The sequence below is a fragment of the Humulus lupulus genome, chromosome 2 (assembly GCF_963169125.1).
Source record: "Humulus lupulus chromosome 2, drHumLupu1.1, whole genome shotgun sequence".
In the NCBI taxonomy this organism is placed as follows: domain Eukaryota; kingdom Viridiplantae; phylum Streptophyta; class Magnoliopsida; order Rosales; family Cannabaceae; genus Humulus; species Humulus lupulus.
Window position 1 is genome coordinate 278,088,443 of NC_084794.1, and position 72,089 is coordinate 278,160,531.

General features: G+C 37.4%; 1 long non-coding RNA gene across 8 annotated transcripts; it reads left to right on the top strand.

Annotated features, from left to right (window-relative positions):
- Window positions 1–16,188: 16,188 nt before the first annotated feature.
- LOC133819501 (uncharacterized) lies at window positions 16,189–32,328 on the top strand. Of its 8 annotated transcripts, none has more exons than XR_009886362.1 (18): window positions 16,192–16,448; window positions 16,694–16,847; window positions 16,929–17,014; window positions 18,145–18,201; window positions 18,822–18,928; window positions 19,031–19,136; window positions 19,270–19,327; window positions 19,432–19,578; window positions 19,708–19,796; window positions 19,905–19,986; window positions 20,155–20,220; window positions 20,303–20,418; window positions 21,587–21,631; window positions 22,255–22,327; window positions 23,493–23,540; window positions 31,486–31,580; window positions 31,666–31,932; window positions 32,119–32,328. It is a non-coding gene; the product is annotated as an uncharacterized LOC133819501 (long non-coding RNA). The 8 variants fall into 8 exon arrangements; XR_009886363.1 differs by having other exon boundaries at window positions 20,303–20,378; XR_009886358.1 differs by having other exon boundaries at window positions 20,326–20,418; window positions 21,515–21,631.
- Window positions 32,329–72,089: the final 39,761 nt, after the last annotated feature.

Genomic DNA, 72,089 nt, shown 5'->3' on the forward strand with positions numbered 1-72,089 from the left:
TGGGGAAACCAAGCTTGACTCATCACTTAACCACTTAAACTTTCTTCTGAATGATTTTGACCGAGTTATGGGCGGTTTTTAAACGAAAATTCAAATCTTTTTCATTTTTTTAATCATTTATTTATTCAAATTAAAAGGAGATAGTTTCACTCCCTGAACTCTATAAATAGGCCCTAGTGTTCAGCCATTTTCTTCATTCTTCAAGCGCTTGATCAGAGCCTCCAAGGTGCTAGTGTTAGTATAGAGAGATACACTTGGGTTTGGGATAAAAGCTTTATCATTCTAAGCTTTCTAAACACTTGGGAAGTGAGATAGAGTGTGATTTTGGTATTGAGGTTTAAATCAATCCATAAGATCTACCAAGGTATTCCTATTCCTAAGTTCACTTCTTTATAATACTTTAGTTTCTTTTATTCAGATCCTAACTCTTGTTTATGATTCTTGATTAGGTATTTAATTTCTTGAAACTTAAGGTATTTCTTGGTAAGTTTCTTCTTGATGGTTTAGTTTTCATATTCATCTTTATTCTTAGAGATTCTCACCTTTTTCTACTGTTGGTTTATAGGAGTGTTATAATCTCGTTCATATTCCCAAATATTCCACTTTTGATAAGGAAAATAGGATAGATTTTATGTGCTTTATGTTATGATATGTTTATGCTATGATGTGTATATGTATGATATGTTTTTATGTCGCTTGGAGCTTATAGTTGCTTAGATAGCAAACCCCAAGATTATTTATCATTTCATGGGTTAGAGTTATGATTTACCCTACCTAGACTAGTAGAGGACCTAGATGGGTTATCATATACTACCACGTGATCTATCTACCTCGATTAGTAGACAGAGGACCTAGATGGTTTATCACATGCCATGTAAATGAGGTAACGACCATTAGTATTGTAGTCCTATACGATATATGTTTTTATATAGTCATATGTTTTATAGTGTATGCTCCTATTATAGTCTTATGATTTATGATGTATGTTTTTAGTAGATTTTTCCTTCCTGGGCATTAGGCTCATTCCTTTATTTTTAGTGTGATGTAGGAAAATTATATGGAAGGCAGAAGGATTCTTGATAGCATGGCTTGTGTGTTGAGGATGAATGGAATGAGTGGACTGTGTGTCGATCGAGGATGACGTTTATTTTAGTCTTTTGAATTATGTTACTTTTGTAGTTCCGCATTTTAGTTTTTTTTTAGAATTGAATTAAAGTTACGTTTTATGTTTTTTTTTAAAACAATGGGTACCCATGCCATATTTTATATTATCGTGTATTTAATACTATATTTTGAGTTTTCAATAATGTTATATTATTTCTTGTGTATCATTCCCAAAACTTCTTACGTCATCTAAACATATTTGCTTTATTATTTAATTATTTAATCTAATTTTAATCGTATAAAACCAAATTACATTACTGCCCCAAACTTGTAACTTTTCCTTAATCATTACTTAACACCCTTATTGTAATTTCAATCAAATAATATTAGTTTTAACTTCTCATAATTACACTTTCTATCATAAAGTCCATAATTCTACTTTGACCCCCATAAAAGAACTTCTATCACATTTTGGCCCCTAATACTTGAAGAAACTAATTTGTGTCGATTGCTTGATGGAACACAAACAATAGACATGCATCATAATTCATGCATATCATAGTTCATATAATTAAACACATAATATCATACAGTTTACCATAATACCCTGACCCAAGCCAGATTACCAAAATACCCTTAAAATGCAAAGACGGATATTACAACTATCTCATCCTTAAAAGGGATTTCATCCTCGAAATTCCTATTCCATAACATCTCAGGATTCTATCACCCTTCAATGTATCTAGAAGCTCAACCTTTCATTGTCATCTAAAAATTCTAAAGAATCTTTCTATCATAACTCATTCCCACTACACAGGATCATAACGATTCACTTGGCTAAGTACTATAGCCATGTTCAATTATAACCAACATATACCCATATACACTGTTAGGTTTACACCACCAACAATCTGGTTCTATTCACTATATCACTTATTTTTTACTAAATTTTCAACTTATTTGCCACTTGCTATTCCTGCCACTTTTATGTCTTTTCTAGTAGTAACCCATTCACACTAGCACTACGTCATATTTCCAATTTCATAATCCATGAAGTTTTCTTTACAGCTTTGTAGTATTCATAACATTTACGTATATTCTTCTTACTTTCCTCTTTGTCTAGAATCCTTATTAACTTGAAATGTATATCCTATTAATTTCTCTTCCCTTAACAATTTATTAGATCATGCAACCACATAACTTATTTGATACATACTTCCATAAATTTCATCGTGAGCGCCTTTTAACGTTAGATGTTCACTAATTCCTTTAAGAAACACTTAAGGCTCATAATTCCCATCTCATTTTGCCTTTCAACATTTCCTTATAATAGCTTTCTTCAGAGGCACTTATAGAAGTACTTGTTGCATGTTCTCAATCTCTCAATCTATTGATTCAACTGTACTCTTCCAAGTACTTAGTCCATATATATTGTTTTTCTACTAACCCTCAAAAGTAGTCCTTCACTTCTAAGCCTTCTGAAATCCTTGATTTTGATGTGTCCTATTGAATAAGTGGGTCTCTTCCTCCTTTACCCCACCGCTTAAGATGTGTGTCCGATGTTTAGCACTTATTAGCTACAACAGTAGCATAAAACTCATACATATGATAAATTCTTCTATAATCCAAAACTGAATCCATATCGTGTTTCTTAGAACGCAGATCTATCCGTCACTTATACCTTTTCATCCGACAACAATGGTCTAAGCCACCCTTTATCTTTATATCCATTGACTTGTAAAATTTTCTACAATTCGAGAATATAGTCTTAAACCGTTTACATATCTTATCCAAGTATGCAATCCGTAAAGCTATCAAATCTTCTCATGGTTCCAATTTTGAGGGCAATCCATAATGATCATCTTTTACAAAGTAACTAACATTGTTCTGTAAATCAATCCATTCTTATCACTAACAAATCTTGTTATCCTAATCCTTCAGAAAATTCTTACACCTCTTCCATATAGATCTCACTTTCATACTTCCCTGAGTCTTAACATCCTTACATGTTACTCAAAATTAAATTTTCCAAACACTGGGTTTTCCTTCTTTATAAAGATTCTAAAATATCTTAACGCCTTGGAAATGCAAAAATGTCATCTATCATGTCTATAAACTATAAACATCATTATCCAAATAGTTCGTCTTGAAAGTCCTTACCATCCAAGTACAAATTGTTTCCAAAATATGTTACTTCATATAACATGGTTTACTTACACATGTGTCCTTTCTTGTAATCACAATTCCTTTCACTCTATCATAGCCTGGGCATATTTCTAATGCCCCAGATTCTTCCAAAACAGGTGCAATCACTGCAGTCTTAATCCATATTTCATCTTCCTAGAACTCTTGTCCATTACTTTTGTGTCCATGTTGCATACTCCTCTGTTCTTCTTTGGTCCTTCAAGTTATGTGCTCCTCATATTTGTAGTCAGAAGTATGAACTTCACGATCTCATGAATTCCATATGTTTGTAGCCTCCGTCATGCCATGTGAAAAAATAACGCCTCCAATTCTTGGGAAATCTTCACGTGGTCGTATCAATTGTGTCATGTAGTAAGTTGTTGTGTTGTGCTTTACGTGGTGATCTCTCCTCATGTGTCAAACAATTTTTGTCCTCGTCTAGTTTGCTTCATTCACTTGTGCTTGTCTGCCATCTTCTTTGTAGTGAGTGTTTAGCCCTTTCTTTTCATTCTTACCCTTTCCTTCAAGATACCATATGCCCAATTTCCTTATAAAACCTCGTAATGTTCGTCCATACATATATTGTCCTTATTTATGAGTTTATAGTGGTAAACTTTTGTCGTTCTTTATAGGTTTCAACTTCTCCCTTGTTCTTATATGCTTTTTTAAAATAGTAGTGTCCAATCCTCTTTTATACTTATAGTCATTATGCGCTGGTTTGTAGTCTCGCTTTTCACCACGTGAACCTTCTCACTACAAAGATTTACCATCGTTTTGGGATTCTTTCCACTGCCTCCCATTACATCTGATCTTTGCTTGATCGTCAATGAAATTTTGGATCGTCTTTGTTCTCATAAATCTATAACGTATTCTTTTAAAAGTGAACTCTCTTTCCACTCCATCCTTCTTCCAATATCCTAGTTTTTAGCTTCTTCTACGTAGCTAAACTTAATCCATAAATTTGTTTCTTATTGTCACCAAATCCTTTATGATTCTTGGCTCGGTGTCTGTCTTGAGTCATCTGACTATGGCAGTCCTACTTGATGTGTTCATCCATCTTACTCTCGGACACCTTCCAACTAAAGCCCCGAGCTCACTAATAATAAGTCTTAAACTCTATTGTGAAAATAATTCTACCAAGCACCTGCTGGTTTCGCATCCACTTAACGTGCCGCATCAAAGCGTGAACCAACCTCCTTTATGGATAAGACCTTTGTGTCCATCATAGGCATGATTAGGATTCTCCCTCTTATCGGATAGTCCTATGTCACCAGTTCATGGTTTCCATCTAATCAACCACTCCCGCATCTCCCAACAACTCGACTCCTTCTCAATCATTGGAGAACATTGAATCTAAAACCTTAACAAGTGACATTCAATAGTTTGTATGGCCAGGATAATATCAAGTCCTGCTCTACCTCCACTTGAGGAGTAACTTTCCATAGATGATTCCACCTCTCATCTTGTGTGCTAATAGTTCCTTAACGTATGAATAGCATCCCATTTTTTTTCTTCTCATCATAAAAGCTGACTGATCACCTGCTCTGTTTCCTTGGCAAACTCTTCTATGCTGAATCAAACACATCATGACTTTGTAAATTTTTGTCAACCAACAATCAAACATACAAAAGAATCTTGCAACTAACTGCACAAAATCTATCAGTACAACATCAATAAGCATACATGCAAAACCATATATAACACACCTACTAAAGTGCACCGTAAGTGTAGGGTGATAAAGGATTATGCCCATCCTCAAACCATTTCGGTCATTGGGGGAACTAGTGGCCTCACCATAAAATTACACACGCCTAGCCTCCTCTTAACGTCACCTGATGCATTTTTATCCATTAAATCCTTGCCTGTTGGCTCTTACTAACTCCCAAGCCAAAGACAATGAATTACTATAACAAGTGTTTTCTTATCGTCTATCATCAGTCTACCATACTTAATCACCTTAGGCCCTTCACTCAATAACGACCAAATTGGCAGCCTAATACCTTTTTGTTATCATTCCTCATGTACATAATCAAACTTAATCATATAAACAAATAAAATCATTTTCCTGAGAAAAATCTCGTAAAGTCTAAAAACTCTCATACACTTGCTACCTAGAACCACATCATGACAACACATCGTTTTGACATAGTAATTTTTGTACTTACATCATTTTGAATTTTAGCTTAACTATATCATCTCAACCACTAAACATAAATTATTATCTCACTAATTGCTACAACATATCTCTAAAAAAATATCAAACCATCACGATCATGCCAAAATAATAACACATAGTGCGACGCGTTAAACGTAGCGTGACGCGATAAACATACCGTTATGTGTTAAACGTAATGCCACACCACCATATTCCATAATCACAATTCATAATCTTCTTTACATGTGGCTTCCAATCACACCAATCCCAAAACATCATAAAAACATACAACTTATTGAGTCTACCCTTACTAAATCTGTGTTGTCTGGCAGAAGAAAAGCATAAAAAAATAAAGAAAACAACAAACTTAAGAACTAAAACTTACAGTGAGATGAGTCGAGTCTTCTTGGTCTTCATGTGCATATCGTGAGGGTCTACAGGAACGTTAAACAATTTCTCTGATACCAAATGTAGCAACCCATCATAAACTAAATAATTTACTACAAAACATTTATCGAAACTCATTTGATAACAAACAAGAATTATATATCTTTTACAAAATATGCAATTCGATATCTCGTTATTTAAATAAATTATTTCCTTACATGCATGTCATAGGTAAAATACAAGTTAATAAAACTTAACATATAACTATGACTTGAAGACTTTTAAAACAATGCATACATAACAGCCCCTTTGACCCCCAGGTCAACCGATCACGACATGCACACATCGACCAAGACTACTCCAACTCATCGCCTCATCACTACGCTTATGCCTTTACCTGCAACATAGAGTACCTATTAGCTAACGCCCAACAAGAAGAGCTATATAGGACTCAACTCTTGTAGCGACCCAAAAATGCTAATAGGGTTAGAGCCTTCATTAGTGTGCCTAGAGGGCATAATTGGATAAGTATGTGATTTCGTAACTTAAATGCCTGACTATGTGGCATGCATGACATATATGATGATGTGAATATATTATATGCATGTTTAAGAGCATTAGACATGCATCTTTGTGATTTTGGCCCATTAGGGCATAAATGCGATTATATGTGATAAATGGTTGAGAACACATTATTATGTGGATATATTTGCAGTATATGGCTCAAGGCGATCCTAGTGAGCGAATTAGCGGAATAGTCACTGCGGGGTTTAATACCCGGCTTGGGGTGAGCTTAGGCGTATTTCAGGAACTTAGAATATATTTTGGGGTTTATTGAGTAACGATTAGGTATTTGGTAATTAATTGGGCATGTCGGGATTAATTGGGAATTCGTAGGGCGATTCGAAGAATTAGCGAGAAACAGAGCGAATGACCATTTTACCCTTAAGGGAAACAAGGAGCTGATTTAGTCCAAGGGGCAATTTAGTCTTCTAGGGGTTAAGTGATATATTATGTAAGTCTCTAGAATATAGGCAGAACTTACCTGAACACTCTCTCTCTCTCATTTTACACGTTTCATTCTCCCTCTCTTATGCCTATGTGGATTTTCAAGTTTTGGAGGAGGCAACCTAAGGAATTCAGTAAGAAGGTCTGGAAGATTGAGGCTAGAACTTGGCAAGGATCAACTTGTTTGGGTAATCACGTGAGTCAATCATGCATATACATATTTATTACATTTAATACATATATTTCCCATTTATAATGGGATATGATTTGATCATAAAGTAAATGTTCTCCTAATATTTGGGACATTAAATATGACAGCCTGGTAAAAAATAAACGTATTGAAGGACCCGAGTCTCTGGGGATCCGCAGGTGTTCAACATATTAGAATTACCACGAGCTGAATATCTTCTCCAAACTCACACTTCAACAACACGTTTGAATATTATGAGCTCGCGCTTCACAACCTTCGTGTCTGTAGCTCGAGTTAAACCCAGGACACCTAATACCATACGTGTCCACATGAAACTGGAGTTGTCTATGTGGATAATAAGCAGATATCATTCCCTTAGTTATTTCTCTGTATATTTACTTGCCAGCTGTACTAAAACCTAGAGAATGAACTCGAGCTAAAATTAGGGTACAACATAAAGGTTTTAGATGTTTTTTTTAAGTGTTAACTGGAAATTTGGGACTGGTTTTAGTTAGTATGCATGTTAGGATAGGATTCTTAGGGTTGAAAGTTAGAAAAAATGCTGGAAAACCTAGGGAATTCTACGTTCACAGGGGCGTGCCGTGACCCAGGTCATGGGTGCCACGGCCCGTGTGCCCCAGATGGCCCTAGGAGGGTTGCTGACTGTAGGGCGCGCTGCGACCCTAAGAGGCATGTCGCGGCCCACCTCCCCCAGATGCATGAGGTCGTGCCTCAGACTTGAGGCACGCTGCAACCCTCAAGGCCAGGTCTCAGCCTGCTTAGGCAGTTTTGGTTTAGGATTGTTTTAAGCTTGGGGAGGCTCGGGGTTTTAAACCTAAGCACTTGGGATGAATTCTACTTCCTAGTTTAGTAGAATTCGAGGTCCCAAAGACTAGCATCTATTTCCAAAACATTTATTGGATTAGAGATTGATAATTATCCATTGTTAATTATGACTAGGGTTATCATTAAGGCTCAGGACTGAGGATCGTGCTCGAGAATGCTCTTTATTTATTGCTCAAGATTCGAGGTAAGAAAACTGCACCCATGTGGTTGTGAACGAGACTAAGATTCCTTGTATCTGAATGTGCGTGTTTTCTGTAACCTATATGATTTTTTATGTGAGGTATGAATGAACGACCTAAGAGTGTCGAGGGATGATGATAAGCGTACTGAACGCAGCTCAGCATAAGCAAGCCATAATCAGCTATATAAACAGAGGGCTCGGCCTAAGGGCGCCAACACCTGAACAATTGTATTACTAATTGAGATGTATACTTGAAAATACATTTTTATCATTGTTTAGCCTAATTCTTGTTATTGCCATTATATATGTTTGTTGTTTATAGTTTTCTTGCTGGGCCTTGGCTCACGGGTGCTACATGGTGCAGGTAAAGGAAAAGGGAAGTTGGACCAACCATGAGCTGGAGAGCTCTGGGGCGGAGTGTACATCGTCAGCTTCTTGACCGCCACGACTGAGGAAAAGCTACAGGAATAGAGCTCTAAATTGTATTTTACTGTTAGACTAGCTTTTGTTGTATTGCCTTTTGAGAGTTGTATTTACGACGTAAACCCTGTTTTTTGGGATCCATTTATTAAACATTTGTTTAAATGAAAATTAATCGTTTATGATAAAAAAACTTTTAACTCTAAGCTAGTAGTTGACTTTAGGATAGCATTTATGTTCACACAACTTGATTAGCAAGTCTTGCACTATTTTACAAATACACAGTGTAACAGTCTAGGTTATCCAGGGCGTTACAACTCCCATGAGAGGCGGCCTCTTTGTCGGCCTTTTTGCCAGTTGTCGCTAAAGCTAAAAACTCCGCTTCCATGTTTGAGTGTGATATACATGTTTGCCTCTTGGAGCCCCAAGAGATTGCACCTCCTGCAAGAGTAAACACCCAACCGGTGGTGGAGAGATTATCTCCAATTCCAGATATTTAATTAGCTTCGGAAAATCCTTCAAGTATCTTTGGAAAATTTGTATAGTGAAGACTATACTCTTTGGTACCTTTAAGATAACCAAGAATTCTCTCAATATAGCTTTCCAATGCTTGATACTTGGATTGCTAGTAAACCAATTAAGTTTACTAACCGCATATGCAATATCCGCTCTTGTGCAATGAGTGGCGTTCATTAGGCTACCTATTACACTTGCATATTCCTATTGAGCCACTGCTTTTCCTTCATTATTTTCAAACTTCATGTTTGAATAAAATGGTGTATGTGCCTATTTGATTTTGAGATAACTCAATTTGTCGAGCACTTTCTCAACATAGTGGGTTTGACTCAACCCAAAACCCCACCATTCCTTTTAACTTTGATACTTAGAACGGTATCCACCTCTCCAAGGTCTTTCATTTTAAAGTTAGAGGATAGAAACCTCTTCGTTTCCATTATTCCTTTCGTGTCAATACTCAAAATCAACATATCATCTAAATATAGACACACAAATATGACAAATTCACCACAAGTCTTAGAGTATAAGCACTTGTCCGCATTGTTGTGTCTAATCCATTAGAAACAATGACTTTATTAAACTTCTCATGCCATTGTTTGAGCTTGTTTCACACCACATGATGATTTGACAAGTCCACACACTTTAAGTTCATTTACTTGAAGAACAAAAACTTCTGGTTGTACCATATAGACCTCCTCCTTGAGATCCCCCTTTAGGAATATGATTTTGACATCTATTTGGTGAACGTAAAGGTAGTATATAGATGATAAGGCAAACAACACCCTTATTGGAGTAGTTCTTGCTACCGGTGCACATGTGTCAAAGTAATTTATTCCCTCTCTTTGTTTGAAACCTTTGGCTACTAGCCTAGCCTTGAAGGTTTGTATGGTGCTATCGGTATGGTATTTTTTTCTAAATACCCTTTTTCACCCAATATGTTTGGACCCCTTTCGAAGGTCAACCAATTCCCAAGTTTACTTTGAGATAATTGAATCCATTTCATCATTAATTGCCTCCTTCCAAAAAGCGAAGTCCCTTGAGGACATTATTTCCTTGAAGGTTTTGGGATCATCTTCTATTTGAAGTGCTATTGGATGTTTCCAAGTAACTTCCTCATTATAACCTTCGACAAGGTATTTTGTCTCTATTAGTGAACACTTCTCACTTGATCCCAAATCTTTGATCCTTTGGCTCCTTCTAGGAAATTAAGGTTGCTCACCAACTATTCGAGGAATCTCCTCTTGAGGCTCTCTAGTTTGAGTTGGTTCTAACTTATTGTCATCGCATGACATGTTCTGAAAGAACTCAACCTCTCCAGATTAAATAATTACATTAGACTCCAAGTCTAATAATCTATAAGATTTGTTATTTTGGGCATAACAACCAAATGCACATCTTATAGCTCTTGGACCCAACTTGGTCATTTTTGGATCGGAGCTATGGCAATAAGCAAGAAACCCCCACACTTTATGATAACCAAAGTTTGGCTTATTTCCTTTCCATGATTCTTATGGAGATATATTATTTTTATTCATGGGAATATTATTCAAAATATGACAAGCAGATGTCAAGGCTTCACCCCACAAACTTAAATTCAATTTAGAGTGCAGTAGCACAACATTAATCATCTCAAACTATACGATTTTGTTGTTGAGTATAAGGGGTTGTACATTCATCAATTATTCCACGTTCTTCACAAAACAAGTTAAATTCATTTGATAAAGTATTTTAATTTTCCTTTCAAGTTGATTTTCAACTTCCGCTTTATACACTTTAAACACATCAAATGCTTCATCTATACTTTTAAGCAAATATACATATGTGAACCTAGAGCAATCATCAATGAAAGTATTAAAATATCTACTTCCTCCTCTAGTCAACATTCCATTAAGTTCACATAAATCACTATGCATCAAATCTAACAACTTAGAGTTTATTTCAACACTAGGAAAAGGTTTCTTTGCCATTTTAGATTTAACACATAATTCACATTTTTCATGCTCAAAATTATCACAATCTATTAATCCGCCCTTGACAACCCTTTTAATTGTGCTAAATCCTATATGTGCAAGTCTAACATGCCACAAACTAATAGAATTTGAGTCAAGCATATAACAACAAGAAGAAGAAACTTTATTGTTCACATTATTAATAGACGTACAAAGCTTGAACATGCCCTTCCATTGAAGATTCAAAGGTCTTGAATATAGTTCTATCATAGGTAACATGCACTACAAGAAAAAACAGTATTCATAATACTTAAAAACTGCTAACCGGGAGTATTGATAACGCTAACATAGCCCCTGTTATTAATAGTCCGGTCTTTTCTATAACAGTATTCAAATGTTATGTTCGATGTTATCTTAAACTATTCAACAATACATTTTTAGTTGCTATAATATTCAAATAATAACATTAAGTTAGAGTATTTGGTTATAAATTTGGAGTTTAATCTTATACTTTATGCATAACAATTTCCAACTGTTATGAAAATTGTTATATTTTAGCATTTTATAACGTTTTTTTTGTTCATTCTATTATATAAATTATAACTTTTTGTCCCAATTATAATATATTATACAAAACAACCATAATTTTTGTAAATTCTCCCAGTAATAACATTTTGTTATTTTGTAGTATGCATTTTTAATTGTTGTAAAAATATTTTATTATTGTATTTTGATTAAAAAAATCACAATTGATCACAATTGTAATATTAAATAGATCAAAAAAGTTAAAATATTCAATATATATGATAAACCATGAGAATTTTTACATTTGAAGACGAACTATTTCAAACCATGACACTGTCTACTTCAAAAGTTCTTAGTTCTAACTTGAGTTTGAAAGCATACATAATAAAATTCTATAGTCTTTTGCTTCAAAAGAAAAAACAGAAACATAACAAGATACACAAAAAGTAAACCATGAAGCTTGCTCCACCCTCCAATTCATCATCCATTCCATTGTGCACTTGTCTTTGTTGTGAGGTTGATTTGCTTAGCTACACAAGAGATTAAATAATTAATTCTTAAACTTAGATTTAATAGTAAACTAAAAGAGTACAAATAGAAAGAAAGTTAATAACCTCATTATGAATTTATAAGTTGGCCATGCAATTCCACTAACTACAACACATAGGCATGGAAGATTGAAGATTTATGCTTGGTAAAATACTCATTAGAAAAGTTAGCTCAAACACTTTATGATTATGAAATGAAAATGCAAATGATACACCAACCAAACATATAAATAGATATATATACAATACAACAACTAATTTATAAAGAAAACCCAATAGCATAGACACATGAACTAGAATTAGATCAAATATAAAGTTCCAAATAACAAGAGCAATGAATTTACCATTTTTATTGTAGATTTCACTACTGGACAATTAAAGGTTTCTCAAAATCTAGATTCATAATGAATGGACTCGTAATATCAGGAGCACGTCCGAAGCCTAGGCATCAGGCCTGCGAAGCAGAGGTGACTTCGAAGATGGTAGCCTCGAGATCCTCACAAGCTCGAAAGGCTGACTTCGAAATACGTCTGTTCTCGGGATAGCCCCGGATTAGGGGTCCCAAGCTCGACATAAGTATGAGTTCGAAGCCACATGATCTCGGGAAGATGCTATAGCTCGAAGATCGATAAGAGACCTGTGTGAATAGGGCCTTGGCGATATAGGATAATAACTTTGAATATCCTAATGAAACATCTATAAGAGATGCAGTCTACATTGATTACTATAAATCCCCTACAATTAAGGGATATTATTTGTTCAATTATACGCCCCCTGATCTTCAGGGGACGTTTCCTTGTATATAGGATTCCTGGCTTTTAATGCCATTTAATTTATTTGCATATACAGAATAACTTCCCGAAATATGTGGGATAGTATTCTGAAATCTTCTCTATAAATAGAGAGGTCATGCACCATTATAAAGGACCGAATTTTGGTGATCTTGAGAGAAAACTCTGGAAAATTCATCCTTGAAGAATTTTCAAAGATCATCTTAATTTTAATAACAAAGACTCGTGGACTAGGCAGATTTAACTACTGAACCACGTAAAAAATCTCGTTTGTGTTATCATATTTCATTCGGCCATAACTGATTATTGTTTTCGTGCTCTTGTTTTACTGTTGACGAAAAACGGCGTCAACAGTTTAGTGCTTTCATTGAGAGCCTTAAGCATTCAGTCCCTAAACAAGTTATGGCCACCAATAATCAGAATGTTCCTGAAGAAAATTATCCAAGACGTCCTGGGAAACAGCCGATGGAAAACCCAGACGTTGAAGAAAGAAGTGGATCCTCCGATTCTCGCGGACCAACCGCTCCACCAAGAGATGAGGATATGTATTATAATCTTGAGCGATATGTTCCCATTGTGGAACTTGAGAACCGGCAACTGAAACAACAGTTGGCAGAAGCCAACAAGAAGAGTGAGGAGTTAGCAAGGATAGCCACAGAGGTGTAGGTGGCTCAGCCCCCGCCTCTGCGTAAAAACCAAGCTCCTCCTCCTAGGAACGTACATGTTCCTCCTCGTAGGCCCCGTGGGCGTCTGCGAAAGAATGCTGCTACAAGAAGGTCGACACAACCACCGGTACCAGCAGAACCATCCGCTCCCCCTAGGCCCCAGAGAAGTACTCGGGCTAGGGCCCCGGTTAATCCGCCTATGGAAGTACCTGCGGGAACTGAGAACAACCAAGCCCCTGCAGAGGCTCGGACTAAAGTCCCTGGGAGCGCACCGAATGCAACCAACCCATCTCGGGCAAACTCCGAACCATCTAGACCGTGAAATGGGTGGCAGCCACCGTCACCCATACAATTCCCTCCATCACCTATAAGGTATCCTTCACCCCCTCGCAGGAATGCTCAACCAGTTCGAGGTCAGGACAAAAGGCGTGCGGGGAGGAGACAAGGAAACAGGGAAGCTTTCCAGGAGCGGAGAGATGCCCTATCAGAGAGAAGTCAAACATCTCAGTCTCGCACAGCGGAAACGAGGCGGCATGGAAAAGATCCACCTCGAAATAACCATGCCACAATTTTACTAGTGATGACTCTGGAGATACCAGATCGGTCAGCATACATGATCAAGGTCGTAAGAATACTGGAAACTGCCGGAATCGCTCCGACCTGCGAGAACACCTGAATCAAAGTCGGGGTAATGATAACCCGATAAACCCGGACCTGAGGGATCGCTTGAATAGGCGTAAAGACCCCCTACAGAGGCGCGAGCCTGGAATTGTGATCGACAACAACCGGTTCCAGACGGTACCCCTCGCGGACCCGGTCCGGGAAAGAATTGATTAGTTGGAAAAGGCCTTTAGGCTTTTGAAAAGCGAGCAAGGTTGGGATCGATATGAAGATTTTGACGAGGAGCTTGAACCGTTTGCTCCCCATATTTCTAACACTCCATTTCCCCAAGGATTTTGGATCCCTCACGTCCCAACGTTTGAGGGGAAGTCCGACCCATTCATCCATTTAAGTTCGTTCAACACATAAATGAGAGCAAGCAACGTGGGTTACGAGCTCAGATGCATGTTATTTCCAGCATCTTTGACAGGACCAGCCAAAAGCTGGTTCGAAAAATATAAAAGACACTCAATAACTTCATGGGAGTAGTTGTCTAAAGACTTCAAGAAGCAGTTCAGGGCCATGACGGGGGTTAGACCTGAGGCGTCAACCCTGACTAACGTTCGGCATAAGCCAGGAGAAACATTGAAAAGTTACCTTACGAGGTTCAATTTGGAAGTTGCCCGAGCTCGAAACGTGGATGACAGCGGTCACCTAATGGCTGTCCAAGCTGGAGTTATGCCAAGGAATGCTCTCTGGGACGACATGCAGAGAAAACCTGTGAGGTCCATAACCGAGTTTAACAAGCGGGCACAGAGGTTTGTCAATGTAGAGGAAGCGAGGTCGACACTTAATATGACTTCCCAGCCCGCAACTACAACGATAAACATAAACTCTGCCCCAACCTCGGCAGACCCACCATCCTCAAAGCCTGCTGCGAAAAACATTTCCAAGAGAAAAAAGAACGAAGGGAGTAACCCCGAGGCCGAGGGAGGAAAGAAAAAGAAGGGGGAGAGATATTTCTCCGTGTATAGAGTGTACACTGAGCTCAATGAGTCTCGGGAGAACATATACCTGGCTAATGAAAACCAGGTTCCCTTTAGGCGTCCGGACCCAATGAGAAATCAGAAGTCTAAGAGGGACTCCAGAAAGTATTGCCGATTTCACAGAGACATTGGGCATACTACCGATGAATGTCGACAGCTGAAAGAAGAGATCGAAGGACTGATCTCGAGAGGTTACTTCAGACAATATGTCAAGAACCATAGTACTAATCAGGCGACCGTGAGCCAGAAAGCGGCCGCGTTGCAGCCCACACAAAACAATAATTCCCGAGCTCTGGAGGAACATAGGCCCCCGCCGATAGATGGAGAGGATGTAATAACCATCTCGGGAGGGCCTCATCCCGCAGGCATGGGCAAAAATGCCCAAAAAAGATACGTTAACGAGCTGAAGACTGGGGACGGGTCTCCCTATGAACCCGAACCTAGAGCTCCAAAGTGTCAGAGGGTTGAATCTCAACCAATAACCTTCACTAAGGAAGACGCGTCCCATGTTCAGTTTCCTCACCATGATCCGCTGGTCATCACTCTCCAGCTGGAAAATAAAAGGGTTCACCGAGTTCTCATAGACAATGGGAGCTCAGTGAACATTCTCTATAAAGTAACCCTTGAGAAGATGGGACTCTCCCTTTGCGACCTGAAAGCGTGTGCGACTACTTTATACGGCTTTTCAGGAGAAGGGACCGCCTACATGGGATCCATCGAGCTCCCCGTAACCTTGGGAGACTACTGGGTCTCAGCGACCAAGATGATGGAGTTTGTGGTTGTGGATCTACCTTCAGCCTACAATGTTCTGCTCGGGAGACCCGCCCTGGTTGGGCTGGGGGCAGTCTCATCAGTAAGGCATCTAGCCCTTAAGTTCTCGACCCCTAGCGGCATCGGAACATTAAAGGGAGATCAATTAGCCGGGAGGGAATGCTACAGCATTTCCTTGCACTACACCAAACACCCATTACCATAACACATTATTATAATAGTATTTAAAAAGAGTTATTGTACATGTGAAAAATTTCGGGCGGCAAAGTAAAATAAAATACCGCCATCCAAAATGAATAAGTTTTTTCTAGTTTCCCGTGTACCCATTTCCCCTTAACCATTTCTTCTTCTTCAATCTTTCTCTTCACGACTAGCTCTCTCGTTCTCTCTCGGTCATTCCCGTAGGCTAGTAGCTCTCTCGGTCTCTCACTCCCCTTCACGAAAGACAAATCTGAGAAGGGCTTCACCGCATTCGATTCAAGGGTTTCTCTGATTCAAGACGAAATTCCTACAGTTGAAATTTCTTGTTTTAATCCGCGAAGAACAACGAAGGAGCTTTACGGTACAGTCTCTGATTCTAATTGTTCATCACTCAAAGTTTTTATTGTAATTTCATTTTTGGTTGTTTCACCATTGATTTAATTATTCATCAATCATATTTCTCTTTGTTAATCAATTTATATAAGTTAAACTCATATATATATATTCATTTTTTGGTGTGTTTTCGGAGAAGAAAAAATGTTTACATATAAGTTAAACTCATATATATATCTGTATATAAATATATATATACGTATGTGTGTGCAGCTATCGTCCTTCGTACAATGTTTCCCCGGGATCAAACATATCCGTTATCCGCAGAGAAGACGCCTCTGATGGTGCAGTGGTCCTCCAATGCATGAAATGGGGACTTATTCCCAGTTTCACTAAGAAAACTGAGAAACCTGATCACTATAAGATGGTAAAATCTTAACTTTGGCTTTGTTCAAGATGGTTTTTTTTTATAGATATTATAATTTTTTTTTGGTTCCTAAAATTTCAGTTTAATGCTCGATCTGAGTCCATCAGTGAAAAGGCTTCTTTCCATTGTCTTATTCCTAAAAATTGGTGCCTTGTTTCAGTAGAAGGGTATGAGTACTTCTTTTGTTAACTGTCAGCTTCTCCTAATTTATGCAGATGTTTTCACTTGATAATTCATTTAAGTGGTTTCAGTTGACAATAAACATGACCCCTCTTACAAATTTTGACATTTTTCAGATATTCTATGAATTTGGACCCTGTTCTGCACAAATGAAGTGTCAATATTTTATAAAAAATGATGCTTTATATGGGAGTGACCGTTCACTGAGTTTTTTCTAGTATATATATATAGAAAGAGAGAGAAAGAGTGAATATAGGACGTATCTGGACTTGCTTGCTGTTTTAAAGTATATATTACTAAGCTTTAAATAATGCATTAAAGGTGTTTGACAGAATGCTTCAATGAGATATATGAGTAATTGCTTGTAAATGAGTAAATGGGATTCTTGGCCTTGAATCCTTTCTTAATTTGACTTTGTATGCTTCTTAATTTGGCATTGAATTGTGAGATATACGACACTTGTTTTTGTTAAAAATGATGTTTAAATACATGGTTGAGGACACTTGTTTCTTCCATGAAGGGTCTTCTAGTACTATTATAGCCAAAAAAACCCATGAAAATAACTAGTAGCTGCTCTGTCCATAAGTATAATGTCTCCGAATAACCCAACATTATATTTACAACACTGCTCTGTTTACTATTCCCTATGTCTTGTTTGGTCAGTAGATAAAAGGACCCCATATATTTCTTGTTTTGCAATTAAGAGAAGAAAAGTAATATGTGTGCTGCGGTATGAGAAAATAGTACACAGATAATTACATATATACACACACATACACGCTTTAAGCAGGCATGTAAGTGAGTTTATTCCCCACAATAATTCTGGTGGATGAGTTGGCACATTGATTATAATATTTTCATTAACCTATAAACTATTTTTCTTTCAAGATAACAAATGAAAGTGGTGGCAAGAACTTTTACTCTGTTCTGGGATAGATTTAGTACCAAAACCAATATAAATGTCTGCTTCTATGTTGGTTTTCTACTAGCATGAACTGAAGTCTTTATAAAGCATATGCAGGGATTTGACAATTGTTATTTAACATTTGAAATTGCAGACAACCTGCTGGGTTTGAATATGCAGGGATTTGACTATTTATTTAATGACTTGGTGCAGGATCTAAATAGATTTATTGATGAGAAGAGTGAAAGCAGAGGAGAATAAATTTAGCGGGTATCCCTCTATTTTTTCTCTTCTTTTTCTTTTCTCTTTATTTTTTCATTTTATCAAACAACTCATTTTCTTTCTCTTTATTTTTATGCATCGATTTCTTCAGTAATTTATCAACAAACAATGAGTACATTGACAGAATAGATTTTGAACTTGTAGTAACATATTCTTGAGAAATTTCTCTTGCCAAATTCCTATTTAAATAAAAATAAACCATTATGATTGATAATCTGAAATGATTGCTATTGAAACTGAAAGTTGAAACAACCTTAAATCATGTTGCCAACAGTAAAAACATAGGAGAAACTGTAATTGAAACCAGCTTTAATCATGTTGCCAACAGTAAAATCATAAAAGAAATCATATTAAACATATTTAAAACTTATTACACAACAGTGAACACTTTTTGTGAAGCTGTAGGTCCTGGATTTATTTTTGAAAGAGTAAGTCTTCCATTTAAATAATTTCTATAGAGAAGTTTCTTTGCACTTCTCTTGTGAACTTCTGAAGCAGGGATGAAACATATTAGGTTCTAAATTGATTGGAACTTGTATTTCTTTTCTTTGATTTCTTTTTTTATTTTTTATAATCCAATAAAAGTCAAGGAATTCTTTGTATTGTAGCTTTACAAGATACTGAAAGAGCACAAGAATCCCAAGGTTCTTAGCGAGGGGCTACTGTGGATGGTTTCAGCAGTGGACGATTTTGGCATCTCCATTTGAAACTTAAGGTTTGGAGTTATATTTGGGCCCTTTTTTTTGGCTTTGTCTAACTGTTAGTTAATAATTACCAAATTCAGCTATTAAAGGAATTGATATATTTTGTTTTACAGGATTTAATTGATTTTTGTAAAGATACTGGACTGCAGTCAAGTGCAGCTGCTACTAGAATTTTTTCTGTCAAGCTTTTGGGTGTTTGGCATAAATTTGTCGACCCAGGTTGATACTCATTTTATTTGAATTGTCCACACACCTCAATTTCCTTTTAAATATATAGTTTAACTGCTCCCAAACATTGATTTTTTTTTTTATAATTAATTTGTAACTCCCTCCCACCCCTTTTCTTTTGTAGATATTAAAGGGTTTCTTTCTGATGTTAAACCTGCACTCCTTAGTGCACTGGATACGGAGTATGAGAAGAATCCATTTGCGGTGCTCCAACTTAATCATTCAATATGCATGTATTGTTCGTTGTTGTTTATTTTTTACTGATGTATTCCCATATCTTATCTAGGGTGCAGCAGCAGCTCCAAAGAGAACTATTAAATCAGCAGAACCTACATCTGCATCTTCTGGTGGACTAGATGGCCTGCCACGGGAAGATATTAGTGGGAAGATTACACCTACCCTGCTTAAAGGCTTAGAAAGTACTGATTGGAAGGTAATATTTTGATCATAATTAATGTTTTTAGGGATGGAGCCTGACACCTGCCTGCTGCTGAAAGGTCCAAAGGGGAGATATTTAGCAGCCATTGTAGTGTTTTGATGTTTTGTATTTTCTGCTTTCTAGGCTCGCTTGGAGTCAATTGAAGCTGTGAATAAAGTTTTGGAAGAGGCTAACAGGGCGTCCAACCCAATGGAACTAGTACATTCTATCATGTGTTTAAATTCTCTCTCCCTCTATTGTTATTATTTATTATTTTACATGCTATTCAGCCTCCTTTATATCCTCCCATTTGTTAATTATTGTTTAATGTTTATTTTCAGCTGAATTGTTTGGTGCTCTAAGGGGTCGTCTAGGTGACAGCAATAAAAATTTAGTCATCGTTTAAGGATACCCCTTTGAAAGGTAAGGCATCGTTGATTAATATATATCATTTTATAAATGAGTGTTCTTCTATCAATTCTTCAGCATCAATCAATTAGAGATCTTCATTAAAAAAGAAAATATTGGAAACTAGGCCCCCTTATATGTAAGACAGTTATGACTTCAATTTTTTTAATGAAAATTATTCAGGGAGAAATGCAATATTACAAGGTGTTTGTCCACAAATTTTTGGACTCTTCACTGTAAAGCTTGCAGGTACATAGCTTTCTCATATAAATTCATGATTTGTTTATCTTAAGTTAAAGATTTTGAATGACTGTTAAACATTCACTACCAGCACCTTCTCTTTTTTCAACTTAGGTTCATTAACACTTATTGGAGGTGTGCAACATGTTGATGCTTCTGGAACCAAGGTACGAGGAGAGTCTCATTTACTTTTGGTTGGAGACCCAGGTACCTTTTCGATTTTCATTGCATACTTATAGGGTTCATTACTTAAATAAAATTCTATCAATTCAAGACTACTGCATTTATGCTATGCTTCAGTTGAAGAAGCTTTCTTTTCTTCAAAATTCTGATAGGAAATTAACAATCACTTAAATCTAGAAAAATAAGAACACCATTGTATTTTGTCTAACTGATTCATGATATTTTATGAGTGTCTAAAGCCTGTAACCTATATGAATTTTCCTGTACAATACAATTAGGGTTATTACAAACAAGTTATCCATAGTATTGTATTGAGTTGTCCTTTAATGAAAATAATAGGTAGGGTAACTATTGTAAATAGTCTAAGGGTGGGAAAATATAAATTTTAGACAGAAATTTTGAGAGCAAGAAAGTATAGAAGAAAGCTCTAGGACTGGACTTAAATAGTTCAAAACTTCAGGGTTTTATTTTCTCAATAGAAGACATTTCTTTGCTGGTTGGATCCATGGACAAAAGCAATATTTTCCAAACCATGTTAAATATTGGTATTGATGCTTTTGATATGTTCTTGTGCTCTTGATGTGTTTGTTGGGTGTTATTCTAAAGGTTATTAGTATAAGAGGTATTTTCTCCCTTATAACAATTGAGATATGGATTGCACGCCATTTTATAACTTGTCTTTTCGGGAAACACATGCATTAGCTACATTAATTATAACTACAGAAAATTAGAATTACTGAAATTTTCCTTGAAAAATAGAAAACTGCCCAACCATTATTAATTTTTCCAATAAAAATAGTTTTTCAAAGCTGAAAATTCTTCTCTAGTCCTTGTTAATTTATTCTTGTTTGGCTTGAGTAATGCAGCTCAGTTTAATTGTTTGTTGCTTTACCCTTCCCTTAGGGTTTCTGGTCCTTTTATTTTGCTAATTATATAGGTGGGAGTTATCTTATTATTTCAATATACCCAAATATATATATTTATATTACTATCATTGGTGAACAACTGCTAATGAGTTCAGATTCTTTTTTTGAATCTGTATGTAATCATTAAAGCATTATACGAAAAAAGTTACATGTATATGTATATATGTAGTAAAATTTTTTAAGGCTTTTCTCAGGTACTGAGAAATCTCAGTTCTTGAAATTTGCTGCAAAGTTAAGTAACAGATTTGTTGTCACTACTGGCTTAGGAAGCACTAGTGCTGGACTCACTGTCACTGCAGTCAAGGATGGAGGTATGTTTCTCATTTCTCTATCCTAAACTTGTATCCATGGAGTAACGAATCTGACAGAAGTTGTGATTAGTTTGCGTTAACATTTTGCATGGTTTGCCACCACCTTGCACATCCTAGTCCTGTTCCCCATCTCATTGTCTCTGCTCTTACTTTTCTCTCTGTATCTCCCTTTTTGCTCACACTTCGAGTCAGTAACTCTCTCAATGACTGAGAACATCTTTGTTATGATAACAAAATCTTTCATCATAAAACTCCAATTCTTGCTTCCATGGGGCTAAATAATCTGATCAGATGGTTGTGAAATGAAAGCAGTGATTTTCTGTCTTCATCTTTTGCTAAATTTGGGTTCTTGTTAGCTTGTACCCTGTGTTCACAATTAATATTTTAGAAAGCATGTTAAAATAAAGGTGGTTTGGTCTATCTTTGATAGAATGTTTTTGTATTTTCGTTACAAGTTGTTTTAGTTCCTTGGCTTCAAATTGTACCTGTACTACATCTTTGTTCTTTATATGTTTCTGGAATTCTCCTTGTAACAATCAGCTATTATATCATATTTAAATATTGTACGACATTAATGGTAATATTTCGATTAAATAATTTTACTATATTTGTGCTATATGCAGGAGAATGGATGTTGGAAGCTGGGGCCCTAGTTTTAGCAGATGGAGGACTTTGCTGCATAGATGAATTTGATAGGTATTTGAGATGCCCCTCAGGTTTCTAATGAAACTACTCTTTCTAGCTTGCAATTATCTAAACCTAGCATACATGATGTGCATCATGATATTATTCCTACTTGTATATACTAGATTTCTTTTCTCAATCCCTTCATCTTTTTTCTTGTTAGAATTGCTTGTAGTATCATTGATATGATATTCTATTTCTTATTAAAGAGATAAAAGCATTAAGGAAAAATTGAAGAGGAATGGACATACAACTCAAAAAATGCAATTAACATTCTCTAGAAACATTCCAATATAATATGCATGAATATATTTTCTGATTTTATGTCAATACATAGAGAAGCCATTTGTTCACATGGTTTCTAAAGCATAGACATTAAGAAATCCTAACTTATTTTTTTTAATCTTTTCATGGAATCTATTACGATGTTTCTGCTTGTTAATAACATATTGTATGAATTAAATCAATAATTATATCATCATTGAATTTTTAATTCCGCTTGCTTAATGTGTTTTTTTCCTTTTTTGTAATTAAACCTGTTTTAGTATTTTTACTAGTTACAGAACAGGAAATTGCTTGGATTGTATCATCCTCAGTCAATCTAAATGATATTTTCAAAACCATTATACAAAAGAGAATATATCATTTGATGATTTTGTTTTAATCTTTTCATAAGTTTCATCTGTTTTTTTGTTCGTGTGAAAATATCAAGTTTAGTATCACTTTCTTTAACAGCATGAGAGAACATGATAGAGCAACCATACATGAAGCAATGGAACAACAATGTTGTTTAGTTCGGGTCTTTCTTTTTTCTTTTTCTTTTTTTTAAGGGGAACCCAACTTTGGGTCTGCTTTACACTAAACACGTATAGAAAGCATCCACTGAATAGTTTAAACAGTAAGAAAAATAGTAAGAAAAATCTCTTCAGATTTTGAAAACAGTAAGAAAAATAGAACGCCCAATATTTCAATGCAATATCACTCTTGTAAAGTTTAAACCCATCCACTGAATAGTTCATCCTTATTCTGATTGGTCATATTCTAACTTTTATTTTTGGTTGTTTGAGCTTGCTTGCCATGTTGTTTAGTTTGTTAGTTTATCATACATGCTTGTTTAATATCTATTGACAAATTTTAATTTTGTATTAATCTTTTAAGTATTGATTATATTCTTTAGGTTGGGGATCGAATTGGCAAGGAGCATTGCAAATGTAATTTGCAAGAGGTACAGAATTTGTTCTTTTAACTCTTATTATTAATATCTTTAAAATGTTAGAGGAGTTTGAATATCTTAAATATTCATCCATAGAGAAGTAGGTTCTGAGATTAAAATTGTGTGCTGTGGTGATAACGGAAGGTTGAAAACTTGTGTGTATTAGAGAAGTAGGTTCTGGAATATTTGTTTGTGTGCTGCGGTGATATAAGGAAGAAAACTTATTGTGTGTTTGAATTTTTTGACTTGGTATTGATAGATAGTTAGGTAAGCTTTTATATGTATAGATTAGATTTTTCATTATATGTATAGATTAAATTTTTCATTTAGTCATATTGTTTTCATTATTTCCATATGTATAGATTAGATTTAATTGCCACAACCCAAGCTAAAATCTTGTCTTTGATCCAAACCCAATTAGTTAGTGGCACACACATATATTTAATCACAATTAAGATGATACATACATGATACAATAGTATATATATATATGTAGAGAGTAAGGAAGGCATACATGTAAGGATAAAGAGAAAGCTTAATGAAACTAAAGTACTAGAAATTAGTAATAGATTTAGACCAAGAAATCTTTAGTGGGACTAAGAATCATGGTACTAGAAAATCAAGTAACTGCTATAACATACAATTAAAAATCTCAGCACTAGAACAATCAAAACCATTTGAGCAATAAGGAATGAATTTTAATAGGTAAAAAAAGAAAAAGAGAATATATAAACTTTAGAATGAATGAATCACTGAGATGATCTTATCATTGATTCACTATAGCATCTGGTTATCATTATAGCATATATATAATTAGTCATCATGATTTGTCCTACACGTGATGCATAAATTAAAGCAAGGCTTTTGGAATGATTATTCATTGGAATTTAGAGTGTCCCACTAAAACAATTCCAATTAGTACTAATATTAGGGCTAATTCTTAACCAAATCCATTTAAAAAATCTGCTTTCAAAACAATAGAAAAAAGAAACAATATCTCATGATGGTAAATTAGTTTCCTACAAGAATATTACCTTCTCTTGTTAAAAAAAATTGACAGTTCCTCCATCCCTGTTGCCAATAAACTATTGATTTAGTTCTTTCTATAAAATGACATGAAAATAAAAACATCAGTGGACAGTTGAAGCTAAAAAAATAACCTCCTATTATTATTCTTCATGAAAGTGAACCTTTTAAACAGTAGGGGGTGCTAAAATGTATTCGATAAACAACCAGCCAAGAAGAAACAAAGAGAGAGACTATGAACCATACTTGAAACTCGTTTAATCATAACTTGCAAGCTAGCTTCTCAAGTCCCATCCTCAATTTTCTGAAATTAGAAAGATTATACAGAAACAATTAGAAGAAAATAACTATACTTAACTTTCTTTGATAATATTTTCTCTAATTAATCCACTAGACAACTACATACAAATATATTAAAGCATTAGATCATATATTTTTACATATGGAATGTTGGATTCCATTATTAACAATCATGTAAATTCTTATGCATGTACAATCAGCCATGAATTTAACATCAACACAGTTTCAATGATCAATTAAAGCACAACTAATAATCAAAACATGGCAGCTTGAACAAGAATGCAATTAGCAAGTCACAGCCCTGTTCGACAAAAAGGATCAGTAGCTTTGCAATTAGCAAACTAACATAGAAACCAAAACAAGATAAATAAAATAACCAGCCATAAGAATGTTCAGTGTAGGGATTCTGAAAGAAAATAAAATAAAATGCAGTTAAACGAGTTATTTATTGGTTTCACTGGCCAAATTCAAAATGCAGCTAGATGAAACTAATTAGCATATTACGCTTCAATCTTGCTATTGAAGAGTTATCCCTTCCAATTTGGGTGGCTAGACGTTGAACTTATGATCCTATGACCATTAAAATCCAAGAATTTTATAAAAATAAAAATTTGATCGTTCTGTTTTACAGTTCACTAAGTCAGAATATTCTCAGAAACAGACTTAATGAATCAATAAACAGAACAAACTAAGAGCACCATAAGGCATTTAAACGAACTCAAAAGATGGTAAACTTGCTTAAAATTTCTTAGGGGTAATCATGGAATCTGCATCTTAATAACTTCAGTATATTTTCCCTTCTTATATATATTTCCTTTTATTCTAGGTTGTATTTATCAAGAGAGGTTGCCTTATCAATAATCAAAACATAGCAAATGTAACTCTCTTATTTGGACAGGTTTCAAAGTTAGACTGAAACCAAATAAATTTAGGATGTTTATAACTAAGTTAGAGTAACAAATAAAATCACTAACTAGATGAATCAATAGCACTAAGAAGAAACAGAAGAAAGGTTAGTCATAATATACCACAGATAGTACCTTGTCTCAATAGCACCATAAACTAGCAACCTGTCTTTCCAGACTTGTACAAGAATCCCAAAACACAACACTCAGCACAAACACTCAACATTTTGCTACTTTTCCCAGGTCCCCATCCAAAGAACTACTAAAATAGAGAGGATAACTCCAAAATATTATAATTTTAGTCTCATGTAATGGCATGGAAGCCAACTACTAATATATTCAAGAATAATGCCTCCTCCCCATGTTGCTTTCCCTGATTAACAGCCAAAGTTTTAATGTTTTATGACCCATGAAACAGTACTTGTTAATCATGGCATAAACATATTTCAGTACTCCTAAATACCCGATGAAAAGAAACAATCAGACTAGTACAAAATGCTATTTCGAACGAGAAGGTATTTTAAACGATTTGAGTAATGAAACCAGGGATTCAAGTAGTTTTACATTGTGCAAGTATGCAAGAGGGAACATGAGCACTTACCAATACTGATTGTAGAATATCACATCATCAGTTGGTACTTTTTTCCCATCATTATTTCGGTTCCAGTGATAGAATGCGTGGGTTCTGTGTTTTATGATTGCTAGTTTAGTTTATTTTCCTATCTATAAATAGGCCAACAGTGCTTTTGACAATAGTATTGTATATAGTAACAATGCAATTAAAGGAGAATTGCCTAGGCAGCACACCTAAACCAAAGCTCTGCCAAAGGAACATTAAACATCCCTGACCCACAATTATAATTCAAAAGCAAGACAGACACGGGACTCCAAGAGATCTTATAAATTACAGCAAAACCTCCATTACCTCAACCTCAACAAAAAATTTCTAAAAACTCGTCGAGATAAAATGTTTTGGCAAGCTTACAGAACTACCCGAATTTATATAATTCGAATCAATTAAGAGATTTTTCTCATGAGTTAGGGACCAACTGAAGTGCCAAATACTAAAAAAAATTATAGGATAAACTAAAATTGGCTGAAAGAACATATATACAGGAAAAAATATTAAAATTATGGGAAGTATACAACCTGTGTCATGCCTTTCCGGCTCATCTTAAATCGCTTAACATCCTAATTCCCAGTAGAAAGACTCCTCTCAATTCCCATTGTTATGCTATCTCTCACTATCCACTGCATTAGCATAAAAACAAAAGAAATGATACACGATTTTCAAATAACACAAAGAAGAACAGAATTACATTCCATCAAAATTTCATATTTGCAATCTGTTTTCTGTAGTAAAATTCTTGCACTTAGAGAGAACTTGGTCTTGCATACCTAGGTTTTTCTATATTTCCTTATTCATAGTCCCCCTGAATTCTCTCTATTTATTTAATCCTAATGTTTGATATCAATTTGAGCCTATCATACTTGTTGCTAAAATTAAAATCAGTCTGCAGAAAAATTGAACACATCTGTTGAATATGAATCTAATAATTTGGATACAAGCTAGACTAGAATGAAATGAAGCCTAGTCTAAAAATGCTTAGGACAGTACCAAACAATAGTTTTTTTCCTGTGTAATCATACACACATCAAAGATCTATTTCTTTTTCCAGTAGTAAAGCAAACCTAGTCAAGTCAATCAAATTTGAAGTTGTCCACTTCGCATGCACCCTAGATAAGAATTAGATAACAAATATTCACTTGAAACCATCAAATTAATGGAAAAAAATTCAGTGTTTTTATCTGTACCCAAAAAGAAATAAATTATAAGTTAATCATTTTGGTTCCAATATCCTCCAACCTCCTAACAGAAACTTTGGAGAGCTATGTAAACATTAGCGATAAAAATATTTCTCATAACATTTCTGTTAAAAAAAATTAGTAATTAGCATCTTTATTTATTATTTAGAGTGGGTTTCTATACTTAGAAAAACAAGTCATCTTTATTTTCTAAGTGTGTTTCTAATTATCCTATATGACTTAATTCTCAGGCTCGAAACTCATCTTTGTTCCAAAGTTAACCATATTGAGGGAGGGCTGGGATCAGTAAAATCGTTCCCACTACTATGGCCCCCTAACTGTCAATAAGGAAACTAGGTTCATTGATTTGTATCCACCCTCACCGAACTTAGTCATTATTCATTTTATTTAGTATTTATTATGATTGCGAAAATAAAATCAAACTCACACATGATATTCAGATAGCATGTTTATTCATTTGAAAAACAATTTCACTTATTACAATAAAAAATAAATAAAACAAACACTAAAAACTTCTAATCTAAAAATCGGGATCTTCTACATCCGATCTGTCATCTAACATATCATCATCTATTTGCTCATAATCATCATTGTCATGAGCATCGAAACGTCCTATAGGTAGGTTGGTGAGAATCCTATGTTTTTGCTCATTTGTGAACTGAAACTCAAATTTTGCGGTAAACCTAACTAAGAGGAAATAGTATCTCATTGCTAATGGTAATTCATCCTCCTCACGCATTTCTTCCCATATTTCTTCTAAAGCTGCTATTACAGGATGGAAATCTTTAAACAACCTAATTACTAATACATATTGTTCCGTTGATCTTAGCATTATTTGTTTAGCCTCTTGAAGGCCACCTATCTCTTGGTGAAACAAAAGCAACCTTCAAGTGATCCTTTCTAGGGCTCCTACAGTGTTTCTTGGCTCCCTTATTCTTTTTAAAGCCTTAATGGCTCGGATATCTTGGTAGGTTAAAGCTCCGTTCATTCTTAACTGAAACATAAACACTAAAGTTGTTAGCTATACACATAGATAAAGTAACTTGTAACTTCAACACTTACTTGGCGGTCAGATTCGGAGCTTTGAGAGTGTGTATCGAGGAGAACTTCATGTGAAGGAACCGTTTGCTCTGATACCAACTGTAATGACCCACTAATCTAGACTTTTGGACCATTATCGAACTATACATACAAATTTCTTACTAAAACATACATTTGCGAAAATACCATAATTTATTATAAACTTGTAGAAACAAAGGTTACTTTCATAAAAATAAGTAGGATATGGGTACCCATTGTCTTTAAAACAAAAATAACTTAAAATGAAAAGAGTTACATAGAAAATGCGAAAAATACATGTAAAACCATAAAAAAGTAAAATGAGACTACATCCTCGAATCGAATAACGCTCGGCCCCTTGACTCCATTCATCATCGATACACATCCTCTAAGCATCACGAATCTTACCGCCTCTAAAGCTATTTTCCTGCACATAAAACAAAAAGGAATGAGCCTAATGCCCAGCAAGGAAAATCTAACACATAGTCATAAACATAAACTTCATAATAAACGTAAAGACATATCATAACACATAATACATACACTTATTATAATGACCATTATTACTTGGGGTCCCATAGACTAAACAAGCTTATGCCCATGAGATTAGTGGGGTCCCACTAGCTAAGTGGGCATATGCCCATAACCTTTTTGGGGTCTTGTTAGTCAGATAGGGCATAAGCCCAAGCCTACAAACATACACATTCATAACATAATTCATAGCATGTTTCATAACATAACACATAAAATATCATAAACATAAACATATAGATTCTAGCCTATTTTCCTTACCAAAGTTACCGGGATATGTGGACTGAGTTGGGACTTTTTGGAACACTCCTAATAACCATTAAAAAGAGTGAGTCTAAAGAAGAAAAGAGATGAAATGAAAGGGATGGAAAGACTAAACAATTGAAAGTTACACTTACCAAAACTTATGTGCTCAAGAGCTTAGATTTCCTAACCAAAATAAAATGGGGTTAGGAGACTGAGTAGAAGATTAAGAGAAGGGAAAATAACTTAAAACAAATGAACTAGAGTTTTGGTTACCTCAAAGACTTGTAAGATCAAATTACACCACAACCGAAATACTATAGAACCTCACTTCCCAAAGTGTTTGATAAGCTTATGATGTTTAAGCTTATGATTTTCCCAAACCAGGTGTTTACACTCTCACACTCACTTAACACTAGCAGCTTCTGAACTTAGAGCAAAAGGTGAATAATGGCTGGGTACTAGGTCCTATTTATAGAGTTTGGGAATGAAAGTATCTTGATTTTACTTGAATAAAAATAATGGCTTTTTAGGTGAAAATCATTTGAATAATCATTCAGCAGAGGCTGAAGACTCGTTCAAAAGATGCTGGACTTATGAAGAAGTTTGAATGGCTGAAAGGAAATGAATTCAAAAATGTTTGAATTTATGCTGGAGGAGGCGATATATCGCCCCCTATAGGTAATATATCGCCTGGGCCAGTATGCCCGAGGCGACCGTGCATCGTCTCGTGTTTTCCGTATCTATGTGCTGCGATATATCGCCCCCTATAGCTGCGATATATCGGCACACGCTGAATATTTAAACACGAAATTACACATTTTTAGCTAAGTTTGAATGGAGTAAACAGCCTTGACTAAGCCTTCAACGTATTCAAAGCTGCTGACTGACCCTATAACATTCAAACTTTACCCTTATTTAATTTAATCCTCAAAAATACTTAATCCTTAATTACCCATTCATAACATGTGCTTAAAATCCTATTGGTTGATATCTAAACCTTATAGTATAATAAATATAATCCTTAATATCAGTCATTTTAATCAACCTTAGGTTAAAATTAATATTCTTAAACTATAGGTTAAACTTAGAAAATCTATAAGTACTACTATGAGTGTCCAAATAATTCCCGGTCAGAACCAAAAATCCACAGTAACAAAGATAATACTAAACATACTATAATACTACTAAACAATTAGTTAAGTAAAGTTCTTGGACTCTACAACATTAGCCTATTAGTGACTTTCTAGAATGTTAATTTAAGAATACCTATTTTTTCTTTAAAGTTGTAATAACTAGAGATGATGAAGTATCACCTATATTATATCCTAGAAAGTCATTAATAGGCACTGCATTCTAAAACATCTAATAAGATATGCGACTATTACATATAAAGACCACAAATGCCAATCAAAAAAGAAAAAGAACATTGACAAAGTAAAGGCCCTAAAGTACTTATTGTTGAAGATAGCCACCCATTTCAAGTTCTTGACACTGTTTTTGACACTAGTAAGAAATGAATGAATTGCTGAATTCTTCCTCTCTTGATTCTCTTTAAATGTTCACCTTCTCTGTTATTATTCTATTTCTCTCTAAAGTTCTATTTTATTTTATGTCTTAATTCTCTCTCTAATTCTAAAATAACCTTGTTCTTCTAGAAATGTTTACTACTTATTCTGAACACAACTCACCATACACGGTTATACAATCAAGCTGAGAACTAATAATGATCTATAAACCACAAATCTGGAATCAATTATAAATTTATATCCATTAACAATCAGAAAAGGTATGAGACCATAAAGAAATCCCAAACACTCTACAGGGAACTAGAACAAATTTGTAAATTGGAATTAAGTAATTAACTCCACTCTAGAATCTTCAGATCATTTAACTTTGAACAAGCAACTCTGCCCCTGAATGAAATTCAATAGAGCTTTAAACTTCAATAACCGAAATATACTGAAATTCAACCAAGGCATGTTTTCTTTTAAAAGCATGTGTGAATGACCTTGTCATGACCCTGATATTACAACCGCAAATAATGTGATTGTCTTATCTAACAGTTGTTAAACCAAGACAAAAAACAAGATTTTAGTAAGAGAACAACATCAAATACAAATTCATTGGAGATGGATAAAAGTTGGATCCATCTTAACAGGTTAGTAACCAAAATCATATAGTTTATTTTGGATATAAGTTTAAGTGTTAGTGCTTGATTATTGACGTATGCTCTAAAATTGCAGAGTAACGGTGGAATATGAGCAAAAAGCTAGAGAGTTTGCACTTGCTTGACTGGGCAGATGCAATTGTTGCTAAAGGTCGTTGGGATTCTAGTGATCCAAATATAACTGTACATGGAAAGCCTCTTGGACCAGACTTTATGCGAGTATGGGTTGATGTTGCTATTGTACCAGAGTCTTATTTATTTCGTCCTAATCATGCGATGCTTACAATACAAGAAGCAGTTGGTTCCACAGTTGCATGGCCTTCCAAAAAAGTTATTCCAAGAGGTACATTTTCATACTCAAAAAATAACTGCTGTCTTATAATTTAGTGTTTGGTTTCTTTGTTTGCTTTGGTGTAGTTGTGAATCTATTATTTTGTATGTGGTGTCCTTTCTTGGATATAATTTCCATAGCATTTTTCTAGAAGTAATTTGTGATGCTAGATAATAACAATAAAATATTTCTTTGCAGATATGACAAGCGAAGTATAAAAGGATACTTCAGACTCCTTGAAAGTAGTAACTTTGTTTATTTCTTTGTGTTGAAAGTAGTAACTTTTAGACTCCTTGAATACTTAAAGAATGTTTTGTTGTTGATGAAAGTATTGAATGTTTTAAACTAAATTGTGGATTGTTAATTCAATGTAGAATGTTCTTACTTTTTGTTATTTGAAAATCAAGTTCATTTGATGATGCTAGTATATATTAGAAAGATAATTTTATTTATATAAAAAAATTAAAATATAATAGAATAAATTAGTGTAATATAAATAAAATATATAATGAGAATTTAAATATATCTAAATATAACAATAATACGAAAATTGAGTTATAATATATATTACAATAACACTTTTTATGCAAAGAAATATGTTATGCAAACTTCATTATATAACACAAATAATGTGTTATACTAAAGTGTAATATAACACAAAAAAAGTGTTATAGTAAAGTGTAGTATAACACAAAAAAAATGTTATAGTAAAGTGTAGTATAACACAAAAAAAGTGTTATACTAAAGTGTAGTATAACACAAAAAAGTGTTATAGTATCGGCTATAAATAACATAATTCAACACTTATCTATATATTAAAATAACACAGAAATTGGGTTATCGTTGACAATACAATAACACATTTGTATAACACTGATAAAGTGTTATGTAAAGTATCCTGACCTACGATAACGTAGTCTGTCTTAACACATCAGAAAGTGTTATCGTAGGTTTTGATAACACATTTTTGGTGTTATTAAAAGCATTTTTTCTTGTAGTGTTGAGAGGAAAGAAACAGATGAGTGCACAAGCACTCGTCATTATTCAAAGTAAAGACGAGACGGTCTTAGAGATTGATGAAGAGATCGATCCAAGGGTTGAGGAGAAAGCTGACCTTGAACCCTTAGAAGAGCTCGAGGAAACCGATCCCTCAAAAAAGGTGAAGGTTGGAAAACACCTCCAGGATGAGACAAAATAGCAACTAATTTTCTTTTTAAAGAAAAACAAGGATGTCTTCGCATGGTCACATTCGAACATGGTGGGAATAAGTTCGAATATATCAAGCCATGCGCTAAATATAGAGAAAAGCTTCCCTCCGAAGCAACAAAAGCGAAGACAGCTGGACGACGACAGAAAGAAGGCATTGAAGGAGGAGGTTGACAGGTTAAAAGCATACTAATTCATTAGCGATGCCTTTTACCCTGACTGGGTAGCCAATCCAGTGTTGGTCCCAAAACCTAATGGGATGTGGCAGGCCTGCATTGACTATTCAGACCTCAACAAAGCTTGCCCGGAAGACTGTTTTCCATTACCAAGGATTGACCAGCTCGTGGATGCCACGGCGGGGCATGGCCTGATGTCGTTCATGGATGCCTATTCTGGATATAACTAGATTCCCATGCATGCCCCCTACCAGGAACATACGAGCTTCATAACGGATAAGGGGCTATACTACTATAATGTCAAGCCATTCAAGCTCAAAAATGCTGGGGCCACATGCCAACGGCTCGTGAACATGATATTTTCATAACAGATAGGCAACAACATGGAAGTTTATGTTGACGACATGCTTGTCAAGTATCAACTTAACAATAACCATGTTGATGTCCTCGAAGAGTGCTTTGGCGAGCTCCGAAAGTATAACATGAAACTGAATCCGCAGAAGTGCACTTTCAGGGTATCCTCAGGAAAATTCCTGGGCTTTATCATGAACGCTCGTGGAATAGACGCCAACCCCGACAAGATCCAAGCCCTGATTGACATGCCCTCACCTCGAAGACACAAGGATGTCCAAAGTTTGACCGGCAGGATGGCGGCCCTAAGTAGATTCATTTCAAAATCTACGGACCGTTGTCTTCTGTTTTTCAACCTTTTGAGGGGAGGTAAGAAATTTAAATGGATAGAGGAGTGTGAGCTGGCTTTCCAGGAGCTTAGAAAGCACCTCGCAGAGCCCCCCATCTTTTCAAAACCAGTTACGGGAGAAGTACTGTACCTATACCTTTCCACCACCAAACACGCGATAAGTGCAGTGCTCGTGCAAGAAGAAGAGAAGGTACAGAGACCCGTTTACTACACCAGTAAAAGGTTACTGGGGGCAGAGTCAAGATACCCCTTGATGGAGAAGCTGGCTCTCAGTTTAATTCATTCATCTCGTAAACTTCGCCCCTACTTTCAAGCGCATCCCATCCATGTGTTGACTGATCAACCACTTAGGCAAGTCCTGTCTAAACCGGAGGCTTTAGGTCGACTTCTTAAATGGGCGGTTAAGCTCGGGCAGTTCGAGATCACCTACCACCCGAGGATGACCATTAGGGCACAGGCATTGGCAGACTTTATAGTAGAATGTACTGGCATGACCAACGATGAAGTTATAACCTCGGCCCACGAGCTGTGGAAACTTTACGTCGATGGCTCATCCAATGAAAATGGATTGGGGGCAGGAGTCATTTTGATTACCCCTGCAGGGAGCAGATTTCATTCTGCCTTAAGATTTAACTTCAAAGCGTCGAATAATGAAGCCGAATACGAGGCTTTACTGGCGGGGCTTCGTATAGCCAAGGAGCTCAAAGCTGAAGCAATACATTGCTACAGTGACTCCCAGCTCGTGGTTAATCAAAACTTGGGAGAATACCATGCTCGTGGCACGGGAATGGTAGCTTATTTGGAGAAGGCAAAATCTACATTGGAGCGTTTCGAATTTTATGCAATCGAACAGGTTCCCCGAGAGCGGAACTCAAATGCTCATGCCTTAGCTCGGCTCGCCACCTACGATGAAAATGATGAACTGAACGTTGTGCCGATAGAACATCTCTCGGCACCTAGCATTAACGAGCCAGAGGAGGAAGATGTGTGTATGATTGAATCAGAGCCTACCTGGATGACCCCAATAGTTGAATATCTCGAGAACGGAGTCCTTCCAAAAGACCGGAGTCAGGCTCAAAAATTAATGTATCAACTTCCCCGTTACACCATTTTGGACGGAAAGTTGTATAGAAGGGGGTATTTCATGCCATTACTTCGGTGCGTAACTCCAACCGAAGCTAAGAAGATCATTGAAGAAATTCATGAAGGATTCTGCGAAGCTCACACCGGGGGGCATAGCCTATCCAAGAAAATCATACGCCAAGGATATTTCTGGCCTACCATTAAAACAGATTCTTTCGAGTACGTGATGAAATGCGACAAATGCCAGAGATTCGCCACGATTCCTCGAGATCCTCCATCCAAGCTGACCATGTTGACTTCCCCATGGCCATTCGCGGTATGGGGAATCGACCTCATAGGCTCTCTCCCAACTGGCAAGGGCGGTGTGAAATATGTTGTCGTCGCTGTGGATTGCTTCACGAAGTGGACGGAGGCTGAACCATTGGCAACAATAACTTCCAAAAAGGTCCTTGACTTTGTGGTAAAAAACATCGTATGCCGATATGGGATGCCGAGGAAGATTGTATCCGACAACAAAACCCAGTTCGATTGCGACTTGTTTACCAACTTTTGTGAAAAGAACGGAATAATAAAGAGTTTTTCATCAGTAGGTCATCCTCAGGCGAACAGTCAGGTCGAGGCTATAAACAAAAATCTCAAGAGTTCACTGAAGAAAAAGTTGGAGGAAGCAAAGGGACGATGGCCCGAAGAATTGCCCCAACTCTTATGGGGATATAGGACCACAGCTCGAACATCAACGGGGCATACCCCGTTCTCTCTAGCATATGGTTGCGAGGAAATGTTGCCAATCGAGGTCAAAATTCCAACAATCCGCACTCATATTTACGACCAAAACTCAAACCACACTCATCTCGAAGAAACCTTAGACTTGATTGAAGAAAAGAGAAACGAGGCTCAGCTGAGGAACGCTGCCTACCAGCAACGAGCTACCAGGTATTTCAACAAGAGGGTTCGAGATCGAAAGTTCGGTGTAGGAGATCTGGTGTTGAGACGTGTATTTTTGGCAACACGAGATCCAGCAGCTGGTGTGCTTGGGCCAAATTGGGAAGGACCATACCAGATAGAGTCAGTCATCCGGCCCGGTGTTTACAAGCTAGCGAGATTGGATGGGAGCCTGGTACCGCGAGCATGGAATGGTGAACACCTAAGACCTTACTACCAATAGTATAGGAAAAGTGTTGCCTGTAACCATGATTTTCTACCTGTATTAATTTGTCTGCTTTTGAATTCCATCAAATAAAGATCTATTTCATTCAATATGTTATGTCTCTTTTTATTTTTGCAATCTCTCTTAATTTAATAACCTATGGTCACACTCATAGGATATTAAGGGGGCATTATTGGTATATATACCATCAGCTAAAAAATAAAATAACATGCACGAAATACATACAAGTGTTTGGATATAACCAGATGCGTGAGCTTAGATAGTTTGGACATAACCAAATTATCAAAAACATACAAGTGTTTGAATATAACCAGATGCGCGAGCTTAGATAGTTTGGACAACCGAATTATAAAAAACATACAAGTGTTTAGATATAACCAGATGCACGAGCTTAGATAGTTTGGAAAATCAAATTATCAAAAACATACAAGTATTTGGATGTAACCAGATGCGCGAGTTTAGATAGTTTGGACGTAACCAAATTATCAAAAGATAAAAATGTTTGGATATAACCAAATACGCGAACTAGGTAAAAAATATGTGTATGGATTACAAACCCAACACGAACTTAATAGGCTTGGAGCAAACTAGCCAAAACTAATCGACGATAAGTTGGAACCTAAACCTACTTCGAGATAAGTCGAGATCGAGGCTGGAATATCTTAAGGGAAAAAAAAGTTTCGAACTCATAACCTCGGAGAAATAACTGAGGACAAAGCCCTGTAACTAAGCAATTAGATATAGCTAAACCGTTCGCATTACATACCATACAAGTACTTTCGGGTTCATGGTTAAAGTAATATCCGACCTTCATAAATAACGAGATCGGAAGCGGATAATTCGAGCAAACGATGCATGAATGCGTTGAGTCTCGAGCCTAAATCCAAACTATGTTTGTATGAATAAATAAACATAAACGATTCATTAATATAAAATGTGCAAAATATTTCGAACCAAGAAATATAAAGCATATGTATTAATATAAAAAGAAATTGTATCAACCCTACGGGCATAAATTAAAGTAATTACAAAAATAAGAGGAAGCAGCCCCAAGATAAGAAATTCCCCCGAGATCAGATTTAGGAAGGAACACCCTCCTTGGCCTTCTCAGCGTCGGCAGCACTGGACCCCTCAGGACGAATAGCATGACTATCCTCCTGAGCACCTTCGGAGGCGGCCTCCTGAGCAGCCTCTTCCGCCTCGAGCCAAGCATTCCACTTATCCAGAAGCTTCGCCTCATGAGGACCTAAGAAACTGGTATCGAGGTCTTCGTTGTTGGCCCACATTCTGTACATGGCCGAATCAACCACCTGGTCCTTCTTCTCTTTATACTCAGCGAGGAGGCGAGCCTTTTCACCCTCAATTATATCAAAAGTAGCGGCCTGGTCTTCTTCGAGCTTTTTGTTAGCCTCTTGGAGCCGAGTGTTCTCCTTCTCAACTCCACGAGCCTTGCATTCTCTTTCTCGAGCTCCGTGAGCCTAGCATTCAGCTTCTTAAGCTCGAATGCCTTGGTCTTAAGCTCCTCGGCTCCTGCCTCAAGCTTTTTATGTCGTCACTCACTTTGAGTTGAAGATCCTTCACTTCCTGAGCATAACACTTGCTCGAATGGATCTCGTTGTTCAACCTATAGTTGAGCTGGGCAGTAACGGCAAGAGACTGACAAAAGAAAAAATCGTCATTAACACCAGGACTGTATAAATATACCTAAGAAGTAGAAGAAAACTTACCGCGGCAGCAAGCTCGATACTCTTCTCATAGAGGGCAGTGCAGTCTCGGGTATTGTTCAAAAATTGCCATTGAGGAGCGTCGAGACTGCTGAAGCTCTGGCCGACTCGGGACATAACATCTGAGCCCAGCATAGACCCATGGGGTCCAGTCGCATTGTCAATTACATACTTCTCGACGTGAGTGGAAATTGACAGCTTCTGAGCTCGAGAAGCAGAAGGCTTTCTGGGAGGTGGACCAAGTGTTGGCTGGGCCACTACAGGAAGTTGGGGCTTGGCCATAATAGAGGCACCGACCTATGAAGTCGGCACCACGATGGAAGCACCGACCTGCGAAGTCGGCACCGCGACGGAGCTCGTAACGGGCGGAGCCAGGGGAGGAGGTGTTTTCTCGGACCTCTTGGGGACTTTGGTGGGCCGGTCAACCTTTCGCGACCCCGCCCTGGGACGCTTGCTCCTCTTGGCACCGCCAGTCTCAAGGATGTTGTCAAGGTCGGAATCCATCTTGCCTGCACAATCACGCCACAATGTGAATCATAACAAAAAGAGGGAATAGTATATAAAGTGATTCAGCATCGCATAGATATACAAAGTAATGATAGAAGAAACCTAACTGGAACTCTCCCCCGAGCTCGAGCTCGGGGACCATGAAATTCCCCCATCTTCAGAAGAGGCGGGGGGAGTACCTTCCCTATAGGAGGACGTTAACCTCGAAAGGTACCTATAGTCATTGGTCCCATATTGGACGGCTATCCCGTCCCACACCTAGTTCAGACTGTACATGGTGTCATACTTCCCGAGCCAACTATCAAACCTATGAACTCGGTTGTCTACCCAAGTCCATATATAGAAGTGGTCCCTATCATCTGGGCACAAGACTAACCTATCGCGTTGGTGCTTTAATAAGGTGGGGGACCACATTTTTGAGCTAAGGATGACTTTACCTTGATCATCTGAGTCTGAGCTCGAAGCTTTATCGTTAGCCTCGTTCCCCGACGGCAGGCTTCTTCGGCGAGCTAGGGGTGGGGGCCTCACCTTTCTCCTTGGAGGGAGGATTCCTGTGGGCAAAGGCACATGCTCCCAGTGGTCATACTTTTTATTGGACCAGTCCGAGGTGGACTTTCCATCTCCCAAAAGCCCGCAAGCTCAGAGCTTACTCTCATGTAAAAGGTATGAGAGAGACCTCCTGCCGTAAGGGAGTTGGAGCAGAGTCTCTCTATGCTCCTTCATTGCGTCATCGGGAGTAGGATGGTGAAAATTGGTTGGAAAATAAGACACATTTCAACTAAGTATGGACCTACAGATGAAAGCCAGAGTACAGAGATAAAGAAGGTTGGAGTACTTATGAATCCGTCTGAATGAGTAGCATCGAGATGGGGACAAGCCATCTGTCCAGAAGAAGGCTTTCTTAAAGTCAGGTGGATGATTAGGAAGATCCTCAAACACCTTTTTCTCTTTGGGGTAGCTCGAGAGATAGTAAAAGCTGTCTCCTCCCCGAGCTCGGGAGGGATTGATTTTCAGACAGAAGAGGTATAAAATCTCCTGTGGTGAAGGTCCTTCCCACTTCAGCTCGTGGTATAGCAACCTCAGGGCAGACAGAACCCTGTAAGAATTGGTGTTGAGCTGGAATGGAGCCAGCCCAACAAAGTCCGTGAAGTCCTTGAAAAATGACTTCAAAGGCAGTAACGCTCCTGCCTTCATATGCTCTTGGCTCCAGGCCGCGTACCTCAGCTTGGGATTTCCATCTCCTGGGGCACGCAGCTTCGCTCACTGGGGGTAGGGGCTCGACACCTTAGGGTGCTTGACAGCCTAAGACCATGGAAGGCCAGGATATCAGTTATTTGGCCTAGTGAGGTAACCGAGCTCCAGTAGTGCTCAGCCTCGAATAATTCTCTCCTCGGTTGCGAGGTAGAAGGCTCACCCATCAGCGAGAATTGGAGTTCTCCCGGACTATACGCAATGGTCACTTTTAATTTAGGGTCGAGGGGAATCGGCCTGGGTCCAGAATCAGGTTCTGGATAAGAGCCTCTCGAATGGTTCTCCTCTTCTTTCCTATAACCTTGTCAATTTGGCGGTGATAATGAGCTCGAATCTCCTCCTGTTCGCGTGCGAGATCGTCTCGGGAATTAGACATTGATTTCGAGCAAACAGCGACTCTGGGCTCGGGTTATTGGCGAGTAAGGGATTTCCAGCAATGACCCCCACCGTCTTTCCAGATTCTGTGACATCTAGCGAGAAAGAAAAAATGGTGAGGGACATGCATGCAAAGGTTCAAGAATTGCGAGTTTGACAAGACAAGCTCGAAGAGTACTTGGATACGAAGCAAGCTCGATACTAAAAACCCGTATAAAGAATTGGAATGTGTACTCTATGAGAAAAAGGAGAGAGGATAATTTTTTTTTTAAAAATCCCGAAATATCAGGGAAAAAGGGTGGCGGTTATTCAGAAATAGTAATCTTGGGTATCGTGCCTTCTTTAAAACCAAGATTCTATACCTGATATCTTGGTCTGCAAGATATGTCTTTTAAATTTTGAAACCCAGAAAAAAGAGACCTTGTTCTACACCAAAACTGGATTTAGAACCAGTGATTTAAACCTAGCATGGAGACTTAGACGTGAAAGCATGTCGGTCAAAAGTCTCTCAGCGTGACAAACTAAGAAGATAAACTAGTATATTTTTAGAAATAAAAGAACTACGTAGACAGAAACTGGCATAATGAAAAAAAAAAAAAAAGACAATCAGATACTTACACAATGATGGCGATTGTAGAAAAATCGTCGATTGAAGGAGAGGCTGCAGATATGAGCTCACGATCTCGAACAAACTGGCGGTCCTCTGGTTCTTCGGCCGAGAAAACATGCACAAGCAAGAAGTTCTCAGGGACAGTCTCTGGTTTTGCTTCTTTTCTTTCTTCTGATGAGCGCAAAATAAAAGGGAGACGATGACTAAGGTCTTATATATAGATGGTAAAAGGGGATTAATCTGGGCCATTGAAGAAAACCCTTGTAAAATCAAACGGATAGGGATTAATGATATGATGGTACCAGAAAGGTGGCAGACGAATGATCGTGGGCAGATTTCCAAGGTACTCGAGTACCCTGAATGAGCAATACCAAACTGACACGTGTCCATTTTCAAGTATGTGACGGTTCGGTTCCCGAAGAAAGTAGTTCCAAAGTTTCCTTCTCATAGGATTCGAACAAATACTTTTGAGGGGGCAAACTGTTACACCCAGATTTCGAGCCATGAGAATTGTGACCTCAAAAGCTAGATTCATAATGAATGGACTCATAATATCTGGAACACGTTCGAAGCTTAGGCATCAGGCCTGCGAAGCAGAGGTGACTTCGAAGATGGTAGCCTCGAGATCCTCACAAGCTCGAAAGGCTGACCCCGAAATACGTCTGTTCTCGGGATAGCCCCGGATTAGGGGTCCCGAGCTCGACATAAGTATGAGTTCGAAACCACATGATCTCGGGAAGATGCTATAGCTCGAAGATCGATAAGAGACCTGGGTGAATAGGGCCTTGGTGATATAGGATAATAACTTTGAATATCCTAATGAATCATCTATAAGAGACGCGGTCTACATTGATTACTATAAATCCCCTACAATTATGGGATATTATTTGTTCAATTATACGCCCCCTGATCTTCAGGGGACGTTTCCTTGTATATAGGATTGCTAGCTTTTAATGCCATTTAATTTATTTGCATAAACAGAATAACTTCCCGAAATATGTGGGATAGTATTCTGAAAACTTCTCTATAAATAGAGAGGTCATGCACCATTGTAAAGGACCGAATTTTGGTGATCTTGAGAGAAAACTCTGGAAAATTCATCCTTGAAGAATTTTCAGAGATCATCTTAAGTTTAATAACAAAGACTCGTGGAATAGGCAGATTTAACTGCTGAACCACGTAAAAAATCTCGTTTGTGTTATCATATTTCATTCGGCCATAACTGATTATTGTTTTCGTGCTCTTATTTCACTGTTGACGAAAAACGGCGTCAACAATAAGCCAATCAACACCAACAATTCAAACAAATCAAACAACACACAGGTTTTCATCCATATATCACCGCAGCACACATAATTCTCATAACCTACTTCACTAAGACATGTAAGTTTTCAACCTTCCGTTATCACCGCAGAACACAGAATTCCCATAACCTACTTCGCTACAGATGAATATCTAAGATATTCAAACTCCACTAAAGTTATACAAATTCTATTCAAAATTATAAAAGATTGAAAATTAAATAAAATATCAAATACAACATACCTCCTACAATTAACTACCAATCCAATGCTTTACAAGAATCACTAAAGCATTTATAAATCATAAACACATTATAAAGACTATCACTCAAAAATCTTCCTTAAAAATAATATAAATTTAAAGCAACTAGATCTTAACCAAAAAAAAACTGTGGAATATAGTAACCCCTTGAGCCAATCTTCTCTCCTCTAGTTTCCAACTTAGCTCCACTTTCTTTTCCAAATCTTATGTAACTCAGGACCTTGTTAAATTATTATGGGTCAATCTGACACATTAATAGAGCATTAATCAATAATAGAACATACAGCTAGTTGATTAATGGAAAACCTTAAAAGTGGTCTGTGACAATTGAATATTCGTTCTGAATCCAAAAATCAAAATGCAACCTGGGCTTCCTATATTTTTCAAATGAGTAGTAACATAGAGCTAAAAGCTAGTGAAAAACCAGATAATCTCAGAAAGATTGCTATAAAAAAGAATGACTACTGATTTACCTGTGGGCCTTGTTCAATGCCTGCCTTGAATGGATCGCCAATAACACGTTCCATTGCACGTGCCTTCGCTTTTTAAACAAACTCGTCATACACACGCTCATGGACATAAGTTCTTGAACCAGCACAACACCAACAACAATACAACGAGGACCGCCAAAATACTCACCATTTTAATGCACAAAGCTAAGAGAATGAACATCAAGACAAGTTAGCCTATAATCAATAAAACTTACTGGAATAACCAATAAACCAAAAGGAGGACCAAAAGACAAAGCTATGGCTAAACAATAGAATCATGGAAAGTTTATTGGTTCATTAGTAATAAAAGACAGTTGAAAGAAAAAAATAGAAGGAAATGAAAAAATAGAAGAAAGGGAAAATGGAGCTTTGAAAGAAAAATCTGAATAAATCAAAAAAACAAAACAAAAAGTTAAAGAAACAAACAAACAAAATACTAACACTAATACATAACTAAGGCTCAAAGAAAATGATTTACCCATTCTAATTTTAGGGTTAAATCTTATGAGTTGCAGAAAAAGAACAAGTGACGAGAGAAATCATGGGTACTTATGTAAGCTACTAAGCTGAAATATCTACACTTGCAGCAATTTATTGTTTCAACAATTTACTAGTTGCTTCATTAACATAGATATGAATATAGTAGACAATTTTATAGAGAGAGCTATACAAAGAAAATGTCAAGTTTGAAGAATTTCTACCAAAGTGAGCAACGGGCAGCTTCCATTCTCATTGATTTCAACAGTCTTTTCGATCTGCACAAATGTTAAATGTTAGAATAAAAATTCCATTGTGATCCTAATCTGTGCAACAAGGTTTGAACGATTACCTGTAGCAATGCATGTCGTGCTGCCTCTCTCTCAAGTTCCCTCTTTCATTTAGCCTCGGCTGGAGCTTCCACTTCAGCTCCTCTTCAAGCATCTTCAATAGCCTGGGCTTCAACTCGTAACCTGGCTTTCTCTGGTTAGACATTAAGTACAAATAAATAAAATACATACATCATTCTCCACTTATTTGATTACAAAACATCTATACATCTCATTTGGTTTGCCTTTGCATGAAACTAAAAGCATATAGATGTATCTCAATGTATACAAAGCACAAAACTACACATAAATTAAATAAGTAGTTGCAACCTTTTCTCTGCTGCAGTTCAAGTTCCTCCCTCTCCTACCGCAATTTCTCAGGATCCCCTTTATCACCCTAATTTCAACCAATAATCACACACATGATCATGTATAGAGTAGAATTTAGCCATGAGATGGTCAGATAAAACTAGAATGAGTATAAAAGAGCCAAGAGTGATCAAGTGAGTGAGTGAGGAATTTTAGGGTTATTCATGACAAAACACAAGAGAAAATATATAAAATCAAACACTTGAGAGAATAAAGAGAGAAAGAGAGACACCTTATCTCCCGTTGCCTCGCAAGAACCCAACACCATCAAAAAACCGACGGCGACTCCGACAATCTAAGGGTTCGATCCTGGAGAGGGTTTTGAACCTAAGGAAGAGCTGAATCCAACCGTGCAACTGGCTCCATAAATGGAGGATGGAGGTGGCCGAAAAAACTCCTTGAATCTCACGGAGGCGCGTGACTTTAGCTAGGAGAGCTAAAACAAATTGAAACAAAGAATGGAAAAATTTCTTTCTAAATCAAAGAAAGACTCACCTCAACTATTGCATGGAAGACATCAGCCCTGGCAACTTTACCCGCTGCAGAGACGAGAGAGTAGCAATGACGGGCTATTCCTCGACATCGCACTCTGAACCAAACCCAAGTGTACTGCCTGCTTCATGACTGGAGTGCCGAAGCTTGGAGTCTTCAAAGACTACGATAGAGAATGGAAGAAATGGGAGGGAAATAGAAGAAGGAAGAGAGATGGGAAAGTAGGGGAGGGGAAGAGTTTGAAAGGATAGAGAGAATGATAATATTGAGTGAAATAAGAGAGGGAAAATAGAATAAAGCACGGTTAATAGTTTACAAGGCGCCAGAATTTTGTTGATCATTTGTGTGTTGTAAAAAATCATTAATAACGCTTTTAGATATGTGTGATATTTTACTGTGATATATAGTCAAAATTCATGTAGTGATGAATGGTGGCACATGTATCATACCACCACCCACTCACCTTTCCATGAATTGCATTAACTTCACTTAGTGTTGGCACTAGCTCAGCGTGGGATAAGTTGACTTTTGGCTCATTCTTGCCACACACAAAGCAAGGTCCCTTGGAACTTTTGAATTGTCCCTCATTCTTCTTGGGCTCCAAGGGTTTTTGACCCTTGCCCTTGTTCTTTCCATTTCCTTTCCCTTTGTAAGAATGATTTTCCACAACATTGGTCTTAGAAGTCTCTCCATTGGACTTCTCTTCATTCATATCTCTAGAGCGAGATTCCTCCTCAATTCTCAAGTGTTTGAGAATTTCCTCCAAATAAATTTCTTCAATTCTATGGAGAATTTATTTTCTATAGCTTCTCCATGAATGAGGTAACTTGACTATAATGGCACCCACAAGAAATTGTTCTAGAAATACAATTTTAAGATTAGACAATTTATTCACAACAATTTGCAGGTAATGAGTTTGAGGGGGAAGGGGTTTATCATCACAAAATTTAAATTCCATATATTGAGTAATAAGGAATTTCTTAGTACCTTCTTCTTCCGCTTTGTACTTCTTTTCAAACGCCTCCCAAATTTCCATGGCGATCCTGGTGTTGGTGTAGAAATTGTATAGCCTATCCGAGAGGGCATTGAGGATGTGACCCCTATAAATTAACTCATCTTCTTTGCACTTCTTCCTTTCCTTGACAACTTCTTGTGTATCATCTTCCTTGGGCTCTTCCAAGACCTGTAGGTCTTTATCTCGAAGACACAGAAAACTTTCAAAGTAGTGAGCAAGAATCTAATCTTGTCTTGCCAATGAACAAAGTTAGTCACATCAAATCTATCTAATCTAACAAAATCTTGAGTAATGAATTTCAAGCCAAAAGAGAGTAAGATTATTCCATGATATGCTATCTTAGATTGTAAAGCATTAGAATGTTGGGGGAGAGTGAGATAACACCACCACAAGAAATAGAATCTACACAAAATTTGGATTGACAGAGACTTAAAAAAGATTGAGAAAGAACATGCAAACCGAAGTAGAACAATGGTGTTCTTCAACTTTGATGAAGCATCAAACCCTACGCAAGAACACCACTTTGAACCAATCCTTTGAGCAGTCTGTAACGCCCTACAACCTTAGAGCCGTTACTAAGTGAGTTTTAAAAGAAACTTTGTGCAAAGAACTCGCTAACCAAGGTTTTTAAAAGAAAAGTGTGATTAAGCAAATGCTAAGGCTGTAATCTTTAAAAATGCGTTGTTTCATTGAAAACTTCTAGTATTCAACATTTGGGATCCCAAAATAAGGTTTGAAAACCATTTACAACTTAAAATAAGTTTACAATCGATTAATTATTAAAATTACAGATTACTACAGCCTTTTCTCAAATAAAACCCCAACCAAAGCAGTCGGGCAGGCCAAACAAGTACGCGTCGCTTCATGCTCTCCGTACTCATGGCTGGTTGACTTATATTTGCCCTTACCTGCAACACAGAGCACCCGTGAGCCGAAGCCCAGCATGAAAACTCAAACAGCACATAGCATATGCATAATATATAATCAACCTATCAGATAATCCACAGATAACCAAGTAGTCCATCAGACTAAACAAACACGGCCATGCCGTTCCGGAAGCATTACCCAGGTCTGGTATCTCGGTCCTCACCGTAAGGATATCCCATGTATCCATTGGAGTCCCACCCTGACTATAAGCATTCCACGTGCTGAGTGTTACTTCCGGCCCTGCTGCCGTTCTCGGCCTTTGCCGTTCTCCACTATAATTGCAAATAGTATAACTCAAGTAGCATTCAAACATATATTAATTCAATTAAGTCTGCACCCTAACATGTAATGAAATATAGGGTCGTGCTCTGCAATCATCTCAGCATGAAATATAGGGCCATGCCCTGCAATCACATCATGGGCCCATGCCCTATCCTACGGGTACTATAGTTTTCTTACCTGTCAATTAGATAGCTTTCAACACTTGACTCCTTGAGCACGATCCCACTCGAGCCTTAACGCACACCTAAACACAGCCATAGGTCAAAGTCAACACAGAACCCCAAGTCCGAAAACCTAGCCACGGGACCAATCCCGAGCCCCCCGGGAAGTCCTAGATCCACAAAACAAGGTGGTGGAATCGAACCCCGAACCCTAGGTCAAAATCCCTCAAAAATAAGCCAAAAACCCCTTTCTGGGAACAGGGTAGCACTACAGCGCTCAAAAGGGGGCGCTATAGCGCTACAAGCAGAATCGACATCCCCAAAAACAGGGCCTAGCGCTACAGCGCCCAAAGACTAGCGCTGTAGCGCTAATTGCAGGCAGGCAACACCATCTTTCTTTTTCTGCGATTTCTTTGAGCCAAACTCAACCCAAACTTCCCTAAATCTTTACCAAACTCAAAATCAAGCTTATAAACACTCTCAACTCATCCCAAGCATCCCCAAATTTCAAAACCCAAGCTCATGCATCCCAAATCTCAAGATTCACCATAGATGAACCCTAAACCCAGAAATTCAGTCAAACATCAAGTTAAAGGCTTAGAATTCATACCGTTGATGCAATTTCGACCTTGATTCATTTCCTAGACCTCCTTAGCTTGCTCTTCCTCAAAGCTTGCCCAGAAATTCCCTAAAATTCCCATCATCTCAGCTCAAACCAGCCAAACCCTTAAAACTGAAAACTCTAAAAACTTACCTCAAAAGTTGATGTGTTCTTGCTAATCCTTGCCAAATCTTCAAGTCCAACTTAAGATCCTTGATGCTCAGCCTATCCTAGCTCTCCACTGAGCTTTGCCCCAAGAAATTTGAAGAGAAGTGGTGGGAGAACCACAAACCGATCTTTTTGGAAAAAATCCCTCTGTTTTTCTCTCTTTTCTTTTCTTCCTTTTTCTTTCTTTTCCACAGCCTTTACACTCTTTCTAACAATCCCACTAAGTATATAAAGCCTCAATAATCAATCTCTAAAACGCCAATTGACCAAAATGCCCTCCCTATTAATTCTAAACCCTTTTGTCCATGTAGGGCCGTTTTAGTCATTTTACCCAATTCCCGCTAATCCTCAAGTGTCTCTAATATTTTCCCGCTTGCTTCCCAATACCTGATAAATCACCAAATATGTAATCCTCATTATCAAAATTAACCTCAATATATTCTCTAAATTTCCTGATTTATACCCCCAGGCTCGACCCGAGCCGAGTATAAATTCCCGCCATGACTTTTCCGCTAATCTGCTCTCTAGGATCGTCTCGAGTCACAAATCACAGATACATCCACATCACAATGTGGTCTCAACAATCAGCACATATCAATAGTGTTATGCCCAAAATGGCCAAAATTACAATTATGCCCTTCTAACACAATCAGGGCCTACATGCATACTAATACACATAGTCATGCATCTCAAATATTCAAATAGTCATATAATCATGCTTTAAATTATAATCATGCATTTTACTCACTTAAATCACACATAAATCCCATTATGCCCTCCTAGCACGCTAATCAAGGCCCTTAAACCTTATTAGCGAATTTGGGTCGTTACAACTATCCCCTCCTCATAAAAATTTCGTCCTCGAAATTTACCCAAACACATCAGTCAGTAAACCCGCAACTCTGACCATAATTTCCAAGGTCCACCGCCTTTACTTTACTTTTCAACAACACTCTTACAAGAGTAACAATCTTGCCCCACAAGATTTTGTCTAATAGCCATACTTTTGTTAGCTTCTTGCTTACACCGCAACCCTGCTGAAACTTCAGGGTCTGCTTAGATTACAATGATTACCTTGCTGTCTAAATCCTATTTCCAAAGATACTCATAAGTCATCACCCCTACCAGGTGGGATCAACTTGTAGGCCCCGCTGGCTTAACCCTTGGTAGAACTTCAGAATTTATGTTGAATCAAGAGTCAGAACTCTCCCCTCTCTCTCTGAACACCATACAAGTCCTCCTCTGTTATTACGTAGAGATACAAATCTTTCCTTTCCGGAACTTTATTTCCTCAATATTTAACAATTTACAAGCTCTTTTATTCTTTCAAATAGGCAGACACTCCTGCCTTAAGAGTTCCAACAACCTCTTTGGCTTTCACTCTGAACCAATGCCAAATCTTAGTATCCACTACCTTTCACCCCTTACCTTGTCCTATGTCGTGTTACTTTAACAAGACGCCAGCATCTGCCACCATGACTAACTTATCAGGGATTACACTTCCCTTAATACCTCAAGTATTCGCATAATCAACGCTTAATTCTGTAAGATATCTGATAAGCTTTCAGACTGCTATTCCACTTGCAATCAACTGATAATTCCAGATTCCCACTCTGTTCTCTTCGTTCTCTAGATTCTTTCCAAAATTTAAAATACTATAGGGTCTTAATTTAGTATCATCGACGTTCTACCCTGAAACCAGTTCACTTGAACCAACTACATTAACTCCATCAACTGAGTTAAAAACTTTTCATGTCCAAACACCTTACTTAAGGTCTAATGTGGTCTATTCCCATGATACACTACCACATCTCTTAACCCCTCAGTGTTCCAAAGAAAACACAAAATTCTGTCACCCGCTCAACCCTCCCGGTACAACGTACCCTAGGAGGTGGAATGATATCCATTCAGAATTCTCATTCAAATACCAAATTCTAATTGGATCCTTCACTCGATCCAGGTATCCTAACCTGTACCACCTTGGCAGGGTCCTTCCCTGCTCCAACCAAAGTCAACACTTTGGATTCCATAGTTCAGTGACACTCACCAGCTAATCATACCTACTAACGTTATGCCAATCTCAGTCGTTGCCTTGTCCACTCCATTACAATCTATGGCGTTATCCCTTGACTGACACACGCCTCTCAGTTAGGAGTTCCGCCTCCAATTAAATTTCCCCTCGTTCAATCGAGGATTTCAAACACTGATCATCCGTCTGTTACTTTTCACCACATCTAGGTCTCAACGTTATCTTTCTTACTAACACCCAACACTCAAGTACCTTATGACATGCATAACTGACAGCTTAACGTTCCAAGTATATCAACCATGATTCATTCTTTCACTTCCTGCAAGGTTCGATCCAACCTCGCGTCAATTGGCGCCTGGGCGTGCCCAATCTATGATGCACCCCCACAGTTCCATACCCTCAACATGAATTAGGTTCTTTATGCTATCACTCTATGCTTAACCATATCACACACATAATCCAGCATCGCCAGATACCAATCAATTCTTACCTTGTCTTCTGAATTTTTCTGATTTGACACCACTTATTCCGTCTAACCTCAAGTTTTACTGTTCTCCTCATCTCTGATGTAGTTGTCTCCGGAGATACTTATGCAATAGATGACGTGCTTACCACTCCTGTTATGCTTTCTACTCTTCAGATATTCTTCATTAGCTTCTTTGTGGCTTCAGATCAAATCTCATTATACCTGTCCTTTCTTCTTATAGCTCTACTCTGAGTACTCCTAACAACACCCAAAATGACACTCCGTAGAACCTTACCTGTGACCCTGCCTCCTGGGTACTAACTTCTTCAGCATAATAATCAGTTGCTCACCATCTCCGTCTGGGAGTAATCCACATATACTGCTCATGAGCTTGAAGGAGACTTGCCCATACCGTTCATGCATTCTCTACCTAAAGAACTTATCTATGCGGTTGGAGCTTAAACCAATCCAAAATCTTTGTTACAAACTCCTCACACCCTACCCGGTGCAAAATAAAATTCCCGAGATGTCTCTTTCCTTGATTTCCAGCTGCTAATGACCAGATCATATATCAACTCTTGGGGACATTGTCCTGACTCGTATCCAACCTCAAACTTTTATTCCTTACCGACAATGCTAACAATCCCCGCAGTATAACACTCTGGCTACTCCAGGGTCAAATTCCTTCGATTGCTTCAGTAGATTTTTCTATCAGCCAAAACCATCTTTTACAACATTCCTTATACCAATCCTATCTGTAGCCCGACCTTGAAGTACCCCCAAATCTTTCTTTACATTCCCATAAAATTTTTCCACTGGCCAGCTCAGTTCCACTCAGTCTCACTAACATACTCTAGATGATATCCTTTACAATCCATGGTTATCTCTTAACCGATTAACCTTCTCACTATGGCTCGTGTTGAGGCTTCCTTAAGACGAACCCTATTGTCCTCACTGTGAACTTCTTGATTACTTGCATCCCAATTCATCTGCCAGAAGTTTCTAATTCCTTCTCAATAAGTGTTACTATCTTCAGCCTCTCATATAACACCCATGAGGAAAACTCTCTATGTCCAACTCCTTCTCGGAACATTCTCAACACCGAGTTCTTCCAGTTCGTTACATGACTAACGCACAAACCATTCAGTTAAGTACTCATCCTCGAGGAATCAACCTCAAACTTCGAATGTAGCGAGGCACTCTAGTTTTCTGTTCCCTCACCATGTGAAGTCCATCCTAACATATCGAGTCATTCTATGTAGAAGTCATGCCCTCGCCTGACCTCCTCTCAGGTGGCATCCTCTCCCTCACGTGCATACCAAATAACCTCCCTGGTTCCTGTCACCATCTTCATAACTACCTTTTCAACCAGGCTTCCTTTCAATCTCAAATTAGGTGCCCTAGCACTGTTTGGGGTCCTTCTACCTCAAAAATTGAGAATCTGCCCTTGCTACATTCTATCAATAAAAGTACCATCTTATCAATCAGACTTTTCCCCCTTTCTGGCAAAACCAGAAGCCACAGAACTATCCGGGGTTCTTTTAACTCGATTATCACGAATCTATCTTTACTAACTCCATGAAAGGAAGCACTGCCATTTGCAGTTTTGGCACTTATGCTCTATACATCATTCATCAGTTCCTCGAACAACATGGCCCTCTCCGCCATCCACATATAGACGAAAAATTCTTACATCAGAGCGGCCCAAATACCTTGGACTATCCCAGAGTTCAATCCTTAAATGGGTCGCCATCAATTCCAGATACATCCATCAGTATAAATTTCCGAAATGAATTACCCAATTCACCAAACCCAAAAATTTACACTATTGCCACTATATCAATCCAAACCAATCTTATAAGGTCTCCGCCTTCCACAGTTCAGATCATGCCTTTATAACCTCTACTATCAATTCATCATCTAGGTTCTTTCCAACCCATTAAGCCAGTACCTCAGCTCGAGTACCATTTCCAGACATCTCTGTGCCTCAATATTTAACACAACCCTCTAATCAGGATCTCTCATCCTCTTAACCAAGGGTGGAATTAACTTTGCCCATCCATTGATAAATTCCTTGTCAACCCGAACTCTCCTCAAAACCAGAGGATAACACCCTTTAAGCCTTTCATATAATACCCTTATCTATCCATACTCTCACAGTAAACCAACACTGGTAACCTTACTGTTAAAACATCGAAATCAGCTATTTTCTCAGAGAAATCCGCTGTTCTTCTGTTCCATCTCAACTAATAAACTCCACAGCTTACTCACACACTAGTGACCCTCTGCTGCTGCTTTCAGGGATAAATGGAGATCTTTAACTCCAACTTATATCTAGAATCCCCCTTTCAACCAAATATCTAGTCCACATAACCCTTCTAGGAACAAACAATTCGAGTTCATCTGCCAAAACTGACCGAACTCCTAAGCTCTATGGTTCATACTCTGAACTAAACCACAACTAGATCCAAATAACCACAGTTATCATGCACACACAAAGCATATATAGGCCAAATCCACAATGATATACATTTAGCTACCAGATTACAACATCACCAAGTATACCCAGGTCTCAACATGCTTCATACATGCCAATAAACGGATATTACATAGGAATTCAATTTAAACAATTAACCACATAAACTCAATATGCGAACCATTATCCCAATATTCATCCACATGCATAATAATATTATTCAGCACACTTTAATCTCAACATGCAATAGTCAAGGGCCCAGCCCCAATAGTATCTCATGCATATGCCAACTCATTCAACATGCTCCATATAAGCAAGCAGGCAAACGGGGCATTTAAACACATATTCAGGCATATCAATCATTAATTACAACCAACCCTGAGTCGAGCTTGTCACTGACAGCGAGCGTACATGTTCGGTCGATCTCCAGAACCAATAAACCTTGGCTCGCTCTGATACCAAGTTGTAACGCCCTACTACCTTAGAGCCGTTACTAAGTGAGTTTTAAAAAAAACTTTGTGCAAAAAACTCGCTAACCGAGGATTTTAAAACAAAAGTGTGATTAAGCAAATGCTAAGGCTGTAATCTTTAAAAATGCGTTGTTTCATTGAAAACTTCTAGTATTCAACATTTGGGATCCCAAAATAAGGTTTGAAAACCATTTACAACTTAAAATAAGTTTACAATCGATTAATTATTAAAATTACAGATTACTACAGCATTTTCTCAAATAAACCCCCAACCAAAGCAGTCGGCCAGGCCAAACATGTACGCGTCGCTTCATGCTCTCCGTACTCATGGCTGGTTGACTTATCTTTGCCCTTACCTGCAACACAGAGCACCCGTGAGCCGAAGCCCAACAAGAAAACTCAAACAGCACATAGCATATGCATAATATATAATCAACCTATCAGATAATCCACAGATAACCAAGTAGTCCATCAGACTAAACAAACACGGCCATGCCGTTCCGGAAGCATTACCCAGGTCTGGTATCTCGGTCCTCACCGTAAGGATAACCCATGTATCCATTGGGGTCCCACCCTGACTATAAGCATTCCACGTGCTAAGTGTTACTTCCAGCCCCGCTTCTATTCTCGGCCTTTGCCGTTCTCTACTAAAATTGCAAATAGTATAACTCAAGTAGCATACAAACATATATTAATTCAATTAAGTCTGCACCGTAACATGTAATGCAATATAGGGCCATGCCCTGCAATCATCTCAGCATGCAATATAGGGTCGTGCCCTGCAATCACATCATGGGCCCATGCCCTGTCCTACGGGTGCTATAGTTTTCTTACCTGTCAATTAGATAGCTTTCAACACTTAACTCCTTGAGCACGATCCCACTCGAGCCTTAGCGCACACCTAAACACAGCCATAGGTCAAAGTCAACATCGAACCCCAAGTCCGAAAACCTAGCCTCGGGACAAATCCCGAGCCCCCTAGGAAGTCCTAGATCCATAAAACAAGGTGGTGGAATCGAACCCCGAACCCTAGGTCAAAATCCCTCAAAAATAACCCAAAAACCCCTTTCTGGGAATAGGGTAGCGCTACAGCGCTCAAAAGGGGGCGCTATAGCGCTACAAGCAGAATCGACATCCCCAGAAACAGGGCCTAGCGCTACAGCGTCCAAAGACTAGCGCTGTAGCGCTAGTTGCAGGCAGGCAACACCAGCTTTCTTTTTCTGCGATTTCTTTGAGCCAAACTCAACCCAACCTTCCCCAAATCTTTAACAAACTCAAAATCAAGCTTATAAACACTATCCACTCATCCCAAGCATCCCCAAATTTCAAAACCCAAGCTCATGCATCCCAAATCTCAAGATTCACCATAGATGAACCCTAAACCCAGAAATTCAGTCAAACATCAAGTTAAAGGCTTAGAATTCATACCGTTGATGCAATTTCGACCTTGATTCATTTCCTAGACCTCCTTAGCTTGCTCTTCCTCAAAGCTTGCCCAGAAATTCCCTAAAATTCCCATCATCTCAGCTCAAAACACAGCTCAAACCAGCCAAACCCTTAAAACTGAAAACTCTAAAATCTTACCTCAAAAGTTGATGTGTTCTTGCTAATCCTTGCCAAATCTTCAAGTCCAACTTAAGATCCTTGATGCTCAGCCTATCCTAGCTCTCCACTGAGCTTTGCCCCAAGAAATTTGAAGAGAAGTGGTGGGAGAACCACAAACCGATCCTTTTGGAAAAAATCCCTCTGTTTTTCTCTCTTTTCTTTTCTTCCTTTTTCTTTCTTTTCCACAGCCTTTACACTCTTTCTAACAATCCCACTAAGTATATAAAGCCTCAATAATCAATCTCTAAAACGCCAATTGACCAAAATGCCCTCCCTATTAATTCTAAACCCTTTTGTCCATGTAGGGCCGTTTTTGTCATTTTACCCAATTCCCGCTAATCCTCAAGTGTCTCTAATATTTTCCCGCTTGCTTCCCAATACCTGATAAATCACCAAATATGTAATCCTCATTATCAAAATTAACCTCAATATATTCTCTAAATTTCCTGATTTATACCCCCAGGCTCGACCCGAGCCGAGTATAAATTCCCGCCATGACTTTTCCGCTAATCTGCTCTCTAGGATCGTCTCGAGTCACAAATCACAGATACATCCACATCACAATGTGGTCTCAACAATCAGCACATATCAATAGTGTTATGCCCAAAATGGCCAAAATTACAATTATGCCCTTCTAACACAACCAGGGCCTACATGCATACTAATACACATAGTCATGCATCTCAAATATTCAAATAGTCATATAATCATGCTTTAAATTATAATCATGCATTTTACTCACTTAAATCACACATAAATTCCATTATGCCCTCCTGGCACGCTAATCAAGGCCATTAAACCTTATTAGCGAATTTGGGTCGTTACACAGTCCTTGAGCAAACCAAACACACACCAAGTCTTATGCACGTTGGAAAACAATCTCCTAATACTCTATTTCCTAGCCATCATTGATGAGGCCTTCTCTTTATGAAATGAGGAGTGAGATTGAACAAGCCTTCAACTCTCAAAGTCAAGCACTTTCTTAGAGAGTTCTTGGAGAAAACTTAGAGCTTCTTAGAGATAGAGAGAGAGGGTAGAGAGAGATTGTAGAGAGTGATCAAGTCTTCCAAATCAGTAATTTTGACCCTTATATAGAGTAGGCACTGTCATTATGTCTAACCAATAGAATTATAGTTGAAAATATGTCATTTAGAACATTTACGTATTTCACGTAATACTGCAGGGGACGATGTATCGCCTGTTAGGGTTTCTGGAAACCCTAGCTTTTAGGCGATGTCTCGCCTCTTGGGTGGTGACGTATCGCCACCCTCTCTAACTTTCAACACTTCCAAAGGTCCCAAAATTATTCCAAATGCCACCAAACTTTTTTGGAACCCTTAGATACTCTCTTGTATTACTTTGGACCGAAATTTGAATTTTATAATTGCCTACAATTGAAACTCAAATTCACATCTTCAATATTCACTACAACCTCAAATGCAGCTTAAAACAACTTTAAAAAATATTTTGCGAATTTCATCCTTACGTTAATCATGCAATTCACTACAACCTCAGATGGAAGACCAATGCAATCCATTGCAACCTAAAACAACTCACTGCAATCTCAATTACAAGTGATTATGTAACCAAATACAACCCACTGCAATATCAAATGCAACCCATTGTAACCTCATACAACCTAAAGCAACACATGCAACCCAATACAGTTTCAAATGCAACCCAGAGCAACCCAAATGCAACCCACTACAACCTTAATTGTAAGCCCAATGTAATTTCAAATGCAATCTAGAGCAACCCAAATGTAATTTCAAATGAAACTCACTACAACCTAATGCAACCCACTATACAACCTTAAATGCAAGCCCATGCAATTGAATGCAACCTAAGCAACTTACTTCAACCTCAAATGCAAGTCCAATGCTACCTAAAAAACCTTAATGCAACATAAAGCACCTTTAAAAAAATTCATTTGCAAATTTTATCATACTCATGCAACCAACTATAACTTCAATTGCAGTCCATGCAATTGAATGCAACTCATTCCAACCTCAAATACAAGGTCAATGCAACGTAAAACAATTTTTTAATTTTTTTTTTTTGCATTTTCATCCTTATCCATTTTTTGCAGCTCAGTGCAACCTCAAATGCAAACATTCAATTCACTACTACAACCTCAAATTTCATCCTTATGAGGTTGAAATTGGATTTTTGTGAGTTGTTGAAGGTTGCACTGGGTTATTTAAGTTATTTTATGTGTTATAGTTGCTTAAGTTGCATCTTTATATTTATAAATTTATTTGGTTGCATGAGGCTGATTTAGTGGTTGTAACATACACAGTAAGAAAAAGGTCTTTCAGCGGTGACACATGGTGATCGCTAATAATAGGGTTATTAGCAGTGCCAAAGTTCTGTCGCTGCTGATAGTTATCGTTATTAAAATATTATTTTGGGGAGTTATCAACGGGGACATTGTGGCAGCTACTTGAGGATATGTGCATCGCTGATGGTGCAGCAAAAAAAACCTTATTATTTGCGGTGACTTGTCACCACTAATGTTGTACGAATTATCTGCATATTTAATTTTTTACAAGAATGGTGTCGTCTTTTTAACTAGAACCAACTTTTAGAGGCAACAGGTATCGCCGCTAAAAGGGACCTCGAGAACCTGTTGCGAATCCAGCCGCCCCGAATCGAAAACCCTCGCCTTGCCATACGCCACCCCCTCCACCACCATCCCTTTGTTGTCAACCCCTTCCCCTGCCTCTACCCGAAATCCCAAAAAAATTCCTATCGCCACCGGTTATTCATTTCTCCACTCCTCCATTTTCCCTTTCCATTTCGCCTCTCTATTTCCCCTCTACACTTCCCCAATCCCAAAATGCCCTAAATCTCAAAACCTAAAAAAATTGAAGAACCACCACCTCTGCCACGGTACCGCCTCCACCACCTCCAGGTTTGTTTTTTTGTTTGTTTTAATGTTTCTCAAATTTTTTATTTCATATTTATATATGTGTGTAAATAATTGTATATGTGTGTGTGTGTGTATAAATTTCAAATTTAGTTTTGATTTACTAACTTTATGTTTTGTTTTTAATTTTGTCTGTGAAAGGAAAAAATAGAAGCTCTATATTGGTATACCAATGTTTATTTTTATGTCAAATTTCTATCTTTGTTGTGCATTTTAATATGATATTTATGTGTGTGTGTGTGTGTGTGTGTGTTTGAAGTCGTTAGTGGATGAGTCAAAAGACTTGTGGAATAATGGGGTGGATACGAGACATGGCAGAAAAAATCAATTGTTCAAGATGCGTGCAGCGCTCCTGTGGACAGTTAACGTTCTTCCAGCTCGTAGTAGTTTGTCTTGATGGAGCGGGCATGGATACAAAGCTTTTTCAACATGCAATGAAGAAACTTCATCGATGTGACTAATTGGAAAGACGTCTTATGTTGGTCATCAATGTTTCTTGAAAAAAATCACAAGTATAGAAAGGACATAAAATCCCACGACAAGGTTGAGATAAGAGATCCTCCAACTAAGTTCACTTGTGAACAAATTTTAGAACAAGTCAACTGTCTCTTTCCTCAAGTTCACGATAAACATGATATGTTTGGGGGTGTAAAGCGCAAATGAGATGTAGGAGAAAGTAACTGGAGGAGAAAAAGTATCTTATTTGAACTTAAGTACTGAAGCTCGAACATGTTAAAACATAATATAGATGTGATGCATGTTGAGAAGAATATGTGCGACAGTCTTCTTGGAACTTTGTTGGATAATGATAAGTCCAAGGACACTACTAATGCAAGACATGATCTAAAGAAAATGAGAATCGGGAAATCATTGTGGATTTATGAAGATGAGAAAAAAATATTATTAAAGCAACATGCTCTGTATGTCTTGACCCTTGATCAGCGACGAAAATTCCTCCAATTTCTTAAAGTCATAAATCTCCTAGATGTATTTGGCTCTAATTTGAAGAAGAAAGTATCTGAGAATGACTCAAACATTGTTGGATTGAAATCCCATGACTGTTATGTTATCATGCAATGTTTGCTTGCATTTGGTGTACGAAAGTTTCTCCCAAAATTCATAACAAACACAATAATGGAATTTTGCAATTTCTTCAAACAATTATGCTCAAGGACCCGTAACATAAACGATATGGAGAAGGCAAAGTATGACATGATTCTAATTCTATTCAAGATGGAGTTAATTTTCCCTCCAGCATTCTTTGACATAATGATCCATCTGCTTTTGCACTTGCCTGACGAAGCTATTATGGGACGACATTTCTTTCTGAGATCGATGTATCCTTTCGAAAGGTACATGAGAAAAATTATTAAACTATGTGAGGAATAAAGCTCGTTCGGAAGGATCCATAGCCGAAGGATAGGTTGCAGATAATGCTTTGAAATTTTTTCCATGTATTTCAAAGGTGTAGAAACACAATTTAATAAGCCTTATCGGAATGAAGATGTTCGATATGTGGATCAAAATCTCCCAGTGTTTCAATCTCAGTGTCGTCCACTTAGTAAGGGAACTCTTGTCTCACTCAACGAGAAGACTCGAAACATAGCTGAGTGGTTCATTATGGAGAACTCTCCGAAAACTGAAGAGTATTTACATTCAATTTTGTATTGAGTGTCAAACTTGGAGAATTGGTTGTGCAACAATTTGATCAACTAGCAATACATGTTGAAACCCCTCAGTGGCCTTCCTCATATATCCAGCCTGATGACGATTTTATTAATGACGACGAAGATGATATGTTGGAAGACTTAGAAGAAGTGGATGCGGAGGATGAATTGCTTATTGACCTTAGTGATGATAATGTTGAGCATTTTTCCCAGTAGATGTAGCTTAATCAATGATGATAGTGATTATTCTACTTAGATATTTGTATTAGTAAAACTTTATATTAAGAAATATAATACATGTTTTTAAGTATATTGATTCCAATAAATTAAATATAAGTTTACATGTTTAAACTAACAAACAAATTTGTTGTACTTAATATAAAATGTCATTAGATGTGGCGCGAGTGCACGGGAGAGAAGTAGGCGGTGAACCTTCCCCAGATCCTAGTAGGATCCTCACTTCATGCAAGTCAACAAATTTTGTTTGTTTGTATACCATGCTAATGCTTTTTATTTGTTAAAATATTAATATTTCTAATTTATTTTTCATTATTCAAACAAATATAGCAACCCCACCAAAGAAAAAGGGTGGCACAAACACCGGAAAAGATCTCGAGGCCAGACATAGACAAGTTGGTCATCTATTGGAGCTAACATTTGATCCACGCTCATACAAGTTTGTGGGGATTGAGCATGCAACTTATTTCCGCCTTGTCAGCACCCAAGTCTCACAGAGAATTCTTGGATACACAGGAAGGAGTGCCTAAGGAATTCAAAGACATACTCAAAAACATTATTAAGGTCAGTAATTTAAATTAATTGCTACAACTAAAAAGTATTTTTTAAGGTGACCAATTTATTTAATTAATTATTAATCTCTTTTCTTTTCAATGTAGTGGTATTATCAAATCGATGGTCGACCGGATTATGAATGGTGTATAGATGGTATTGAGACAGAGATGAAAGATCAATATCGCGATAGGAAAACAGAAAGACACCGCCATTTTTCATCGCATTACAATGGACTTGGGGATTGGGAAAAAATCCTAGAAAACCCATGTCAGAATGTTAGCAAGGACGTGTGGAAGAAGAGTTGTCAGTTATTCACCAGTCCTTGTTGGGTGGAGCGCTCAAAAAAGAATAAGGATAACAGAGCGCAACAGAAGCATGCAACAACATAGGGTTCAAAATCGTTGGTGGCCCACCATCACGAGAAAGTAAGGAAAAAAATTAACGCAATTAATTTTAATTAAATTATAAGTTATCTAACTGTATGTTCATATATTTTTAGACGAACCTGGATCTTATTAAGGATTGGAAGGATTATCACTTGAAGAAAGAGACGAAGCTGCTCAAGAAGATTATGTAAGTTTACTTAAATATATGTTTGTTATTCTTAGAAATCTATTTTCTCAATCCTACTAACACTTTCTTTAAAACTGGAAAAATTGAAGGCTGATTTTGTGGTGCAAAGTCAGTAAACAACTACTACTGCATCGAATGAGGATGGTTCTTCCTCAGTTGACTAGATCCAGATCCTAGAAAAAGTACTGGGATGGAGGTGCGATGACAAGCGAGGATTGGGCCGGAAATTGAGGCGGAAAGGGCCATCCTCTAATTAGCCCTCTCAAAACATGCAATATCAGGCGCCTCCTCAACAATCACTTTGTCAATACGGTGATTTGGTGGAGACGGTAAAGAAATTGACAAAGGAAGTAAATTTCTTGTCTCAATTTCTTACCAATGAACCTAATGTGCAAGTTCAGCCTCCACATAATTTTTTGTCTCAACCCTTGGTCTTACTGGACACGTCTGCAGCTTCATCTTCTCATCAACCCTCGGTCCATCCATTCCTGTACGGAGTACCTCCACCACCCTCATCCCAACCCATGGGATCGCCTTGCATATTTGGAGTAGTACAATCACAACCTCCACCAAATTATCCTTACATGTTTGGTGCATTATCGTCGCAGCCTCTGCCATATCCTTACTACAAGTTTGGAGTAGGATCATCAATGGTACCTCCACAGTATCCATGTTCGCCCCTGATATTCACATTGCCGTCGCATATAATTTTGTGGAACTAGCCACATTGACACAAATCTATGCCGACTTTTTAGACAATACCAACGACACTATGTCGCCACTAATATACATTATCAGCAGGGAGGTGGAATGTCGCTGTTGATATGGCTTTTAGGCACAACTTTTCTGTGGCGATGTAGTTGCGGCGACATGTTGTCACTGATTAGTTTGAGTGGTGAAATGTCGTCACTGATTAGTATTAGAGGTGACATGTTAGACTTTCAGCGACAACAGGCGTCACCGCTGATACACATATTTCTTGTAGTGATAAGCAACTTAAAATACGTGAAATGCAAATCATAGTGTTGCTCATTTGCAACTTACAATATATTAACCATAACAACCTCAATATACAAGTTAATTATCTTTATGTAATCTCAAATGCAAATTACAACTTGCTATGCAACCTAAAACAACTTATAAAAATTAATTTATATATTTCAGCATGTCTTACTATATCAATCTCATTATGTAAATTAATCATTATATGCAAACTTATGCAATCCAATTCAATTGATAGCATCTTAAAAAATCATGCAAATTTCACATGTTAAACGACTATAGTAACCTCATTTTGTAAATTAATCATCATTATGCAATCCACTGCAACCGAAAGTAACTTAAAAAAAACTCATATACAAATTTCAACAACTTAGGCAATCCGATTTGGAACTATAGCAACATAAAAAAACTATCATTTGCAACTAAAACAACTTCAAAATCTCATATGCAAATTACAGCATATTGGTACATTATGATGTGAATCAAATTTTTTTGGCTTTCAAATGAAAAAATATCACAAACAAGCATTGAACATATGTGATTCCGTCATGGTAAAAGAAAATTAATTATTTCATTAATTGCCTTAAAATTTTGAATATATATTTTTATATGTATATATATAGATGAAGTTTATTAATGTGAAAGGTCTAATTCACTGATCATCACCAGTTGTTAGTTGTGATGGGTAATTAATTTAGATGAATGATGGAAAAGAATATGGAAAATTACATTACTCATTATCAAAGTTGTAAAACATGTCAATTTAGGTTGAGAAAACCAAATAAAACCTTAAAAAAAATTAAAGAATAAAGTTAATATTGAGACCATATTCTAGAAATAAAAAGTTAAAAATTACATATAAATGAAATATATTTTAAAAAACCGTATCAATGAATAAAGAATTATCTATATCCGTATAAATAAAAAAACCCATTATCTCAAAAAATTGTGTGTGTATATAAATGCATACTGTATCAGTACTAAACTGAAAATATATAAAATGTTCTCGCTAGCGTAGACTGTTGTTTGTATATATATTATTGATTATAACATGGAGAGAGAAATAGCTATAGTAGATGAAGCATACGCATACAGAGATAGTACACACTTCACTTCCGTCTGGAAACTGGAGGAGAGTTAGCTAAACGTACATATTACATATATCTATATATAACCACTCTAAGCTTCCCTTGAGTACAAGGCTTATAGGTAAACACTTTTTACTCCTAAGTTAGAAAGAAAGGAGCATATATACAAAGTCCTTGGTCCTATAATAAAACAACTACCAAACTAACATAAAAGTATATATATATATATACATGATAATTACATAGCTCTAAGGGGTAATTTGTTACTCCTACCATAATCTGTAAACGCTACATCAGTCTACGACACCTGCACCTTGTGTCTTCATCACTTGAGGAACTTGGTGGTGAGTAATATATCCTTGCACAGCCACTTGAGGAACTATGACTGTTTTCACATAAGGCCCTTTATAAGCTACAAAAGGTTGCTGATGGTCAAAAACATGAGTAGCTAGCATATAATAAGGTCCTTTGTGATGATGATGATGATGATGATCTGACCGTTTATTATTACCGATTTGTTCCCCCATATGATAGGCCTCTTTTCTCACAACAAAGTTTGCCATGAATCTAATAAGAAACGTATTAAAACAAGTGAAAAAAGCAGCAAAGAGAGCCTGTTATAAAAAGGAACTTTTTAGTCTTTGTGTTTTCCGATATACAGGTTCAAAGGAAAACACGCCTTTATAGAGAAACAATATAGAAGCTTCAATAACAAAGAATATAATCACTTACAATCACTTCATATCTTAATATTACACTTATTTATTAACACGTAGTCTCCAATGTATTTACTATTCTCATCAATTCATTACTGATTGGTACGTTTTATCTTTATTATTATATTACTGTTTGGAGGGAATTAATTCATTTGTCATTATTATAGCAAAAAACAACTATCACTAGCCGGCCACAGCGGTGTTTGGTATGGGGTAAAGTAAATGTGGGAATGAGAATCTAAATTTCTTGTTTGGTTCAAATTTTAAGAGGCTAAAGTTAATAATTTGTGTTAGCCCCACATATAATTTAAGGTTAAAGTGAATTCATTTTGTACACAAAAGTTTAATATTATCTCCGTCCTAAGTCTATTTATATTTTCAAGGCAAACTACTCAAAACAAACACTAGAAGCACTTGTAAGAAGAATAAAGGTATAAGAATGAAGACATTTGTCTTTCCAAAAGACCGAAAGGATATATGACGAGATGTTTTATTCATTTAGTTGATATTTTATCTTGGAAACTATACATGTTTCTAATATATATATAAATATATGTTTATTATATTCTGTGGTAAGGAATCTTGAATTGTATATATTGGGTTCTTTATTGAGAAAATGAAAGGGGGGATATAATATAACACGATCGAGTTTATTTTCTTATCAGAAGTTTTAGATAAGAATTTTTCTTTTCTTTTTTCACAAGGCTAAGAGGTTCATATTGTGGTGGTGCCTAGAGAAATGATCAAAGTAAAATAATAGTTAGTTATTTTGATGTGGCTAACAGTGTGAACTTAACAACCAAAAAATTATTCTGTCAATATAATAAATTTGTTTTGGCAGAAATATTTTACAAAGCTCACGTTATTATTACTAAAATCTATATTGATATTATTTAAAATTGCAGCATTATAATTGCACCCCTGTCAATTTGTTCATACTCGTTCGTAACATATAAAAGATATTTATGTTGAAGTTTGTTTGTTTGTTTTGAGTAATTGAGTTGTTTTTTGGAAAGTGTAGAGTGACTTAGGATGTAAGTAATATTTAACTCTTGTATACAAAATAGTTAATTTTACTCTTAAAATACATGTGGGACTCACACAAATTATTAACTTTACTCTTTTAAAATTTGAACCAAACATAGTAAGTGGTTTAGATTCTCATTAGCACATTTAATTTACCCCATACAGTAGTTGAGGTTTTACTTCTGTTAAACACTATTATTTTCACATAATTACTTAAATACTATTAAATGCAAGCATCTTTACAACGCAATCAAGAACAATATAATAAGTAATTAAATTTCTGAACTAAGATATATACAAATAATCGATTTAGAGGAAAATTAAATTCTAGTAACAAATTATATATAGGTTTGTATAAAAAAATATATATATATATATATATTTAATAAGAAGCAGGGATCTAATATGGAATTGGATTTGATTTAAACCTGATTTTTCACGATTAAAAACTTCCACTAGTTCAATATATATTCCAATTTCTGGATCTTTCTGATATGGAAACTAAGTTTGATTTGCATCTAACTTTTCACAAATAAAATAAAACTGACTAATTCAAATGTTCGAATAATCTCGTGATCATTTTATTATAATTTATCTTCATAAACGGACAGTGACTGAAAGCGAGATAAATTATAGTTTACTAAATAAGCTAAGAACATTAATGCATGCAAACGCTTTTCACCAAAACCGCCTAGAAAGGCTAAACATGCGCCCGTGAACTGACGCTCATGATTATTACATATAACGGACCATTCCTATTTCACAGGTGTTCAAAACTATGTGAATTAGCACTTTATTGTTAGCTAGCAATACTTATAATATTTATTAAATTTAAATGTGTGAAACCGATATTAAATTGCACCAATAATAATATGTCATTATGATATTGTGCACAAAAAATGTCCTTGGCAATTCTGTATATAATATTATATATTATTAATAAACAATTACTACAAATCTGTTTCTTAACATTTAAAACACTTCTTTTAAACACTCATACAGAGTATTATGTCCATCAGCTTGTGTACTTTTTAATATTTTTTAGAACATATCATATCATATCCAAAACTATTTCTCTCTCTCTTTTCCTTAATCTAGCTATTTCTTTTTCAAACTACATATATTATTTGTAAATCTGTTTATTTGTCTATTTATTCATTACTACATATATAACTAGATTTTTTCTTGCACCACTTTCTCAAAGCATTACTATTTTGTGTGAAGGGTATTTTTAAGAGCGTCTAATTAATTAAACACTATAAGAAATTAGATTTTTAGCTACAAAAGTTTTAGCTACCAAATATTTATTGTAGCAGTTAATTATCATTTGCTATTAAATTTTGGTAGAAAAATGATTTAGTAGTATACTCTAATCATAGAATACCAAATATGACTGCTACCAAATAATTTGGTAGAATATTTATACTTTCAACTACCAATGTTTTTTGGTAGCTAATATTGTAGGTGCCAAGTAATAAGTTTGCTACTATGTTTCGGTAGCAAATTGATTTAGTGGCAAATTGTAATTTAAATGATACCAAATATGTCTGCTACCAAAATATTTGGTAGCATATTTATATTTTAAGCTACCAATATTTTTTGGTAGCTAAAATTAAATATTAGCACCAAATATATAAAATTGATGCATTTTGTATGTTTTTTATCTTTTTTTTTTCCATTTAGTAATCAATTCTTTCTTATTATTGGTACTAAATTATATCATATTTTGGCACTAGCAAATAAAATATTTTTGGTAGTAGTATTTTCGCTAGAAAAGTATTGGAAGAGAAGTACACAATAAAAATTATAGTGTAAAAAATATATAAGAAAGCCAAACACAAAGTAATTGAATCAATATTTGTGTTATGAACTCTCAACAAATTAATAATATTTTAAGTCGTAAAATAATTTTTCTTTAAAAAACACCAACTAAATGTATGTGGAAAAAATCAAAAGATAAAATTAAAAATTTCATAAGTACAACAACAAAACTGGAAGGAAAATAAAAGTACGAAACTACATAAGTCAGATATAGGGATGCATATAACTTTCCTGAAACAAAGATATTGCATGGAGCCTATGGCAAGTCTCAGTAAAAAAATCTATAAAGGAAAATCCAAGGGGAAACTAGTGAAAAAAAAAAAAAAAAAAGCACTTGTCTTGCAAACAATGACTATAAAACTATTCAAAATAAATAAAAAAACTAAAACCACAAAACTCTTTAGATGAAACTTTTGAAAATGAAACACTTGGAGAAAGAACTATAGTGTTTAAACAACAAACACTACACCAAATAACCCTTTCCACAACATTTAAGTATAACTCTTTTAAAAAAGTGTTATCCTAAACCCATAAAATTTGGGAGGACATAAAAAAAATGGCGCACAAATACATTTGGCGGCAAATGAAATAATTGTGCCAAATATTGTATTATTTCACTATTCTCATTTTCTAAATCTACATATCTCATTCTCTCTCTTAACTCTCTGTCTCCCTCACATATATCTAAACCTAGCAGAAATCTCCCTACCCAAACCCCAAATTTTCCTGAACCTCCGAGACTCTCTAAAAAAATTTCCAAACTTTCCGAGAGGAAATTCTCCAAATTTCCCAGAAATTTGCCCACAGCCTCAAACTCCCAGCTCTCCTGACCTCTCACCGAAATCCCAAAATTCTAGTCCTCTACTAATAATCTTTATCCTGTGCCGTTTCGGTCTGCTTCTGAGCTCGGTGGTGGTGGTGGTGGTCCCTTTGACTTGCTCCGTCATTCGAATCCTTCCGGTGATGAATTCCCGATGAATAGGACTGTCCTCACTAGTAATTCTACTAGCCATGTGGTGGTTGGCCGCCACGGGATCCGAATCAGACCTTGGTCGCATCCGAATCCGACTGAGGTCATGAAGGCGCACTAGATTATTGACACGATTCAGAGGGAGTAGAGGCGTCAATTTGGAGTCAAGAACCCTAAAACCGTCATTGTGGTGACTTCCACTTATGTGAGGACGTTCCAGGCCCTTCACATGACCGGTCTGATGCACTCGCTAATGTTGGTGCCGTACGAAGTCGTTTGGATCGTTGTTGAGGCTGGTGGAGCTAGCAATGAGACCGATTCGATCCTCGCCAAGTCGGGACTCCGGACCATTCACGTTGGATTCGAGCAGCGGATGCTGAATTCTTGTGATGGTCATCATCGATTGGAGGCTCAGATGAGGCTTTGTGCATTGAGGTGAGTTCATGGTACTTTTGCTCAGCTCAATTGTTGATTTTAGCATTTATGTTTGTTTTGTTTCCAAAATTGAGCTACATTTATGATACTTGATCTAGAAAATCTGAGAAATTTACCAATTGAAGTAACCAAGATGAACTCTTTAACATTTAGGTTACTAAGTAGTGTGTAAATTATAATTGATCCATTCGTGTTGTATGTGTAAATTATAATTGATCCATTCGTGTTGTATGATCCACAGTCTCTTTATTTATCTAGCCAAATCCCCAAACCCTCTCCTCCTCTCACTCAACGTTACCTATTTCTCACCGCTTCTCTCTTTCTTTCACTGCCTCTTTCTCTTTCACATGGAATCCCCAGGTATGTGTAATCTTTTTCTTGTTTTTTTTTCTTGGTTACCTTTCTCTTTCTCTCACTCAGGGTATCTCCGGTTTTTGTCCCTCTCTCAGTTACTATAAGCTTTTTTTTTAATATCCATTTTTGTATTTATGGGGTATTTTTATGCTCCAGTCTCTCTGTTGTGCTCTTAATTTGTCTTTTTTTTCGGTCTCACTTCATTACAATTATTGTTGGAAAAAGTTGATTTAGGGCTTGATTTAAACTTTCAAAAAAGGAGAAAGATCTCTAGAAACTGAATAAGAAAGTATATTCTTTTAAGATATTTTGTTTGTTATTTCAAATATTATGCTTGATCTATATACATGTATGTGTTATATATATGTGTGTAAATTTCCTTATTAATTTGCTGTGCATTGTATACGCTTATGTTTAATTGTTTTTAATATGATTTATTATAATGTGTGTATACATGTGAAATAAAGAATAAAAACAGGAGCATCTCTCTTGTTCATTTTGGGTCTTCCTTGCACGATTGGGTGTTGGTCAATTAGGGTTGATATTTAAGGTGTTGAATGCAGCCGTGAGGTGTGAGCTTTTAGACTGGAGTGACTATATTTGTACTTTAGGTCCTGGTTGTATAGATTATCACCATTTTTTATAAATTCGCACATATAACCATTTCTTTGCTCTTTTCTTCTTTCAATTGAGGTACACGTCTTCTCCTCTCCACTCTGTTTAAGTGTGTAGTGGTATATTTATAGAAGCTCTCTTTCAATTTGTGAATTAAACGACATCTTGGAATCTAAACTTTGTTTGATTTTTTAACTATGTCTGTTATACCCAGATTTCGAGCCATGTTAAATGTGACCTCGAAAGCTGGATTCGCAGTGAATGAACTCGAAAAGTTCGAAGTATGCTCCAGGATTAAATATCGAGCCTGCAAGACTCGAGATGACCTTGAATGTGGTGGCCTCGAAACGTTCACGATCTCGAAAGGTAGCTCCCGAGACGCATCTATCCTCAGGAATGACCTTGGATCAGGGGCTCCGAGCATGACATACGTACGATCTCGAAGCCATGTGACCTCGGGAGATGTCATTAGCTCGAAAGCTGATGAGAAACCTAGGAGACTAAGGCCTTGGAGATATATGACAATGACCTTGAATATCTATAAGTGCTGTTTATAAAGGGCGTGTTCTGCATTTATTATTGTAAATCCCATAAAATCATGGGATATTATTCGATTAGTTATACGCCCCCTGGTCTTCAGGGGACGTTTCCTTTTATATCGGATTGCAGGCATTTAAATCCATTTAATTTATTTATACAAAAAGAGTAACTACCCAAAATATGTGGGATAGTATTCTGCAACCTTCTCTATAAATAGAGAGGTCATGTACCATTGTAATGGACTGAAATTCTGAACCTTGAGAGAAAACTCTAAAGAATTCATGCTTAAGAATTTTCAGAGATAATCTTGAGTTTAATAACAGAGACTCGTGGACTAGGCAGATTTAACTGCTGAACAACGTAAAAAATCGTGTGTTATATTGTCATATTTTAATTGGCCATTACTAGTTATTGTTTACGTGCTCTTCTTTCACTGTTGACGAAAAATGGCGTCAACAGTTTGGTGCTTTCATTGAGAGCCTTAAGCATTCATCCCTGAAAAGTCATGGCCACTAACAATCAGAACACACCTGAAGAAAATTACCCAAGATGTCCTGGAAAACAGCCAATGGAGAACCCGGATGTTGAAGAGAGAAGTGGGTCATCTGATTCCCGGGGACCACCTCCTCCACCAAGGGATGAGGATATGTATTACAATCCTGAGCGGTATGTTCCTATTGTAGAACTTGAAAACCAGCAATTGAAGCAGCTGTTGGCAGAGGCCAACAAACGGAATGAGGAGTTGACAAGGATATCCGCAGAGGCGCAGGTGGCTCAGTCCCCACCTCCACGCGAGAACCAAGTCCCTCCTCCTAGGGACGTGCATGTTCCTCCCCGTAGACCCCGTGGGCGTCCACGAAAAGACGCTGCCACAAGGAGGCCGACTCAACCTCCGGCACCAGCAGAGCCATCCGCTTCACCTAGGCCCCAGAGGAGTACTCGGGCTTGGGCTCGGGCCCCGGCTAACCCGCCTGTGGAAGTGCCTGCAGGAACTGAGAATAACCGAACCCCTGCAGAGGCTCGGACTCAGATACCTAGGAGCGCACCAAATGCGACCGACCCATCTCGGGCAAATTCTGGACCCTCAAGGCCACGACATGGGTGGCAGCCACCGTCGCCTATACGGTTCCCTCCATCACCCATAAGATATCCTTCGCCTTCCCGCAGGAACGCTCAACCCATTCGAGATCAGGGTGAAGGGCGTGCGGGGGGAAGACAAGGAAATGGGGAGGCTTTCCAGGAGCGGAGAGGCGCCCCATCTGAGAAAAGTCAAACGTCTCGGTCTCGCACGGCAGAGACGAGGCGGCGTGGGAAGAATCCATCACGAAATAACCAAGCAATGAGTTTTACCAGTGATGAGTCTGGAGATACCAGGTCGGTCAGTAAACATGACCGAGGTCGTAAGAATACCGGAAGCCGCAAAAATCGTCATGATCTGCGAGATCACCTGAATCAGAGTCGGGGTAATGGTGACCAAACGAATCCGGACTTGAGGAATCGGTTGAATAGGCGTAGAGGTCCCTTGCGGAGATGCGAGCCTGGGATTGTGATCGATGACAGCCGATTCCAGACAGTGCCTCTTGCGGACCCAGTCCAAGAAAGAATTGACCAGCTTGAAAAGGCTTTTAAGCTTTTGAAAAACGAGCAAAGGAATGATTGGTATGAAGACTCTAACGAGGAGCTCGAACCAACCGATGAATGTCGACAACTGAAGGACGAGATCGAAGGATTGATCTCGAGAGGTTACTTCCAGCAATATGTCAAAAACCAGAATACTAGTCAAGCGGCCGCGAGCCAGAGAGAAGCCGCGCCTTCGACGACACAAAACAATAGTTCCTGAGCTCGGGAAGAAGACAGCCCCCCCCCCCCCCCGATAGATGGAGAGGATGTAATAACCATCTCGGGAGGGCCTCATCTCGCAGGAGTGGGGAGGAATGCCCAAAAGAGATATGTTAACGAGCTGAAGACTGGGGACGGGTCTCCTTATGAACCCGAACCTAGGGCTCCAAAAAGCTAGAGGGTTGAGACACAACCAATAACCTTCACCGAGGAAGACGCATCCCATGTCCAGTTTCCTCATCACGATTCGCTGGTCTTTACTCTTCAGCTGGCCAACAAAAGGGTCCACCGAGTTCTCATAGATAATGGGAGCTCAGTCAACATTCTTTACAAAGCAACCCTCGAGAAGATGGGACTCTCCCTTCGCGACCTGAAAGCGTGTGCAACTACTTTGTATGGCTTTTCAGAAGAAGGAACCGCCTGCATGGGATCCATCGAGCTCCCCGTGACCTTGGGAGATTACCCAGTCTCGGCAACCAAGATGATGGAGTTCGTGGTAGTAGACTTACCATCGGCCTACAATGTGCTGCTCGGGAGACCCGCCCTGGTCGGGCTGGGGGCAGTTTCATCAGTAAGGCATCTGGCCCTTAAGTTCCCGACCCCTAGCGGAGTCGGAACATTAAAGGGAGACCAATTAGCAGGGAGGGAATGCTAAAGCATCTCCTTGAGAGGAAAGAAACAGACGAGCGCACAAGCACTCGTCATCGTACAAAACAAAGACGGAACGGTCTTAGAGATTGACGAAGAGATTGATCCAAGGATTGAGGAGAAAGTTGACCTCAAACCTTTAGAGGAGCTCGAAGAAGCTGATCCCTCGAAGAAGGTGAAGGTTGGAAAACACCTCCAAGATAAGGCAAAATAGCAATTAATTTGCTTTTTGAAGAAAAACCAGGATGTCTTCGCGTGGTCACACTCAGACATGGTGGGGATAAGCTCGAATGTAGCAAGCCACGCACTGAACATAGACAAAAGCTTTCCTCCGAAGCAACAAAAGCGAAGACAGCTGGACGAAGACAGAAAGAAAGCACTGAAGGAGGAGGTTGACAGGTTAAAGGCAAACCGATTCATTAGGGATGCCTTT